The sequence below is a fragment of the Nuphar pumila genome, chromosome 12, assembly GCF_984573655.1.
Source record: "Nuphar pumila chromosome 12, dmNupPumi1.hap1.1, whole genome shotgun sequence".
In the NCBI taxonomy this organism is placed as follows: domain Eukaryota; kingdom Viridiplantae; phylum Streptophyta; class Magnoliopsida; order Nymphaeales; family Nymphaeaceae; genus Nuphar; species Nuphar pumila.
The window spans coordinates 41,231,728-41,303,816 of record NC_143260.1 but is presented as its reverse complement, the minus strand read 5'-3'; the positions used below and the strand labels follow the sequence as shown (position 1 = coordinate 41,303,816).

Sequence of the window (72,089 nt, the reverse complement as noted above, 5' to 3'; positions counted from 1 at the left end):
CCTGACTATGGTCATTGGATATATTATATAATAACCATATTTAAATTCAAGTGAAGAATAAAATATATTTTTTGGGTGCTTTTATAGAATTTAAAATGAAATTAACTCTCAATATACCCTGACTATGGCCATTGGTATATATATTGAATTAATTTTAGATTAAATTATGATAAAAGAGGAAAATATTTAAAAAAAATATGATGATTTTGAAAAGGATCCAGTGTTATTTTATAAAAGATAAAAACACTAAGTCTTGTTTACATCCTGACTATGGCCATTGTTGTAAATCATCAACTTAGGATTAATTACCTCTTACGAAATGGTGCACGTGCCATTCGTGTTGCCATTTGTGAGAATTTGAGAAATAAAGAAAAAAATGCATGAAAACAAGTAATTCATGATGTTTACAATGCTCATTCATTCTACCTAAAGCAGGAAATGTAGATTCTCATTAAGATCTAAATTATTACAAGCTTTACATTTGAAAATACAAATCTCAAGTGATGATGCTCTCTTCATATTCCCTGCAAAACACTTGATTAATATAAAGAAAGAAAAAAAAATGGAAAGAAGTTGCATACATCATGTGGATATCAATGGTAAAGATGCTCATATTCCAAGGTATTTAAGATCTAAAGTGAGGAAGGATGAAAATGATATATATCTATATGCGTATATATATATATATATATATATATATATATATATATATATATATATATATATATATATATATATATATATAGGCATATAGGTGAGATAGTGAATGTGACTGTATTAGTGCTGGAAATGAATTGGGATGGGGTATAGGTGATTCGGACTAACCATAGAAGGCATTCCCAAGGAATAAGTAGAACCAAATAACTTGAATCTGCAGTTCTAAAAAAAATAGGTTTTTTTGAAGAACTGGTTCAGACACAGCACTATTTAAGACCACCAGCATGGGTCCTAGTCTCTGTCAAACAACAGTTCTGTTGTATCTTCTTCATTTGAGTACTCATACAAGTCTCTTATCTTTAACCATTATGACCATAACCATTGTGGGATCACAAGCATATCAGATGGGTTTGAAGTCTTAAAAGGAAGTATTAAAAGTGACTAACCAATTCAGAATTACATACAACACTGAAAATTTAATGAAAGAGCGCAGCCAAATAGTTAATGTTGCAACTAGTGTTTTGTTTTTATTCTTGTTTTTTTTTTGTAAAGAAATCACAATGAAAGGAATACAGTAAAGATTTCATCTAATCAGGTTTTACCACTAATGTTTTACTACAACCAAAACTAACGAATTGAGGCAAATCCCATACTGGCAGAAAACTAGTGACCAATGACTAAATCCCAGTCAATCAATCAGCAGAAACCCGGAATCTAGGTGTCGCTGATCTTCAGAAGGCACCTTAATCAAACAAGATCAGTTACTCTAGTTCCATTATTTTCTGGAGAACAGAGAAATCAAACTTCATGCTTATTGGATTTTGATGAAATGGGCTCAGATGATAACCATAGGGCAATAATCACGTGACTGGAGTTGATCAAGAGATCAAATCCAGGTCTTTAATGATCATCCATCTGTGTTTGCACAAGCTTGATCTTGATGGAAATTATGCAGATTTACTGGACAAACAGTGAAAGAAAGATATGCAGAAAATCCAAACATCCATTACTCTGTTTGGTCTGATAGTGAAGAATATCCTTCCCCCTTAACAATGGTCGAAATCACTTAATCTGCGAGCTCTGATGCGCCTCAGCTTGTTGTACTTATTCTTACTAGCAGTGTTCTGCTGTGCTAATGTACGCAGATGTGGTTTTTCAACTAATAAGGGATTCAACATAAATAAACTCAAGTGATATTAACACCCAGACTTTGATAGCTTCTTTATGGCAATCATACTTCCCAGAGGCTGTTTGGCAACGGGACTTCACAGGTATTTTTATAGCATTTTTTTTGTAGCAATGGAAAGCATCAGATTGCATGTCCTTCGTCATGAAAAACTCTATTACTTGATGCAAAGGGATATGAAAATAGGAAATGGAGTATACTTTTCGATGGGCTGTCCAGTATGAATGTAGAGGAGATAGGGGAGCATGCCAAATGAACATGATGTTAATGAGAGAGAAGAAAGAAAAACAAGGAAAATGTACAACATTATCTACCTATACTATTAGTAATTATAGGAATTGTAGTAAGAAATGGACCCTAATACTTGGTGAACTTTGACTTAAAAACAGATAAAAAAAAATGGATGGCTACATGCACAGAAGGGGAATGAGAGTGCAGATGGGAACTGGATGCAGGTGTCAAATGCCTCTATGCTACTGTAAGCACAGAGTATATAGGTGAGCAGCAGTATGAAGAGCTGTAACAAAAAAAAAAATTGTTGGCCCAGTGATAAGCTATATATAAAACATGACAAAACTAAGTAGATGGTATAGATATGAACGGTGATGGTTAATTAGACAAGTTCTAAGCCTACAGGTGCCACAGATTCTTGGTTATTTAGATCCGGGTAAACATCGTCTGTTGATGTTCCATTTAGAGGTCGACTTTACAAATTCACTAGAGGGATGCCTGGATGGTAGAGAACCTCTCGTAGCACAAGGCAAAGGGTTGTGCTGAGAATTTAGCTTAGATGGTAAAGGCACCAACAAATGACTTTATAGTGTATGCCTAATGACAATAATTTCATCACTGTGAGAATAATCTGCCATAGGAAGATCCACACGCTTAGAGTTTCTCAGAATAAACACCACGTCTACAATTTTAAGGACACATGAGAGAGAAACGACCTTTTGATTTTGAGCATGCCTCTTTTACAGGGGAAGAGGATACAGCTGGTGGACAGATGTAGGTGTCTAATGGTGTATTATCTGGGTACTAATGGCCGAGGCATATCAAAATCATAGGCAAATAAAAGAGAAAGTAATAAGGAAAGCCAAAAAGAAAAAAAAAACGGGTAATACATAACAGAGACATGAAAGTATAGATGTTCACAAAATGATACTAGTGAGAGATTCACAATGAGTTGTAACCGATCTAAATAGAGTGAACGTAATGCCATCAGAGGGATGGTCAAATATAAACTAAAAACGGAATATTAAGTATGAAAAAAATGATTACAGGATGAAGAAAATTGCAGAAACCAAGGAATCCAAAATAAGCTATGAACAGAGGAGGTGTAGGAATGCTACATTAAGGCAATATAGAAAATACTGTAATAATTTGTAAAGAGTGTTAGATTTAACATATATAAGGATCAAGTGGATACGCTAATGTCGGAATTGTTCATTCCGTTTTGTTGTTGCACACGAGAGGAATCAATGTTGCTATAAACAATCCGATTCTCTCAAAGGTGCATTAACGGAGGTGGGAGCAAAAAAAAGAAAGAAAAACCAGGAACAAGAGGAAGAGATTCTGACCTTATTTGCAGAGGGTCCTCGATCTCCTGCAAACCACTTCAGGTGAAGCCCCTTTGGAGATCGTTCCTTTCAATTCCTCCTTGGCAGAGAGTGGGATGATGATGGATTTCTTTCCTTCAAGAGAGAGAGAGGTGCTCCAGAGTAATGTGCAGGAGGAACGAAGGCCGAATTTCCTCGATGCCTCACCCCTTTTCTTGCACCTCTTCTTATTGAGGGAAGTGGAAGGATCTGGAATGGATGTGAGAGGCAGAGAATCCTCGATCAAATGAAAAGATGGATGCCGATCATGGATTTGCAGAGACACCATCGACAATTGGGATGGAAAGGAGTTGAAAATAGATATCAAAGAGAAACTGGATGATCCAATAGAAAAACCGGATGAAGTGAAGAAAAATGGATGATCAACGATGGTGGATTCTGCTTCTCCGATGGAGGGAATTGATGGATAGAAGTGAAAAACCGATCTCAAGGAAAAAAATGGATACCGAGAAGAAGATTGGAGGCCTCTTCTTAAAGGGGAAATGGAAGCCTCGAGAGGGGAAAATCCGTTGAGGATTGAGGGTGGAGATGAAGGCAGGCTGTTGCAGATCGGACGACGGAGAGAGAAGGAGAGAGGCGCGGGAGAGAGTTTGTTAAAATTTTCCAATTTTTCATAAAAGAGGTCCCCTTTTTAGGAATTTTTTTATAAAATGGTTTTTTTTTAAAATGTGGTTTTCGGCAAAACCAACTTTAAGAAGTTTAAAGTCATTCATTTCTCGCATAGCTTTTCCAATTTTTTTTTGGGTTTTTGTGTTATTTTTCCATTTTTTTTTTGCAGTTGTTAGAATAAAATCATAAAGTTTTATGAGAAATCAAAGGTTAAAACTAATTTTTTTGGTGTTTTTGTAAAATATTTACAAAAGGGAAATTTTCTGAGAATTAAAAGCTATTTTTGGGGAAATTTCTTCAGAAAATGCGTTTGGATCCGGATTTTGAGAAAATATGGATTTAAAGCAATGGGTTCGGCTCCGGAATTGATTTTGAATATATCAATGTGAAATTTAATCCAGAAGATCTGAAGAATAATTGAAATTTAGCCTCGGTTTTCTCAGAAAATGGTATCGGGGGCAAAAGGGTCATTTTTATAAAACTTTGAAAAATTTGAGGTGTTCACAGGATTGACTTGGTAATTTCTGTCGTCACCTTTGCTGGATCTTTTATTGACTTCTTGCTAATAAATGAAGTGATATCCAGCCTCTTGGCGGAAGACTGTGCTTGTCGTAGGACCAGGACCTGATGTTGATCCTGGATGTCCTGGCTGAAACACGACTGAATACTGTTCTGAAGAAAGATGGTCTGCTCTGAAATCACTGAAGCTGAATGTTTAGGAAAGGGCTTGGACAAAATTTCGGGTTGCTTTTCGTCCTCATCCTCGATCAATAAATTTTTGTCGATGCAGTCCTGGATGATGTTCTTGAGGACAAAACAATGTTCTGTGTCATGTTCAACAGTCCGATTAAATTTGCAGAATTTATCCGTCCATTTTCCCATAGCAACTGGTGGATCTACTACCTTGGGGAGTTTGACCATCCCTTTTGATAGCATGTATTCCAGGATGTCTTCCAAGGATTGCTCTAGAGCTGTGAATTCCCGATCATAACTCCATCCCTTATGCTTCGGTTTTTCTTGCTACCTTGTTTCAGGCTGTGGTGTTGACTGGGCAGGTTGTGGTTTGACAAACTTTCCCTTCTGGGTTGCGGAATTGGTTCTTTCAGCTTTAGAGTGTCTGGAGTCCTTTCGGCGGTTCCTCTTATTTTTCTTGCCGCTAGAGCCACTGCCATTCCCTGAAAATTCTGTAGAATAAGCAACGTGTGCCTTCTTCTTCTGTTGAGGGTTACCTTGGACGAATGTGTAACCTTCATAGAGGTCGTTGTCCAGCTCTGTTTCGAGCCATTCGACTCTCTCAATAAGCTTAATGAAGGACTTTGCTGGAGATATAGAGATTAGATTCCTTAGAGGCTGAGCAAAGTTGTTCAGGATGATTTGGAGCGCATGTTCCTCTGGAATGGGAACTTTCATTCTGTTACAGGTGCTCCTCCACCTGTGGATGAATTCGTCAGCCCTTTCATTCTTGTTTTGTTTCAAATTGTACAGATGGTTAAGAGTTGGTGAGGCCTCAATATTAAACATGAAGCGTTCAATGAAAAGATTCACGACTTTATCAAACTTTCGTAGTTCGATAGGGTTGATGTGATTCGCATACCATCTGGCCATTGTTCCCTCTAGGCTGCAAGGAAAGCAAATGAATAATGCCTTGTTGTCTTTCCTAAAACGGCCACACTCTGCATAGAATGTGGCCAAATGAGCCTTGGGATTGCCTGTTCCATCAAACTTGAGGAATTTTCGAGGGAGATTCTCTAGATTGTCATCTCCGTCTAGGCCATTGTAGAAATCTTTGTCAGAATAGGTTTGCTTGCCTTTGCTCTTGGTTTGAATGTCCTTAATTGCCCGAGTCATTTCTCTCATTTGCTCATGTATTGGATCCTCAACTGGAATAGGTTTGTCCACAGATTCGGGCTCTGCAGCGATTTTCACAAACGACCGCGGAGGATTATGACTGTAGACAAATTGTTCTTCCTCTTCTGCCTCCTCCCCTGCTGATTCTGATTCCTCAGAAGTGGTGTCAGGCTGGATCTTCTTTATGACAATCCTGACTTGCTTTTTCACAGTCTTCTTTTTCAGTTTGCTTTTCAGAACAACCTTCTTTAGACTGGCCTCAACTTGCTCTGACATCATTCTTGCCATCATTTTCTGGAATGGACCATACATAGCGGGATCAATATCATCGCCTTTGCTCTAACCCTGCCCTCTGACTGATTTGGGAGAGTCCATAGCTTCAATCTCGCTGTCGCTATGCTGAGGGGCTGTTTCCTTTCCAGCTCTTGTCTGAACCATTCTGACAATGCCAATGATTTCTACACAATAAGGGAATAGTTAGAGTGCGAAAGAACTTTTGAAAACACAACCTTTTGAGAAAAGACAAGATCAGAGGAATTGATAGACAATTAAACAGGTTATCCCATCACCAGGGATCCGGTCACCACAAAACGTGTGATAATTGCGTTACTATTTTTGTGATAACGAAAAATGCGCCTTGTTACCTAGTCGAGGTCGTCTATCATGATAAGAGACCTTTGAAGAAGACTAGGAGGAATGCCCCCTCACTAGGGATGAGGTCGTCACAAGAATCATGACCATTTATGCCATAAAAACAAATAAAAGAATAAAATTTTGACCTAAAAAAGCTTTTTAACAGAACAAAAGTTGAACTTTATTGATGACAAATTCAAATACAAAGAGAAGGTGGGCAGACAGTTTGCCACCATTTTCGATATTCAGAAGATACATTGGGTCTAGGAAATACAGATAAAGGAATGAAGGAGTCCCAAGTGTATTTGGTTACATGGTATGCCCCAAACCACTGGTCCGACTGCAGATCAAATTTTGGCATGTGGCCTGCCGGGAAACGAGTATTGACACGAATTTGCCGCTGCGAGAACTGTCTGAGACACCTCTCTGGCTGATAGTCGACACAAAAGAAGGGGCCAAGCAATCTGTAACGCTTGTTACAAGCATAGGTCTAGCGAGAAACTGATTCTTGTCTGTCGAAGTAATCCCAAAGGATCTCTTCCTGATGCAGACTCTCGATCGAAGCTCGATACTAAATGGCAGACTTTGGATTCTTGTTGTTGAACCTGAAGGAACTGATCTTCGATGGTACGTGTCGCAAGAACCAAGACTGCAAGGCATAAGTGCATCCTTCCACCAGAATGGTCTCTCTAAGGACGAAACGAGCTAAGCCTCGATAGATAAAGGCCAAAGCTGCCATGGACACTGAAAGTTGACGGGTCTGCTTGCTTCCCCATCTTCGAAAGAGTTGGGCAACCCTGACATCGATAAAATTCTGACCGTCTTGGAAGAATGTCAGTCCTACTGTGCATAAGATCATGGCATGCTGAATTCTTTCTTTTGCTGTTCGATATAAGGTGTCAACTTCCTCGTAGGCTCCATACTTGCGATAGAGTCTGAATAGATCGATGAACTGACTTCTGTTGATCTCAATGAGAGGCCAAGATTTGCTCCCTGTTTCCCTGGCTAATGCTTCTCGAACACCTATTCCCTTGACGTTGATCAGGAACTGCTGCTCGACCGGATCATCTGGCTGACCAGCTGGTTCTGGCAATCCCATGATGTCACTAAATTCGTCCATTAGCAGAGTCATCTCCCCATGGAAACCAAAATGTGCAGGTACGTGGATTCCACCGTTCTGCCATATCTTGAATCAGGTTGTCGTTGATGGCTCGCTTGCCCACTGCTGATGCCATCTCCAATCCACAATCATCCAAGTGGTCTGGGAACATACGCAAGAAGGTGGTGAACCAAGAATAATATCACCGAGGGAAGAAGGAATGAGACTGGATAACCCGATGATCCGGGGTTCCATCCCTTATTTGATAGAAGACATGATCTATGGAAAAGACAACATCAAGGGAATTGGATGCCATTGGAATGATACTGAGGCAAAGAAGAAGAGAATTAGATAGAATGTAGGACTTACGGATACTCTTGATGAAAAGAAGAAGATAGACATAAATCCTAGAAATTTTGAAAGATCAAAGAAATTTAGAAAAAGGGATTTCCAGGGTTTTTAAAGAAAATTTGACACAAAAGAGAAAATAATATAGGTAAAGGAAAAATATACACCTGGGGTTTTTGAAAATAAGGGGAAATTTTGAATAATATACCAAGGGTTTTGAAAACGATTTGATATATATAGGAGAATATAAGGAAACATTGCATAATCACAGCTGCATAAACAAGGATGCGTACACAATACTCCCTAAAAGGCTGACTCTAAATGCAATATTTAAAATGGCTTGTAGGACCTTAATCCTAACTCTATGGTTCAGATCATATGATTCCAATCAAGGTATGCCGATATACTCAAGCCGAAACTCGAAGTACGTGGGGTAAAGGCTTCCCAACATCCTTGAGCGCCTACCTATATACCTCAGACTATGGCCTTTAGGCACGTGGTAGGGGGCGCGAACCCAAATAAGTGGTCCAGTTGTGAGGCTCTCTCCCGAACTATGGTTCAGTGAGACAACCCAGCAACGTGAAGACCGGGACAATATAGGTAGGGATGTTTTTGAAAACATGTTCAGCATGCAATAAAAATCAGGAAGCTCTAATGCAAGTCCTAAAGAGATAGAATTAAAATGAAGAGAAACATACACTTGCATACATTGTTTGCATTCAATCCCTAGAATTGAGGAGAGTTGTATTTCAGACCTAAGTCTAAGTGAACATGGAATAATCTCCTCAATATGGTCCTACCAAACCATACTTAGATCCTATATGCAATGATGTCAGCTTAGAACAGAGTCTAGGCTCCTAAGGTTTGCATGGAAATGAAGCTGACATTTATAGAATAAAGACTTAGAAAATATCAAAGCAAAGCAAAAGGCATAGATCCGATCGAACGAAGACGGGTCCCATCACGGTAGCCAACTTCTGTGATTATGCAAAAATTTTTCTCTTGGTTTCTCTCTCTTCCTTCTCTTTTCCTTTCTAACATTTATTTTCCTTTTTGAAGGGGAAAATAAAAGACAAAAGAAGAGAGAATAGAAAAGAAAGAAAGAGAGAGAAACTGTGATCATCGCAAAAATTTTCCTCTCTTGTGGTTTCTCTCTCTTTCTTCTCTTTTCATTTCCAGCCTCTATTTCTTTCTTTTTGAAAGGAGAAAATATAAGACAGAAAGAAAGAGAAAAGAGAAAATAAAGAAGAGAAGAGAAAAGAGGAATTCTTTTGCGGAGTCTCACTTGACCTTAATTTTGAAAAGATTTAGGAAAATAACTCGCCTCCGTTTTGAAATATTTGCGGGAAAACTGGGAGACGGGATCCGCTCGTCGGTACGAGATTCGACCGTTCCTGGCGCTTTTACCAGGGGTAATCGAACCAAGGGTCGAATTCATGCCTTTTGCTTTGCTAAGAAATTATCTAAGAATCTATTCTAAGTCTAAAATACACAAAGAATCATGCTTGTGCAATGCAAAGATGTATGCTCTCTTTTGAAAGATATTTTTAAAATTTTCCAAGTGTTTCTGAGATGAAAATAGAGTGAAGAAATGTTTTTTTGACTCAGAACTTAAGATTTTAAAGTTCTAAGTTTTTGGAATAATCAGAGTTTGAGAAAATAATCTTGACTTTGAAAGGAGAAGAAAGGAAATTTTCAAAGTCATAAATGGACTTTGAATCAGAATAGGGATGAATTGGAATTGAACTTGAAATTTTGAAATAAAATATGGGAAGTCTAAAATGGAGTTGAGAAATAGAATTGATTTGAAAGTTGGAATTCAAGATGGAACCTGAATCTAAAGTCTGGATTCAAAATTGAATTCTGGATTTAGAATCTGGAAATAGGAATTGGATTTGAAATCTGAAATGAAAATGGAATTGGATTTAAGAATCGGAATCAGGATGGGATTTGGATCTGAGATTTTGAATGAAATTGGTTTCAAGATTTGGAATCCAAGATGAAGTTTGGATCTGAAGTCTGAGATCCAGGGTGAAATTAGATCCGAATTTTGAAATGGAATTTGGATCTGAAGTTTGGGATAAGATTTGGATCTGAAGTCTAAGATCCAAAATAGAATTGGGTTCTGGATCCTAAGGTGGATTTGGATCTGAAGTCTGAGATCTAAAGTAGAATTGGGTTCTGGATCCTAAGGTGGATTTGGATCTGAAGTCTGAGATCCAAAGTAGAATTGGGTTCTGGATCCTAAGGTGGATTTGGATATGAAGTCTGAGATCCAAAGTAGAATTGGGTTCCGGATCCTGGAATGGGTTTTGGATTCTGGATTTGAGATCTAAAAGTGGAGATTTATACTTGGAAATCCTGATCCAAGTTGAGATTAGGATCTGAATCTGAGATCCAAGATAGAGATGGATTCTGGATTTCTACAAAAATTGGGTTTGGATCTAAATCTGAGATCCAAGATGGAGTGGGATTCTGGATTTCTAAGATGGATTTAGATCTGAAGTCTGAGATCTAAAAAGTAGAGATTTATACTTGGAAATCCAGATCCAAGTTGAGATTAGGATCTGAATCTGAGATTTTGGAATCTGAAAAGTCCAAATAGAACCTTAAAAGATGGATCTGGGTTTTGAAAACCCAGATTGAATTTTAAGAAGATTTAGATTTTGAGTTTCAAAATCAATCTCAACTTGTGATTGAAGATAAGAAGATAAATTTGATTTTGATTTTGAGAGTGAATCAGAAACTTCAAAGTTAAATTTGAACTTTGAAATTTTGAAATTTGAATTGAATTGGAATTTTGAATATAAACTGATTTTTGAAATTTCAAAGTCAAATTGGACTTTGAAATTGAGATAGAATTAGAATTTGAAATAGAAGTTTGAAGAAAGATGTTCGAAATCACTTGGGTTTTTGAAAGGAAATTTTGAAAATATGATGCAATTTTATCCTAAATGATGAATGAATTTGAATAATTTTGAAATTGGATTTTGAAAAAGCTATTTCATTCTTTAAATGAATTAGGAATGAGGTTGAAGATATAATATACCCCTGACTATGGTCATTGGATATATTATATAATAACCACATTTAAATTCAAGTGAAGAATAAAATACATTTTTTGGGTGCTTTTATAGAATTTTAAAATGAAATTAACTCTCAATATACCCTGACTATGGCCATTGGTATATGTATTGAATTAATTTTAGATTAAATTCTGATAAAAGAGGAAAATGTTTAAAGAAAATATGATGATTTTGAAAAGGGCCCAGTGTGGATCCAGTGTTATTTTATAAAAGATAAAAATACTAAGTCTTGTTTACATCCTGACTATGGCCATTGATGTAAATCATCAACTTAGGATTAATTACCTCTTACGAAATGGTGCACGTGTCATTCGTGTTGCCATTTGTGAGAATTTGAGAAATAAAGGAAAAAATGCATGAAAACAAGTAATTCATGATGTTTACAATGCTCATTCATTCTATCTAGAACAAGAAATGTAAATTCTCATTTAAATCTAGCTATTACAACATTTTAAATTTGACAATACAAATCCTAATGACGATATTTTCCATATATTCCCTGCAAAACATCATAGTTAGTATGGAAATAGAAGTAAGTTATACATATCATGTGAATATCAATGGTAGAAAGGCTCATATACCAAGATGTTTATGATGAAAAGAAGAAAGATGACATATATACCAATATGCCCACATATATATGTATATACTTGTATATGGTGATAAATATGAGATATGTGAAAAAAAAACCTTGCAGCTAAAGCACCTAAAACTTCCTAAATCTGGAATTGTAGCATTCTTTACAAAATTCTGTAGGTAGAATCAAAACCTCTCCAGCATACTTTACATCATTGTGACGAATAATCTCAACTCCATCATTGCCACTAAAAGGAGCAGCCCGACAGCAAATCCAAAATTTATCAGTATCGATCCCCAGTCAAATTATTGCCTCTCATGTCACTGTATAATTCCCTGATCCCTGCAACTAAGAACAGGAGTGCACCAGAACAACAAACACGAACCTGAAGAGGATTGAATCTTGTGACTATCAAAATCGCACAGCCGGCTGATGCACAGAGGAAAAATTGGAGGTGAGTACAGGTTTTTACACGACATATAGTAAACAGAGAGAGAGAAAACAACTTGTGTCTGATTAGCAGTTTATTTCCTGTAGAAGGACTACTCAAGTGGATGATGTATGACATAACATGATGGTTCTTCAACACCTTCAGATTTCTGGAAGGGATCCACGAACACAGAGGAATAAAGATGTTAAGCTAAAGTCATAAGATACATATTTATTGGAATAAAAGGATAAATCCTTCAAGCAATGAGACTGTCTTATAGCTATATTCTTCTGAAAGATATTGAAATTTCTGTAAGCAGAACTTTGTTTCCCTGCATCCGTATGAAACTCTCCAGAACTGATGTCAATAGCATTGTCCTCTGCTAAATTTCACAAATGGTCAAGGGGGATTCCCCAAAGTTGGAATGACAGTTACAACTACTGTTATACCAACACCATAAGGATTTGATTTTTTTTTTTAGAAATGGTAGTGAGTTCGATCCGATGGTCTCCATTTGCAGCTGGCAAAGGTTTTCCCACAACTATTTTCTCCACAGGAGTTATACACTTTATTTTGCAGATAATATTTATCTGTATCATACGTAGAATTGCTACATGAGCACCCAATATTTTGACTAGAGTTAAGTGTACCTGCATTACTGGTTTACTACCCATAGTTGCCAGAAGCGTGAACATGTATGAGAAGAGATTCTTGAAAGAAAAGCAGCAATTCCGAACTGAAAGCAACAAAACTCAACTGCTTGAAAGAAAATAAAATCTGACTAATAACAACATGAAGAAATATATTCCAAACCTACCCCTTTAAAGCAACGCTAGTTCCTGAATGATGATAGATAAATTATTCTACTTAAATGCAGTAATGGTCTCAAGACACCTGTTGACCAATGCTCCTAAATTCTTATGGCTCTTTGATTGTTCGTCTGATGAGCCCATAATGTTGGACAAGAATTAAAAAAAAAAAAAACTGATGGACATGAATGCTACAGGTGTTGAAAAGGGGGTATATGGGGGGGGGGGGAGAACAAATTGGATACAGGTTATCACTGGATGAAGTATTAGGAAGTGATTTATTGTCAATGGGTAAGTGGGGTGATAAGAAGGGACGATCTACCATATAATGCTGAAATGGATATAGGGATGGAGGTAACATAGTGGGTGAGCACGATGGAGTTGGATTAACACCTCAGATTAAAAAAAAATTGACGCTATAGTCACAGAAATGATTAGATAAATCAAGTGCGAAGAGTATAATAATCCGAGAAAAATAGAAATAAGAACAGAGAGCCAGATGGAGAGAAATGTGGACAAGGTGGTACTGAATCAGGGGATTCAATGCTTCTGAACGCAGACGGTGGGCGAGGGGAAATAATCTAAAAGGGGATCACAAAATGTCTGCCGATCAGTAGCAGTCATAGTGAACTCAAGCATGCTAATACCATAGAAATCTGACTTTCAACACAGACCTGAAACTAAGAAGCTTGCAGGTCTGCGGTTGGATGATAATGCTAATGATAGGCAATGTAAACTTCCATAATCACAATGCCCACGACATAAAAAAAAAAGAGAGAGCAACAACATGCCAAATGTTAAGAGTATAGATTACAACACCACAGAAAATACGAAACTCGTGAGGAGAATAGAGGCAAAAATTGAGAATCAACATCACTGAATTCAATACCCCGAGCCAAAATAAATTACTAAGCCAAGGAAAGAAAATAAAGTAAAAAAAAAAACCAGAAAGAAGAAAAAACAAATGTGTTGGAATTATAAAATTCCATCCTACTATTGCAAAGGGTGAGGCGATCCTGCTATATGCAAATCGACCACAACATTTTGCTTTATAAAAAAAAAAGAAAAATAGTACAGGATGATGAAACTCAGAAAAGAAAGGAAGAAGAGAATCTATGGAGAACCAAAGAGGTCGGTTACTTACTTGTAGCTCTGCAGGGGATTGGAGTTTTTTTTTTTTAGATGACTACGGAGGAAATGCTCTTTGTAAGGAGATCCTTCTTCTTCTATTCTTGCAGGGGAAGTCTCAGGGGAGGAAGGGCGAATTTCCTCTTTGTTGCAGATGATCGATTAGAAGGAAAAACATTCGGTGCCTTGAAGATGGGGTGGAAACTAGATGTTGCTAATCGATATTGCAATGGTGGTGGGTTGCCATGGATTTGTAAAGAAGTTCTGATACCTTCCGGGAAGAAGAATCTATGGATGCTGGAGGAAATTGGCTACAGTGGATGCCGAGAAGCTTTGATGAGGATGGTTTTTTTAGGGATGCTAGAGAACAAAAGAGTCTTCAATGCCTTGTTATTTCAAAGAAGACAGATGGAGAAAAAGAAAAACTCGATCATCGATGAAGTTGCTCGATGTTGGAAATGGATTCTTCAGAAAAACCTCGATAATGGGATGGAAAATGCTGATAATGGATGTGGGTGATGGGTATCTCCTTCAGAAGAAATGTCGATCAGAAGAAATGTTGATGAGAAGCTGGATGAAGTTCATGGATTGTTAGAGATGTCCTCAAGAAGTGGTGGAGGCTTCTTCTTAAAGGAGCCGTGGAGGATTCGAGAGTGGGTTTGTTCAGGATCGAAGGCTAAGAGAAGAGGAGGCCGTTTGAAGATGGAGGGTAGAAATGAGAGGGAGGAGTACGCGGGAGGAATCCGTTAGAAATCCTCCCTTTTTCCAAAAAGAGGTTTCCTTTTTTAAGAACTTTTTGAAAAAATGGTTAAAAAATGAAGTTTTTGGCAAAAAATGGCTTCAAAAGCTTGAAAATCATTCATTTTTCTTGTAGCTTTTCTAAAAAAAAAAAAATGGTTTTTTTTATGTTATTTTTCTATTTTTTTTGCATTTTTAGAATAAAATCCTAAAGTTTTACGAGAAAACGAAGATTAAAACTAATTAGTTTTTTTTTTGTGTTTTTGCACAAATATTTACAAAAGAGATTTTTTCTGAGAATTAAAAGCTATTTTGAGAAAATTTCTTCAGAAAATGCATTAGGATCCGGGTTTTGAGGAAATACGGATTTAAAACACTGGATTCGGATCCGGAGTTGAATTTGAATATATCAATATGGAATTTAATTCAGAAAATCTTGAAGAATGACTGAATTTTAGCTTTGAAATTGCTTTGATTTTCTCAGACAACGGGGTTAGGGGCAAGAGGGTCATTTTTACAAAACTTTTGAAAAATTTGGGGTGTTCACAGGAACTCTTTTGCAAGGTCTCATCTGACCAAAATTTTCAAAAAATGTTTTAAAATTACTCATCTCCGTTTTGAAAAATCTGCGGAAAAAATGGAGAGACGAGATTCGCTCATCGGTACGAGGTTTGACCATTCCTGGCGCCTTTACCACGGGTAATCAAACCAAGGATTGAATTTATGCCTTTTGCTTTGCTAAAATATCATCTAAGAACTTATCCTAAGTCTAAATGCACAAAGAATCATGCTTGTGTGAATGCAAAAATGTATGCTCTTTTGAGAAAATGATTTGAAAATTTCCAAGTTTTCTGAGATGAACTTGATAATGAAGTGAAGAAATGATTCAAAGAATTGAATTTGATTTTAGGTTTTGAATCCAACTCAGGATTTGAAATGGATCTGGAAGAAGAGACTTGAATTTCCAAGTCTTGGAATGATCAGGATTTGGAGAGATAAGTCCATGGATGAAGAGAAAAGGAATTTAGAATTGGCATTTTGAAATAAGAATGATTTTTTAAAGTCATAATGGACTTTGAATTGGGATCAATTTTCAAGAATCGACTTTGAATTCAATATCTAAACAGGAATTTGAATTGGAATTTAGACTTGAGAAATCAATTTGAAATTGGCTTTGAAAATTGGAAATGAAATTAGGTTTGAAAATCTAGAATGAAATTTTGATCTGAAGTCTAATATCCAAGATGAAATTGGATCTGAGATCTGAGATGGGGTTGGATTTGAAATCTGGAAATCAAGATAGATTTGGATTTGAAATCTAGAATTGGGAATGGAATTGGATTTAAAATCTGGGATTCAAGATGGAATTTGAATCCAAAGTCTGAATCCTAAATGGAATTGGATCCGAAGTCTGAGATCCAAAAATGAAGTTGAATTATGAATCCTAAATGGAATTGGATCCGAAGTCTGGGATCCAAAATGAAGTTGAATTCTGGAATCCTGAATGGAATTAGATCCGAAGTCTAGGATCCAAAAATGGAGATTGGATTTGGAAATCTGGATCCAAATTTGAATTAGGTTCTAATTTTAGAATTGGATTTTGAAAGTCCAAATGGGACTTTTGAAGATGGAACTGGATTTTGAAAACCAATTTTGAATTTAAAATTTAGGAAGACTCAAATTTTGAGATTCAGAATCAATCTCAAAACCCTGATTTTGAGAAGCACTTTGAATAAGCTTGATTTTGAAGCTTGAATTTGAAGTCAGAAGATGAATCATGAATTTCAAAGTTAATTTGAACTTTGAAATTTGATCTGAGATGTTAAATTGATTTTGAAATTGAATCCTGAAAATGAATTTGGAATTCCAAAGTTGTATTGAACTTTGAAAATTTGATTTGAATTGAAAATTGAATTTTGAATATAGAAATGAATTTGAAATTCCAAAGTCAAATTGGACTTTGAATTTAAAGTTAGAATATGAAGATAGTATTTGAATTTACAAGAGTTGAAAATTGATTTGACAAGTAAAGAAGATATTTGAAGGAAATCACTTGGATTTTGAAAAAAAGAATTTTTTGAAAACATGATATAATTCTTTCCTAAATGATGAATAAATTTAACGAATTTTGAAATTGGATTTGAAAATCTTATTTTATTCTTTAAGTGAATTAAAATAAGATTGAAGATATGATACATCCCTAAGTATGGTCATTGAATGTATTATATAATAATCGTATTTAAATTCGGATGAAGAATAAAACACATTTTTGATGCTTTTATAGAGTTTAAAATGAAATTAACTCTCAATATATCCTGACTATGGCCATTGATATATATGTTGAGTTAATTTTAAGTTAAACTCTGATAAAAAAAGAAGATATATAAAAAAAATATGATGATTTTTTGGAGAGGGATCAAGTGTAGATCCAATGTTATCCCATAAAAGATGAAAATCCTAAGTTTTGTTCACATCTTGACTATGGCCATTGATGCAAATCATCAACTTAGGATTTAATCACCTTTTATTAGAATGGTGCACGTGCCATTCGTGTTCCCATTCGTGAATTTATGAAAGGAAAGAATATGATATGAACTATACAATTCATGCTCATACATTCTATTCTAATGTTGGAAATGTAAATATTCTCATTATATCTAGCTATTACAATCTTAAATTAAAACTGAGATTAGAATCCCTAATCTAAGAAAGAAAGCAATATTTCCCATGTATTTCTTGCAAAATATCGAGTTAGCACAGGACAAGATTGCTAAATATAGAGGGTGATGGAAAAGATTAAGCAAAGTCTAAATGTCATACTAATACTAGATGGAGAATACACATATGAATGTGTTTTATCCAAATGGAAATGCATCTTATCTAAATGGAAATGAGGATGCATTTACCTAGATGCACATGAGAATACTTTTGCTTAAATGCATATGGAAATAAAAAACTTTAATGTTTATGCGAAGACACAGTGGAAGGGTAGATGGTATATGCTATGAAATGTTGCTATAAATGAGTTGTTTAGCCAAGATGCACCACAGAAACTTTCAATGAAGGAATGCTGTGAAAGCCTATGAAGGTTTTATGAGGTGTACAAGTGATTTTGTGTTGTGGATAGTGTAGGTATGAGGGCTAAAAGGGGATGGGGGGCTGCTAGTAGAATGTGCTGTATTGTGCACAAGGTGTGGTTATGAGGTGAGGAGCAACATTGTAGACTGCTGTGTAAGTGGGTATGCTAAGCCGCAGGGGCAGCTGTGAGGGTAGGTTGGACTGTGGATGCTTAGTGACATACAAAAGAGTGATACTTACTGCAGAATGTAAATCCAAAATGCGATGAAACAGACAAAAGAGAAGAAATGAATATGTAATTGTCAAATGAATGTAATGAAAATGCAGACGATGTTGAACATACCACTGAAACTGAAGTCAAACATCAATCCAATATGGAATTCATAACAACATTTATAAAATTACAGAAAGTATATAAATTGAACACACTGTACAGTGCGGGAATTGGAATCATACAGAACCTACATAATCGGTATACTAGAATCAATGTAATATGGTGCTGAGTGTTTTAAATATATTGCGGGTGAACAAGATATGCTATAATGAAGGATGGTAGGTATTGTAGGAAATGGATGGCAGTAGGGTGCTCATACAATGGAGGGTGAAGGTGGAATGGCATGCTAGTAAAGGGATGCTGTGTGATAAAAAAAAATGTGTATGTGGTAGCGACAAGTATGGAGAATGTACATGATTCAGATTCATGTTCAGCTTCTCCAGAGGACAATCATAAACTACCAGGCAATTCTCCATCTGCTTTATTCTCCCTTTGCATCATGATGTGGTCAATTTGTTTCATAGATACAGTATGATGGAAAGAGGGAAAACTGCCCATCTGCAAGTGATGAAGCAATAGGTCTTATTCCAAAAATTTCCCTGTAATCCAGACCCTCTTTATCGCCCAAAGCATAGATAAAAATGGAAGGCACCAATAGTTCTGAAAACATCTCTATCGTCAACACCAGAACCAGGTGGAGGTCCAAGGGACAGCCTTGCTGGATCATATCTATCAGATGCCTATTTAATGGTCGGGTCATTTTCAGAATCCTTTACAGGTAAATTTGCAACTTCACGACAGTGCTTACCAGAACCTCCTTGCATAAAGGTTTGAAAAATAAAATGTTCATATCATTATCCTCCAAGATCAGTGGCACTTACCTTCTCAGCAAGCTGATCAGCTGCCAACTTGGACCAGGACCTCATGTATGTTTTTCCATTTACTCAAGCAGCTCATGTATGAGTGTAAATACAATCATTTGTTATTTTCAACATTCCATTGTGGGCTTTGAACTTTAAAAGGGGATATGCAGAAAATGTAGGCTATCCATACAAAGATAACATGATTAGACTGAAAGAAGAAAAAAAAAATTAAGAGACTTCATATATACCAGAAATATCACCCTGTTTTCATGTAAATCCTTCTAAATAAAGCCTCTTAATCATTTGAAAAGTAAATTAATCTGTTTCCATGAGTGAATCAGAAATTAAAAACCTTTGTTACTACCCCTGTACTCGCATTTGTAAACATACAAGAGTCCAATATTTTACTCCTACAGGAAACCAAAGAAGATACAAATGATCTAATACACAGAAATATACATATGCACCTCAAGAAAAGAAAAAAAAAAATCAGAGTTGGGGCCGAAAAGATGCAGTCATGGTGAAGATATTTAATAAAATGAGGAAGTAAATACAGCATATGGATACGATGGAGATTATAGGGGCCGTTACTACAGTGTACAGGGGAAGTTTCTTTGGAGCATATTTGAATGTAGCAACTATGCAAAAAAAAATGATGCTAGTAAAATATAGGTACAGGTGTATGAAAGCCAATTTTACCTGACCTGATTTGTCAGTTGACATCAAAATACCCACCAAGCTCTCTTCAATAAAAGGTTAACATTCAAGCATGACATTCATTGGATAAAGAGATATGATCTCTTCCTGTAGCCTTCATCAGCCTTATCCATAAAAAAAAAAAATTTATCTACACAGAACCTTTGTTATTGTATTGTTTTGATTTTATCCATAGTGATGAATCTTCTGTTTGATTGCCCCTTTTAGGTGTTCTAAGTTAGGACATATTCATTGATAAGACCTCAAAATCCATTGTCCATTGTTACGTATCAGTATTTATATCCCTTTATTAACCTTATACGTAGGTACGGGTGTTCAATCGTCCTAATGTCCAGTGCCATATTTAGAGCTTGAACCAACAAGATTCAAACTCCCAGCAGGTGGCGACACCAGTGTGATTCCAAGATATAAGCAGAGAGGTACTGGTTCCTCAAGCATGGTTGCTTTATTTGGATGTATACCTTTGTGGGGGGGGGGGAGAATGCACATGCAATGGAGTAAACAAGATGTACAGGAAAAATTACAGATGAAATGTAACCACTGAGTGGTGAATGATGCTAATTGGATGTGATTTCAAAACTCACACCCGAATCTCCTCAACCATCAATTACGACACAGTGCTAGTAAAGAGAGGTGTACAAAGTGAACACAATCAAAGGGTGAAAGCGTGTATTTATGCTATAATAGAGCATCAACACATACCTATGATAAAAAATGCAAGGACATCACCCCAGAAAAACGCAGATCATCTAGATGAACAGTGTACTTGAATCATAATTTGCAGAAATACATTCCCAAAAGATACAAATCGCAAAATAAAGAGAATGGTTGGTCACTTCAATTCACGGATAATGCAAACAATAGCTTCAGAAAACATGAATAGCAGATATGAACAGAAACGAAAATGACAAATAAATGTGTGGTGAAAAAAAAATGCCGAAGAAAATTTATAACTAAGAAAAGGAAATGTTGAAACCTGAAGATTCCCTTGATTTTGCACGATAGGTGTGTATTGGTATATGCTATATGCAAATCCGACATCATAGTAGTGCTATAATGAGACAATTAAACAGGAAAACTAAGAAAGGAAGAAAAAAAATGATAAAATCCGAAGTAACAAAGGGAAATGGGAGACTGAGGCTCTTACCAAGTTGCCTTTGCTCTGATGGTTCGGTCCAATGAGCGTGAGCAAAGGAGGAAGGGTGGAAGCTCAGTCATTTTGCGAAAAAAAAGAAGAATCGAAGAAGGGTCAGGAGTCGTGGTGGGGTGAGAGGTCCTTGGCGGACCGTGAATAACAATGGATGTTGAGGGAGCCGGGTGTTGATCCTTCAGAAGGAGAGGCAATCAGAAGATAAAAATTGGATGTAGGGGAGTGATGGAGATCGTGATTCTGGATGCCCCTCTTTCCTTCTGCGTGCCCTTTTTATAGAGAGAGAGGAGGTTTCTGGATGAGAAGTGGTTAGGGATCGATGGTTTGAGGAAGGAGGGGAAGATCAGGCGACTGATGGAGGTGTGTGAAGCCGTTGGCGATGGGGAAGATTCCAGAGGGTGAGCCGAAGAGAGAGAATCTGAGATGGAGAGAAAACGAGATGGAACTAGAGGGAGAAAGCAAGATAGAGAGCGAAAGTGTGAGAGCGAGACAAAACGCAATCGAGACGGAGCTCGAGAGGAAACTGTTTGCAAGCTTTTCAAAATTGCAAAAACAAGGCTCTTATCTTGAAAACTTTTTCAAAAAGCTATTTTTGGTATTTTCTTCGTGTTTTTCCAATTTTTTCATTCATTTTCTTGGCATTTTCTATATTTTTTTGGTGTTTTTGAAATAACATTTTCTAAAACTAAGGGATTTTTAAACTAAATTTACAAATAATTACAAAAGAAGGGTTTTCTGAGAATTCTGGGTTATTTTTTTGGAAAAAATTCTTCAAAAAATAGGTTTGGATCCAGGTTTTGAGAAAATATTCGAGTTTTTAACCTCGAACCAAGAGATACAAATCATCGAATCCAAACGAACACTGGATAGACTGTCTGAGCCTTTCAGAAATTCTTTTTGGTATATTTTGCGAATTTAATTTTGAAAATTGGATAATAAGGCTTTGTCTTGGATTTTAGCAATGGATCCTGATCTAAAATTGAGTCAGGCATAAAAATTGATTTGACTCCAGTAAGTCCGAGGAATAAACTGGAATTTTGTTTTAAAATGACTCAATTTTGTCAGAAAATGAGGTTCAGGGGCAAAAAGGGAAATATTTACAAGATTTTGAAAATTTTAGGGTGTTCACGTGTACCAATTCATGTGCAGCATGAGGTTTGAGCCACAAGAAGTAGTACACGAGATTAGGAATTCACTTCTTCAACATCTACCAGGACCAGTCGCTCAATGGAAAGAGTATCCAAAAGAGGTGATAGATAGATTGTGGTCTTCATTCACGGTATACAGTTGTTTTTCATAGTTAATGTGTTTCCTATTTAATTTTTTTAGTCATGTCTACTAACTTTCTAAAAATATTTATAAGCTTCGAATCGCTTCGCAACTATGGTGGAGGAAAATGATGCAAGGAAGGTGTGGCAGAAGGTGGCTGCCAATCGATTTGCAGACATGTTGCACAATATGAAGACTGCAGCAAAAAAAGCATCTGGCAGAATAGATGATCCACTACAGTGGAAGGGCCATGACCCTATTACTATCAGGAGAGATTATTGGGATGGAATTTGCGATAAGTGGGCGGGGGATGCATTTCAAAATCACTCTGCGAAGGCTACACAAAATCAAGCGAAAATGTCCGAAGCCCATCTACACACAGGTGGATCTAAGACATTTGGGGGTCACCTGAAGAAAATGGTAATTCATCAATATATAATATTAAATTTATAAGTATTGTTGCAAACTTGTTAACTAAATCTTTTATCATTTAACTTCGCAGAAAGCAGAAAAAAGAGACATTGTACCATATAAGGATGTGTTTGTTGAAAAACATAAACAGAAGACCACGGAAGATTTCGTATCAGAGAAGGTGAGAACGACAACGATATGTATTTATTCTATTAATAATCATTGCAATATGCAAGTTATCATAATGTTATCATTAATTATTAATGCATACTTTAAACATTATTTTGTAGGAGGCATATGAGCAACAGATGGTAGAGCGATATGGCGATGACGCTACTCAACATCCATCATTTGATCCTGCAGCAGGTGAACCCAAAAAGGGTCGTGTGTTCGGGTTTGGGAGTAATATGAACACTTCACCTGTTATTGCTTATTCCAGTTACGGCTCACAGACTTCTTCCGCCGACATAAGCTCCAAGCAGCCGCCTATTCTTTCCGGTGAAGATGTATGTCAGATCGTTAAGGACACAATGTGTGACTACTTCCATGAAACCATCGCCGACGTTCTCCGAGCTGAGTTCAACAGTTTTTTGCTGAACATGGAAACTTCGATTGCAGATCCCTCTCAGGTATGAAAGTTTCATATGCCTTAGAGCACATATGAGCATGGTAGAATCACATATAGAGTTTTTCTGACTGCCTTAGAACACATATGAGCATGCTATAATAACATATTCAGTTTTTTGACTGCCTTAGAACACATATGAGCCTGATAGAATCACATATAAAGTTTTTTTTACTGCCTTAGAACACATATGAGCATGCTATAATCACGTATTCAATTTTTTAACTGCTTTAGAACACATATGAGCATGCTATAATCACACATTCAGTTTTTTGACTGTCTTAAAACACATATGAGCATGCTAGAATCACATATAGATGTTTTTTACTGCCTTAGAACACATATCATTCATGATAGAATCACATATAACGTTTTTTGCTTTGTCTGCCTTAGAGCACATATGAGCATGATAGAATCACATATAGAGTTTTTCTGACTGTCTTAGAACACATATGAGCATGCTATAATCATATATTCAATTTTTTGACTGCCTTAGAACACATATGAGCATGATCGAATCACATATATAGCTTTTTTATTGCCTTAGAACATATATCATTCATGATAGAATCACATATAAAGTTTTTTGCTTTGCCTGCCTTAGAGCACATATGAGCATGATAGAATCACATATAGAGTTTTTCTGACTGCCTTAGAACACATATGAGCATGCTATAATCATATATTCATTTTTTTGACTGCCTTATAACACATATGAGCATGATCGAATCACATATATAGCTTTTTGCCTGCCTTAAAGCACATATGAGCATGGTAGAATCACATATAGAGTTTTTCTGGCTGCCTTAGAACACATATGAGCATGATATAATCACATATAGAGTTTTTTTACTGCCTTAGAACACATATCATTCATGATAGAATCATATATAGAGTTTTTTGCCTGCCTTAGAGCACATATGAGCATGATAGAATCACATATAAAAAAATTTTACTGCCTTAGAGCACATATGAGCACATGATAGAATCACATATAGCGTATAATTTATTTCAATATATTTTGTTTATCAATACTGACTGCTCTTTTCTTGTGTAGATTGCTAGTGATAATATGCGTAGCGGAGCTGAAAGGATAGATCAAGGCAATGAACAAGAAGACGCACAAAATCTTGGCGATGATTAGATTAATGTGTTGAAGAAGTTCTATTTTTTTTGTTTCGAAATTGTAATTGTTGAATTGTAAATAATTAAACTTGTTAATTTTAAAGTGGAACGATTAATTGTTGTAGATTCCTTTTATATGAAATTTTATGTGTACTTTGTTTTTTATTTACAGGAAATATAAATTGTTCAGAAAATAAAAATTGTAGCGTTCTCGATATTTAATTTTCAAATAATTTTTTTATTTTTTTTCTTGTTCACGATAGATTAGCGACGGATATATTTGTCGCTATACATATAATTTAGCAACGGCTTAGCGACGGATGTAAATCCATCGCCAAGCCGAGGTCACCGTTTAGTACCGGCGAATTTGCGACGGACTCCGTCGTTCGTTATTCTGTCGCAATTAGCGACAGAACTGGCGATGGATTTATTTCGTCGGTAGTTAGCGTCGAAAAATTCGTGACGTAAGCTGTCTGTCGCATCTTCGATGCTAATCTATCGCTAAGCCGGTTAGACACGAATTAGCGACAGAATGAGGTCGTCGGCAGTTAGACATTTTGTGGTGGTGTCATGAGAAATCTCGTGTGGTATGGATCTTGATCCAAGTCCTAAAAAGAAAATGGATTTAGTCATTCTTTGTGTTTTCTTCTTGTAACTCGCTCAGAATTGTTGAACCTATTTCAAAATATTTTTTTGTTGTTTAACGATTCCCTCATTTAAGGTGTATCATACTTTTTTAAAGGAAAATTCATAATTTTTTAAGTTAAAAATTTAGGGCGTTACAACTTTGGTATTAGAGCCTAGGATCCGTGTAGTAGACAAATTAGTTTATGGCTCATCCAGCATTGGATATCGCACTGCAAGTATTCTTTTTTCACTAAATGCAAAATTTATGTTATGTATTCTTTTGAGTAGATGACTTGGATCATAAAATGTAACAAAGTTATCCAAGCATTGCATGACCTTATGGGGGTCATGCAACATCACGCTGAGGCGATTCAGACTATAGAGGGTAAGCTCCAGTAGTTCATACATGATACTCTAAACTAGGAAGGGCTTGGAGAGATGCCAGAATGTTGTAGATGATACCAGATCCACATAGCAGTTATGCCCATGGGAGATGGGTGAGTGTCTTTTCTACAGTGAGAAGAGGCATTCTATCTACGAATGCCAGATCAGAGAGATCCATGAATTGAGGTAGTTGAATGCCAAGAGCCTCGAGAATGAGGTCTCTCGTGTCAGCGACGACTTCTTCTACACACCAGCAAGCTCAGAACCAGTCTCACTGGAGGAGAATGTTGAAAAAGAACTTGAGGCTCAGCCTAAACGTAGGTACCTGATGAGCAGGAGCGAGTATCGTAGGCAATACACTTGCCACCACTAGGGTGATTGGTGTCACATTAGTTTTTGTGTGGAGTCGAGAGTTAAACTCCTAGTTTTTGTTTGGCTTCCATGTTTAGCATTATTACTAGCCCTGTTGAAATTTTGTAGTATACTGTGATAGAAGCCTGCTATGATAGATGTGACAATTTTATACTCTTGATCATTGTATACCCTACTGACTCTATGTTGCATGGTTTGTCCTGTTTTAATATCAGAAATGACTGCTATTATGCTATATTCTAATATTAAATTTAGAATTTTGACTCTTATATGAAATTTTGTGCTCTCATAGATGGTCTGGTGAGGTAGTTTTAACCTCTTTGACATTGTCAACACTCTGGTGGATGTCGTAGCTCAGCAAGTTGCCCACAATTGAGCGATCGTAGGTGGCGGGGTCACATACAAGTGGTTCATGGAGATAAACCCTCCTTTTTCTAGCAAAGCGGACCCGGTGATCGAGAACTGGATTCATGAGATTGAGAGAATGTTTCACGTGTTAGAAGTCCCTAAGGACAAGGACAATTTCGAGACCTACAGGCTCACAGAGAACGCCGAACATTGGTGGGTGTTGACCTTCGAGGTTAAATTTCTGGGTAGGCTGAGGTCTTCTACGTGACTTATTTTCCTAAGCAAGAGAGGAGCCAAAAGATGTAGGAGTTTCTGAACCTATAACAGAGCAGTTCGACTTTGGCAGAGTACATCACCAAGTTTTGAGGTTTAGAACGTTATTGCCCTAACCTCTACACCATCGAGGAAGACTGTGCAATAAAGTTTGCATGAGGGCTGAAGATGACATTGCGGACTAGGGTTTACACCAATAAACCTAAGACTCTTGATGAGGCCATTGAAATGGCTACCCTTCTCAAGGTTGACTGGGCAGAATCCCTGAAGTACCAGCTAACCAAGTTCGTGCATAATTCTAGGAGTCAAAGAAATTGGCCTGAGAAGAAGTTTTTCAGAAAGGATGTTGCGGGAAAGAAATTCGCCCCACCTGCAAAGAAGTCAAGGCACTAAGGAGGTGCCAAACCCCAACAGCCAACTCAGCAAAGTTGTCAAAATTATGATCACAACCACGGGGGACAACCTTGTTCTCGTGAGACTGGCAGATGCTTGTACTGTGGCAAACCTGACCACTACATCAAGGAGTGTTTTAAGAAGCAAGCTTATGACCAAAAGACTAGAGCTGGAGGATCTCAGCCCCAACAACAACATCATCATCAACAACAACACCAACAACAACCACAACAACAATCGTAGTAGCCAAAGAAGCAGAAGCTAGTGGTGGGGCGTGTATACACCGCTACTGCTGATCAACTGACCAAAGGCGAGTTGGTACAAGGTATCGTATTAGTCACTGGACAAGCAACTTTTGTCTTATTTGATTCTGGTGCAAGTCATTTGTTCATTTCTGTAGAGTTTATTAAATAGTTGTGTGTGCATATTGAACCTTTGAACTATCCATTAGAGGTACATACCCCAACTAGTGAACGCTCTTTGTGTGTGACCTATGTACCAAACATAAAAGTTCTTATCGAGGGGCAGAACCTGTCTGCTGATCCTATCCTACTTGATATAACTAACTTTGATGTCATATTGGGTATGAATTGGTTATTCGAGCATTATGCTCATGTTCTATGTCGATAAGAAAATGTTGTTCTATCTTGATTGGGATTACCCAAGGTAGAATTCAGACTTTCAAGATCCGTCCTGAAAGACCGAGTGATCTTAGCGTTGAAAGCTTAAAGGTATCTGCAGAAGGGATGCACTGCCTTCCTAGTCAGTGTCACCCTGACGCCGATTGATGAACTGGAGATTATACAAGAATTTTTAGATGTGTTTTCAAAGAAGTTGCCTGGACTTCCTTCACATCATGATGTTGAGTTTCACATTGAGTTGTTGTCGGGAACTACATCGATTTCTAAGGCACCTTATCGTATGGCACCAATGGAGCTTGAAGAGTTAAAGAAGCAGCTACAGGAGCTGATAGAGCATGGTTTCAATTGGCTGAGTATATCTCTATGGAGTGCACCAATATCGTTTATAAAAAAAGACAAATCGATGAGATTGTGCATTGACTACAAGATGCTCAATCAAGATACTATTAAGAATATAGATCTGTTATCACGTATCGAGGATCTATTTGATCAGTTGCAGAGAACCAAAGTATTTTTGAAGATTGATATGAGATCTGGGTACCATCAACTCAAAATTAAGGATGAGGATATTTTGAAAACTATTTTTTGGACGAAATATGGGCATTATGAGTTCATAGTGATGCCTTTCAGATTCATTAATGTGCTAACAACTTTTATAGACTCGATAAACTGAGTGTTCAGACCATACTTGGACACATTAATGATTGTTTTCATCAATAATATTTTGGTGTATGATTATTTTCATCGACGATATTTTGGTGTATTCCGAGAGCATGAAGCAATATTGGGAGCATTTGAGAATTGTTTTGTGAATTCATAGAGAGCAAAAGTTATTTGTGAAGTTTTCTAAGTGTGAATTTTGGATCGAGTAGGTCATGTTCTTGGGCCACGTGATCTTGAAGAACAAATTCGTTGTAGACACTGCAAAGATTGAAGTCGTGCTCAACTGAGAGTAACCAAAGAATGTCAGAGATATCCAAAGTTTTCTCGGACTAGCTGGCTACTACGAGCGATTCATCCAGAATTTTTTCAAGATCGTCATTCCAATAAAGAAGCTTCTGAGAAAGGGGATCAAGTTCGTATGGGATGAGAAGTGCGATGATAGTTTTCAGATTCTGAAGACGAAGCTCACAATCACACCGATATTGGCTTTGCCTTCTAGTAGAGGTGGTTTTGTGGTTTATACAGATGCATCTGTTTCAAGTTTGAGTTGCGTTCTGATGCAAAACGATATAGTTATAGTTTATGACTATCGCCAGTTGAAGATTCTTGAGCAAAACTATTTGACCCATGACTTTGAGTTGGGAGCCATAGTATTTGCTTTAAAGTTATGGTGAAACTACTTGTGTGCTAAGTAGTTTGAAGTCTTTTTTATAATAAGAGCCTCAAGTATTTGTTCTCTTAGAAAGAATTAAATATAAGGCAACAATGTTGGCTAGATTTCATCAAGGATTATAAATTTTTTATCCTATCACCCAAAAAAGGTGAATGTTATAGCAGACACTATTAGCTGCAATTCCAGTAGCGTTTTAGCCAGTCTTGTGGGTGCAAGTTAAAAGCTTTTTGAAGATCTTGTTGCTTGGAGACAGCTTGTGGACGATCATGGAGCTATCCAGTTATTCAGGTTGACTATTCAGCCCAAAATTTTTATGAGAATTATCGCAGAGCAGAAGAAGCCTCAATATGGAAAGTTTATGGCATGTATTCAATAAGAGGATTCCTCTCTTTGTTCTAGTAAAGATGAAAACATTTGCATGAAGAATTGACTTTGGGTGCCCAATGACCTGAAGTTGAAGGAAGAGTTACTCAATGAGACCCATAAAACCAAGTACACCATCCATCCTAGAGGCACAAAGATGTTCAAGAACCTGCAACAGAGGTTTCGGTAGAATGATATAAAATGAGAAGTAGCATCGTACCTTTCATGGTGTTTGACTTACCAACAAATCAAGAATGAGCACTAGCAACCTAACAGAATGATGCAAAAGATTGAGATTCCGTAGTGAAAGTAGGAAAGTATTACCATGGATTTCGTGGTAGGACTACCGAAGACTCATAGGAACCATGATGCAATCTGGGTTATTTTGGATAAACTCACCAAGTCTACCCACTTTCTGACTATTCGAATCAATTAATCTCTCAAGAGCCTGGTAGACTTATATGTCAAGGAGTTAACTTGTTTGCATGTTGTACCAGTTTTGATTATACCAGATCATGACCTGATGTTTACCTTGCAGTTTTGAGGTCACTTGCAACAATCTTTAAGTAATAAGTTGAAGTTCAATACCGCTTTTCACCCCTACACCGATGGTCAATTGGAGCAAATGATACAAACCTTAGAAGACATGTTACGAGCTTGCTTGACTGAAAGGGTGACTAAGATGTACACCTATTATGGCAGAGTTTTCATACAATAACAATTATCATACGAGTATCAGGATGACTCCGTATGAGGCCTTGTACGGGAGGCCCTACTGATCACCAACTTTTTGAGACAATATTTGCAAGCGAGTGGTTGAGTCACCAATGATATTGCAACACTAAACTCAGCAGGTGCAGATGATTCAAGAGAGACTGTGTACGACCCAGAGTCGACAGAAAAGTTATGCCGATTAGAAGTGTAGGAAAATCACTTTTGCGGTCGGGGATATGGTCTTTGTGAAAGTATCTTCCACCAAGAGTGTTTCCTGGTTCGGAAAGAAAGGAAAGTTGAGTCCAAGATTCATTGGACCTTTTGAGATTCTAGAGTGAATCAACAAGGTAGCATATCGTATAGCACTGCATCCACAATATGTGTCTTTCATATATCTATATTATGAAAGTACATTCATGATCCTTCACATGTCATTCAATATGAAGATGTGGATGTTTAGGAGAACTTGACTATAGAAGAACAACCGTTAGAGATTGTAGATCATCGAAACCAAGTATTGTGATCGAAAACCATTCTTTTGGTCGAAGTACGTTGGCAACACCATGGCATCGAGAAATGCATATGGGAGCCTGAGGCCAACATAAGAGAAAAATATCTCAACTTGTTTTGATTAATCTTTGTACTGGAATTTCGGGGTTAATTTTTTTTTTAAGGAGGGTAGGATGTAAGACCTGTAAATTTTCTAGATTTATAAAAAAATTTGTTATATTACACTACAAAAAAACAGTTGATTAGCGACAGAATTTAGCGACGGAGTTATATCATCGGTACTTAGCGACGGATTAACGAGAGAAATGAATCCGTCGCTATATTTGTAGAATTTTACGAAACTAGCGACAGATTATATTCCCTCGCAAAATCCGTCGCTACGTAGCGACGGATTGTGCGAGAGAATATTTTGTCGCAATAAATACGGCAGTTAGCGACGGAATTGCGACGGCTAAAATTCCGTCGCAAAATAGTGACGGCCTAGGCGACGGAATATTTTCTATCGCCTTTTTCATTTTTTGAATTACGATGGCTTAGCGACGGAATTAATCCGTCGCTAAGCCGTCGCTAAATGTCGCATTACCCCTAATCCCAGCCCTCTTTTTCCTTTCTCCTTTCGCTGCTCCCGCCCGCCGCCCTCTCCCTCCTGTCGCCCTCTTCCTTCGGCCGCCCTATACATCCCGTCGACCTCTCTGCCGGCCCTCACTGTTCGCCGGAGGTCGATCTCCGTCAACCTTCCGCTGCCGCCGCCGCTGCCCGAAGCAACCGCAAGTACACCGTTAAATGGATTGGGGGTCGACCCCCTGCGTTTTCCGGCAGGGGGTCGACTCCGCCAGGCGGTCGACCCCCTGCCGTGTCCGACCGGGGGTCGACCCTCTGCCGTGTCCTGCCAGGGGGGGGTCGACCCCCCGCCATGTCCGGCCGGGGGTCGACCCCCCGCCGTGTCCGGCAGGGGGTCAACCCCCTGCTGTGTCCGGCCGGGGTCGACCCCCTGCCGTGTCCGGCCAGGGGTCAACCCCCTGCCTTGTCCGGCAGGGGGTCAACCCCTTTTGATGTCCGGCCGGGGGTCGACCCACTGGTTTCTTGCTCTTCTTTTTCTTTTTTCAGAAATTAGGGTTTTTGTTTTATTTTCATTGTTTAGTTTTCTTTGATTTTCATTGATTAGGATTTTTTAATTTTGATTTTCATTTATTAGGCAATTGAATCAAATTTCTTAAATTAAGGCTATTTGTAGTTAATTTAATTATGGTTTTTTATTTGATTTTGTTTTATTAGGGCTTTGAATCAAAATTTAAAAATTAGGGCATTTTATAGTTAATTTGATTAGGGTTTTCTTGGATTTGATTAGAGCTTTTAGAACCATCAAACAAGCCTTAAGAACCATAAATAAGAGTCTAAATAGATGTTTTTATTTCATTTGAATAAATTACAAAAGTCTGTGCACTCTCTTTGCAAAAACTAGCTCAACTTTTAGATTATTACATTGTAGTGCCTGCTTATCCATGATAAAATTCAATAGCCACTTGGTGTATAGAATTACTCCTTTTCCTTCATTGTTAATATCCACTCTTACGTTCTTTTGTTATTGGAATAAGAGATATATTTTAACCTTTTTTTTTCTAACCATATATGGCCAACCAATTAGTTTATAAACAGGCGTGTCTTTTTTATAAATCATTTGTTTAGAGTGAGTTTTTTTTCATGGTGACTTCATTTTAAAACATCATTTTTTTTTGCAGATTTCTCAACAAAACTCGCTTGTGCCCCGCCACCCGTGGTAAGTAAGTGACAAAAACAATGCAAATCGGGTAAATACCCGTGGTGAGTAAGTGATGCAAGCGCATCACATGTTATTTAATTTATTGAATGTAACACTTTATTGTTCACACACTCACTTAGTTGTTGATATCTAGGACTGCTTTGTTGGAGTTCGGAGATCATGCTGAGCATGATTTTAATGTATGAATATGGAAGTGTTCTTATTTTTGGAGTACGGAGTCCATGCTATGCATGGTAGTAGTTAGTGGGATATTGAAGTGTGTTTGCTGCAGGTACATGTTTGACATTTGTTTGATATGAATTATTTCGATGTATTGCAATGTTTGATGTGATTGTATCCATGCTTATATGTAGTTACTTTCAATTTGATTATGTCTTCCATGTGAAATTGTATACTGAAAGCATGCTTCAAATGAATGTATCGTGTCATGAATAGTTTGCACATGAAAATATTAAGTTATCAATGCATGCATCATAATTCTTGTGATTGTATGACATCATATATTGCATGATAAATTTGATATTTTCTTCATCATAGCATTCTGATGGTTCTCTTTTAACTGGTTAGGATACTATTCGTAACATCATACGACAGAATGACTGCAAACCGTGAATGGATGTACCGTAGGATAGTGGACAATGAGTTATCGCATGAATATATGGATGGTGTCGACAGTTTTATTGAATTTGCAACGGCAAGTGTCAGTACGGTAGATCCCACAGGTCGGATTAGGTGTCCCTGCAAGATTTGTAAGAATAATCGATTTGTAGAACCTCATGGCGTTAGACATCACCTATACAGGAAGGGTTTTGTGAGTGATTATCAGAACTGGACGTTTCATGGAGAAGAATTTAGAAACGATTTTGATGCACGGGTGAATGTGGTGCACGATAATCTATATACGAATTTGATATTTGATGCTGCAGGAACAGAACTGGGTTCTGCTATGAGTTCTAGTGATGTAAGAACTGTCGTAGATGAAGAATCACCAAACGATGCAGCTAGTAGATTTTATGATTTACTTAGAGATGCTGATGAGCCACTTTGGAACGGTTGTGAGAGTCACACTATCTTGTCTGCAGTTCTTCAACTAATGAATTTGAAGTCCGAGTATAATTTGAGTCAATCATGTTTTGACCGTTTGTGCATGATTGTGAAGAGTATGTTGCCTAAAGATGAGAAATTGTCACAAAATTTCTATCGTGCGAAAGTTATAGTCAACGCTTTAGGTATGGGTTACAAAAAGATTGATGCTTGTCCAAATCACTGCATGTTGTATTTCAAGGAGCAGGAAAACGACATATCATGCCCGTCATGTGGGCATCCTCGGTTCAAGCCAAAGACAAGAGGCAATGGTAGCACGAGATCAAAGGAAGTTTCATACAAGTCGCTCCGCTACTTTTCTATCACTCCTAGATTGTAGCGATTGTATATGTCTTCAAGGACAGCTAAACACATGAGATGGCATGCAAATAAAGTTCGACACGATGAAAACAAGATCACGCATCCTGTTGACGCTGAAGCTTGGAAGCACTTTGATCGTACTCATCAGAACTTTGCAATGGAAGTGCGAAATGTTAGACTCGGTCTATGTACAGATGGATTTAATCCATTTGGGGGTAGATCAACTCCATACTCTTGCTGGCCAGTATTTGTAACTCCATACAACCTTCCACCAAGCTTGTGTATGAAACGTCCAAATCTTTTCTTTTCTTTGTTGATCCCTGGTCCGACTTCACCTGGCCAAAATCTTGATGTATATCTAAGGCCATTGATTGATGAATTAAAAGTACTGTGGGATGATGGTGTTACCACGTATGATGCCCACAAAAAACAAAATTTCAACATGAAGGCCGCTGTTCTATGGACAATCAGTGACTTCCCTGCATATGGTATGTTATCTGGTTGGAGCACACATGGGAGGTTGGCTTGTCCGTACTGCATGGAGGATTCCAAAGCTTTTAGATTGAGGCATGGAAGGAAGCCTTGCTGGTTTGATTGCCATCGTCGATTTCTACCCAGCGATCATCCGTTCCAACGTCAAAAGAATGCATTTACAGCAGGCACAACCGAAATGGAAGGTCCATCCTCAAGATTGTCTGGCATAGAGATTCTAAGAAGATTGTGATACTTTCCAGATGTATTAACAAATGCCCGCAGTCTTACACCCTTCTGTGGTTTTGGGAAGGATCACAATTGGACGAAAAAATCTAGTTTTTGGGAACTACCGTATTGGCCGACCCTATTGATATGACATAATTTGGATGTGATGCATGTAGAGAAAAATGTGTTTGATAATATGTTCAATACAATAATGAATATTAAAGGAAAAATGAAGGATAATCCGAAGGCCCGTATGGATTTAAAATTAATATGTAAAAGACCAGAATTGGAACTCAAAGAGTATAATGGCAAAGTACTGAAACCAAAGGCAAAGTACGCGCTCGGACCTGATCAAATAAAACATGTATGTCAATGGTTGAGACAACTGAGATTTCCAGATGGATATGTCTCTAACATTGCTCGGGCTGTGAAGATTGACGATGGACAATTATATGGGTTGAAGAGCCATGATTGTCATATCTTTATGCAACAATTGATACCCCTAGCATTCCATGATATGTTAGACAAACCTATGTGGGGGGTATTGTCTGTGTTGAGCGGATTTTTCAGAACATTGTGCGCATCGGAGGTCGTTGTATCAGATGTAAAGAATCTCGAGGACTCTGTCATCACCACTGTTTGTCTGTTAGAAAAGATATTTCCGCCAGCATTTTTCGATGTTATGGAACATTTGATCATACATCTGCCATATGAACTAAGGGTTGGTGGCCCTGTGCAATATCGATGGATGTACCCATTTGAAAGGTATATGTTTTTTTATATTTGTCTCTTTAATGACAGATATTTAAAATTTGAAATGTATATTCTTGTCAGATGCATGTTCGACCTAAAAAAAAGGTTCGTAATAAAGCAAGAGTAGAAGGCTCTATTTGTGAGGCGTACACTTTAGAAGAGATTTCAAATTTCTCATCTACGTACTTTGAACCTCATATTCCAACACGTTACACATGCCTGCCCCGTAACAATGATGGAGAACAAATAACTGTAGCTGACAAGCTGTCGATATTTCAACCACTTGGGCATGCATTTGGTAGTTGCCGATCACGGCTATTGACAGATCGAGAGCAAGATACAGCACACATCTATATTCTTTTTAATTGCTCAGCGATCGACCCATACATCGAGTAAGTATATGTATATGCAACTCAATTATAAATCCTTTTATGTTCTATATGTGGATACATGACTCGGTAATATAAGTATTTGTGGTTTGCAGACGATTTGATCTGGAGTTGCAAAACGAAGTTTCACATCTCACTGATGCAGAAGTACAAAAAGAACGTGAAACTAAGTTTGTGGAGTGGTTGAAACAGTTGGTAAAGAAGCTAACATAAATTTTGTACTTATAAACAAGACTAAGTTACTTAATTGATCGTGATCACAATCATTGTTTATGTTTGTGCGTAGGTTCGGAATGGTGATGTTAAAGATCAAGGAATATGTGATTTAGAAAATGGTCCAACAAAAGTTGTGCAATGCTACAACGGGTATATCGTAAATGGTTATCGATTCCATACAAAAGACTACGGTATAAACAAATCAACGATAAATAGTGGCGTGTGTGTCAAGGGTAGCAGCTACGGTGAAAATGAACATGATTACTACGGTGTTATAGAGGAAATAATGGAGTTGACTTACTTAGGCATGAATAACAGGGTTACGATATTCAAGTGTCATTGGTTTGATCCAACTGCAACAAGACTCGACAAAGCTTCAGGCATTGTGGAGGTGAATCATAAATCCAGGTTTGGAACATATGAACCATTCATATTAGCCTCGCAAGCTCAACAAGTTTATTATACTTCATATCCGAGTATAAAAAAGTCAGATAGAAATGAATGGTGGGCAGTTTGCAAGGTGAAATCCAAACTATACCCCGAGTATGATCAGTTACAAGAAGATGAGTTAGCTGAAGACAGTGATTACTATCAATCAGATGATGTCTGTGACTTCGCTTATGGTCACGATGTTGCGCATGATATGCATATCATATCTCCATTGGCCGATGAAACATTCATAGAGGAATGTGATCCAAATGATGTACCAAGTGGATGGGCAAACAATAAAGAAGAAGAAGAAGAAGAAGAAGAATAAGAAGAAGAAAGTCAAACTAGTGACGAGGAAGAATTCTCAAGCTAGTGAGCAAAATCTTATACTACAAACCTCTATTTAAATGCATTGTAATACTTGATGTGAGTTGTATTGCAATACTTGGTGTGAATGATTAAAAATTTTATTTGAATGTATTGTAATACTTGATACGAATGATTCGAATGCATTGTAATACTTGATGTGAATGATTTCAATTATCTGAATGTATTATAATTTATGCAATTAACGAATGATTTGAATTAGTGCAATACTTGATGTCAATGATTTGAATTATTTGAATGCATTGTAATGCTTGATGTGAATGACTTGAATGCATTGTAATACTTGATGTGAATTATTTGAATGTATTGTATGACATATGTTATTTGTTAGAATATGGTTCGTGGAGGTTATAGTGGTCGCTCATCCAGTAGTAGCCAGGCTCAACCTTTATCTTCACGGGCTCCTGTGATAGGTATATCATATAACTAATTAGATGCTTGATTAGTTCAAATGCACATTCTGAGAATTTCTAATGTATTTTTTTACAGATGATGTTGCGCCTGTACACGACCCACCTACACCAGTTGATCACACAAGTCAACAGCCAACACAGGAAACCGGGTCTTCTCAGGCTGGCACAAGAAGACTCATTCGAATAGTGTATATCGATAATCGATCGTAAGTATTTTGTTTTCAATTATTGCATATCTTTTAAATATTTTATATTGATATTTACTGTGTAACAATTCATGTGCAGCACGAGGTTTGAGCCACAAGAAGTAGTACGGGAGATTAGGAATTCACTTCTTCAACATCTATCAGGACCAGTTGCTCAATGGAAAGAGTACCCAAAGGAGGTGTTAGACAGATTGTGCTCCTCATTCATGGTATACAGTTGTTCCTCATAGTTAATGTGTTTCATATTTAATTTATTTAAGCAATGTCTACTAACTTTCTGAAAATATTTGTAGGCTTCGAATCGCTTCGCAACTACGGTGGAAGAAAATGATGCAAGGAAGGTGTGGCAGAAGGTGGCTGCCAATCGATTTGCAGACATGCTGCACACTATGAAGACTGCAGCAAAAAAAGCATCTGGCGTAGTAGATGATCCATTACTGTGGAAGGGCCATGGTCCTATTACTATCAGGAAAGATTACTGGGATGAAATGTGCGATAAGTGGGCGGGAGATGCATTTAAAAATCGCTCTGCGAAGGCTTCACAAAATCGATCGAAGATGCCCGAAGCCCATCTACACACAGGTGGCTCTAAGACATTTGGGAGCCACCTAAAGAAAATTGTAACTCATCAATATATAATATTAATTTTATAAGTATTGTTGCAAACTTGTGTACTAAATCTTTTGTCATTTAACTTCGCAGGAAGCAGAAAAAGGAGGCAGTGTACCATATAAGGATGTGTTTGTAGAAACACATAAACGGAAGACCACGAGAGTCTTCGTATCAGAGAAGGTGAGAACGACAACGGTATGTATTAATTCTATTAATAATCATTGCAATATATATGCAAGTTATCATAATGTTATCATTAATTATTAATAAATACTTTAAACATTATTTTGTAGGAGGCATATGAGCAACAAATGGTAGAGCGATATGGCGAAGACGCTACTCAGCATCCATCATTTGATCCTACAGCATGGGTGACTGCAGCAGGTGAACCCAAAAAAGGACGCGTGTTCGGGTTTGGGAGTAATATGAACACTTCACCCGTTATTGGTTCTTCCAGTTACGGTTCACCGACTTCTTACGCCGACATAAGCTCCAAGCAGCCGACTATTCTTTCCAGTGATGATGTACGCGAGATCATTAATGAATCACTGAATAACTATTTCCAATACATCGTCGCCCCCTTTCTCCAAAATGAGATCAAGGCCGCTGTTCAGGATAGGGGATCTTCGATTCCAAGTCCCTCTCAGGTATAATCACATATATAGTTTTTTTGACTGTCTTAAAGCACATCTGAGCATGGTAGAATCACATATAGAGTTTTTCTAGATGCCTTAGAACACATATGAACATGCTATAATCACATATTCAATTTTTTTACTGCCTTAGCACACATATGAGCATGATAGAATTACATATAAAGTTGCTTTGCCTGCCTTAGAGCACGTATGAGCATGCTATATTCACATATTCAATTTTTTGACTGCCTTAGCACACATACGAGCATGATCGAATCACATATATAGTTTTTTGCCTGCCTTAAAGCACATCTGAGCATGGTAGAATCACATATAGAGTTTTTTTAGATGTCTTAGAACACATATGAATATGCTATAATCACATATTCAATTTTTTGACTGCCTTAGCACACATATGAGCATGATATATATATATATATATATATATATATATATATATATATATATATATATAAAACTTTTTGTCTGCCTTAGAGCACATATAAGCATGATAGAATCACATATAAAGTTTTTTTGACTGCATTAAACACATATGAGCATGCTATAATCACATATTCAGTTTTTTGACTGCCTAAGAACACATATGAGCATATTATAATCACATATTCAGTTTTTTGACTGCCTTAGCACACATATGAGCATGCTATAATAACATATAGAGTTTTTTTACTGCCTTAGAACACATATGAACATGTTATATATCATTTATGATAGAATCACATATAAAATTTTTGGCTTTGCCTGCCTTAGAGCACATATGAGCATGCTATATTCACATATTCAATTTTTCGACTGCCTTAGCACACATACGAGCATGATTGAATCACATATATAGTTTTTTGCCTGCCTTAAAGCGCATCTGAGCATGGTAGAATCACATATAGAGTTTTTTTAGATGCCTTAGAACACATATGAACATGCTATAATCACATATTCAATTTTTTGACTGTCTTAGCATACATATGAGCATGATAGAATCACATATAGAGTTTTTTTATTGCCTTAGATCACACATGAGCACATGATAGAATCGCATATAGTGTGTAATTTATTTCATTATATTTTGTTTATCAATACTGACTGTTCTTTTCTTGTGTAGGCTGCTAGCGATAATCAGGGTAGTGGAGCTGAAGGGACAGATAAAGACAATGAACAAGAAGACGCACAAAATCTTGGCGATGATTAGAGGACTGTGTTGAAGAAGTTCTATTTTTTTTATTTTTCCTAATTGTAATTGTTGAATTGTAAATAATTAAACTTCTTAATTTTAAGGTGGAACGATTAATTATTGTAGATACTTGTTATATGAATTTTTTTGTGTGGTTTGTTTTTTATTTACAGGAAATATAAATTGTATAGGAAATAGAAATTGTACAGTTCTCGGTAATTAATTTTCAAATAATTTTTTTTTTATTTTTTTCGTGTTTGCGACGGATTAGCGACGGAACCATCCGTCGCTATTCATATTAATCTAGCGACGGCGTAGCGACGGAATTAAATCCGTCGCCAAGCCGCAGTCGCCGTTTAGTACCGGCGGATTGGCGACGGAATATAGCGCTCATTATTCTGTCGCAATTAGCGACGGACCTGGCAACAGAATAATTCCGTCGCCAGTTAGCGTCGAAATATTCGCGACGTAAGCATACTGTCGCCTCGTTGTCGCTAATCCGTCTCTAACCATGGTAGCGACGGAATGTGGTCGTCGCTAATCTACTACTTTGTTGTAGTGTTATTGAATAGAAGCCTTACTTTTTCATTTCAATGAGAATTGACATAGGTGTTAATTCTAGGTGTAATTATCAGTTTAGGTTTGATATGATACAATTAACCTTAGAAATTAACTTGTAAGTGTTTTTGCATTGATGATTGAATATTCAATAAATTTTTGAGTTTTAACTAGTAGATTAATTGATTGAAAATAATTAATCTTTGTGTAAGATCTTAGATTTTCTACATGTTATGATTTGTTGTGAATTAAAGATTTTTACAAAATTTATTTGAAAGTAGACATAAAATTTTTATTAAGAGATAATTTAGCTAAGCTAAGTTACCATATTTCAAGATTGTTGCGGATCCCGTCAGTTGGATCCAATGAAGAGCCTAATAAGAGAGTAGACTATTATTATTGAAGTTCAAAATATAACCAAGTTATATTTATAAAAAATTTAAATAAATATATTTGGGCATTTTTTTTTAGCTGCGATTTTTTTTTAACTGTTTGGGCTGACCCAACTGTATAGTAGGTCGAGCTCCAATCCTTTTTTGAGGATTTTTTTATGGTTGTGGCAGTGTAGAGGTGTGTGGAGCCCACATGATAGGGACACCCCACCACTTTATTGGCTCTTTTTAAAATTTTGTACGAGATGTGGAGGGAAAAAGCCATGCATGTTTTTATGTGCAACCCATGCAAAGAGGTTGCTCGGGAGAAAGGATCTTTTCTTTCTTGTGTTAGAGCTGCAAACTTGAGGTGGAGTGTACCTTTGTGCAGGGTTTGATTGGGCTTAACCCTTCATCCCTCCCACAAAGCCTCTCCATCATCCATCGTAGAGCTCAAAAAAATCCTTTTTAAGCATTTGTAAGGGAGGGTCTCCTCTCATTTACATTTTGGGAAAGAGTGAGGGCTGGTCACACTCTCCACTCTCCTCTTCTTCCTTCTTTCTCCACTTCTTTAACTAGTGAGACCATTGAAACTTGACCTACTTGGCCTATGATCTATGTGATCAGGGATGCCCAAATTCACTCTCGTGTCGTGTCCTCTTACATATTATTCGTAATGGAAAATTCCACAAAGACGGCATGCACCGCGTCCTTTTCTGTGTCCCTGTGACAGCCTCTGATCGTGTGCATGGGCAGACGAACACAAACACGCACAAAATCAAAACTATTGTGTTCAACTCAAGAATTTCAAATTCTTTAAACTTCGATTATTCAGTTCTGGAAAAACATAAGTCTATGGCATAATCTTCCTGTTGCAAACACACGCAAAAGTCTAAGACGTCAAAATATAGGCAGCCAAATATTCTCGTCAGAAATTAAAATTTTAGGAAATTTTCAAAAACACATCTAATGTTTGAGCAACAATGGAAACCAAACCTAACTTTTGGAGATTGTTAAAAATACTCCCAACTTTTTGAACAAATTTTTTTATGATAAACTTTTTCAACAGTTGATTAAAAGCACATTTCCATCCATTTAACTTGGGTTATTACTAACCCACATTGAGTTAACATGCCAAATGTACAAATCTATCCTCAAACCTCCCTCTTTTTAGCTTTCCTATCATCCCATCTTTCCACTTCTCTCATCCATTACAACACCCAGCAAAAACTGCTCTTTCCGTCCCTCAACAGCCACAAAGCTCTCTCCCTCTGTGGATAAAAAAGCTATTTCTCTTTCTTTAGGTTTTTGTGGAACACAATGACCAAGAATATCAAAGAACTTGCAGATATCACAAGTTCAATGTCAAATAATATTTCAATAGTCCGGTATCTGGTTTGCTAGTTTTCTACTAATCCAGCATATCCAGTTCTAACGACAGTTCTTCTCTCTCTCTCTCTCTCTCTCTCTCTGGTGGCAGCGTGATCCTATTGTTATGGGTCTCTTTTCGCTGCTGCACTTTTGTTCCCTTCTATTGGTCCGATTGGTTGTTTATTGCCTTGTTTCGAAGGGTGATCAGTCATCACATTATAGGTTTACCACCTGCACTTGTAAAATGGTGATTTCAATACAAACTTAATCCCAACTTTAAGGGAAGTGAACCGTGGGCTTTTTTAATTAACCATTTCAAAGTTTAAGTGTATTTTTCTTTTAAGTGCACTTTTGAAATCACTAAACTTTTTTTGTTTTTCTCTAGTTCTCTTGGCAAATAAGAACAAAAATATGTAAAAAGAAGCAAAACAAAAAAATATATAAATAAAATAACCTATTTTTTTCTTGAGATATAGACCATACAAAAGGTAAATCCTTGTTACAACGATATGACATTTTCTCCCTGGAGTAAGGGGTGTGCCACAAGTTTACGCCATTGTGAAAGTGACCATAAGTATGGCGGCCACTAGGTCTATGATCCCAGGGTTGGTTTCCCCATTCCTCATGGAAAAAAATGATATCATGACATTTTCGAAACTATTGCAATATTTTGGCCATTTAAAACGATTTGTCGCTATGGTTAAAAACTGTGAAGATCTTAAAGAGGCAATGCCTGGTACTATTACAGTGTCACTCAGCCAAGTTAGCATACTCTCTCTCTCTCTCTCTCTCTCTCTCTCTCTCTCTCTCTATATATATATATATATATATATATATATATATATATATATATATATATATATATATATATATATATATATATATATATAAAGGTAGAGACAATAGTATCTCCAGTGTGAAAGACCCGTGTGTCAAGCGGGAAAAATTAACGAGCACTCCACAAGAGAGCAAAAACTCAGACATGCAAGCACATCAAGACATTGACATAACCAATTAGAGAAAAATTACATAAAATAAATCAGGGAACTACTCTGGCCACAACAGCTACTGGGAAAATATGGAATGAAATTTTTAGAGCATCGTGTCTCTTAAAGCACTTGGTAATACAATTGCGCTACAATTACCTTCCCATGTTGCATTATTGGGAGTGTTATTTGTTTACCAGGATGGTCTAACCTCTTCTCAATGTTTGGCTTCACTGGGAGCCTGTGCATCAGAGTCTGAAACATCAAGGATGGAGTTTCGAGAGCCTGGTATTTCGTGGTTGTGCTTCCCCTCATAGGTTGTAATGAATGCACCAGGGTCAACGGACGACCTCTCTACATGCTTCCGAACATTGCACCTCAGATTGGTACACCTGTAATAGCTTCTGCAAAGACCAGATCATTTATGTGAGCAACACAAACTCAAAGCCTGCAGTGATACTACGTAGTTTCTAAAGATGGGGAACAGATCACTGGAAAGAGGACTCTCTCTCTGACATATACAATGATAGTTTGTCATGTCATACATACATGGGGCAGGAGGGGGCATGCATGGCCATGTACCACACACACACACACACACATTCCAGTCAGCAACAAGAGCAGTTAATGCCATTGCATATGACGTTATATTCAATCACCACTGCTCCCCCCCCCCCCCCCCCAAGAGCAACTGTATGACACAAATACTGATAAAACAAGGTCTTGTATTCATCAATTTTGAACAAAATTAAAACAAAGTTCTAGTGTATGGATGTTCGGGTGTGAGAGAGCTACTAAAATTTCCGTTAATGGCTAGAATCAAATTCTAAAAAGAGTTGCATAATCATGAAAGGGCTACTGCCCAGAGTCAGTAACTGATTCAAAGTTTCAACACCATAGGTCATATAATTTTGTGGTGCGTTGATCAGCTTATCAAACAAAGCCCTTTCCATTCATCATCAGCCTCCTAAATATACCCAGAGCAACAGAATAGATGCGCAATCTGAAACGGTTCCCTGAACTCTGATCTAATTCACCCAAAATTATCCAAAGCAAGAATAGAAAAATTACCTGGGATATGGGTTCCCTTTCACCACCTTCTGCCCATATTTTCGCCAACGAAACCCATCCTCCAAAATTTCAGATTCTGCAGTAGTTTGCACCATGACGTGGGGGTCTTGCACTACACCAACTTCACTAATTTTCTTATCTTTCTTCCTGAATGGGAGCATCACAGTGAAAAACCACAAATGAGGTTAACTCCAACAGAAAATCTCACATAAAAGGATGAAAAAAAAAAGAATAAAACTGTGTTTGAGTGTGTCTATGTAGGACTGAAATATAAGAACTCTGAAATGACCATTCATTTTGTATGCCTGGTTTCTAAATCCTGTAACCGTGTCGCTAGGAAGTCAGCAACTTTGGCACACCAGACTGGTTTATGACCGCAAATGAGGTATAATATATTTTTAGTCTATTATTAATGCACTGTCAGGGATACGCCCAACTCCAGCTTGTCTATCAGGGAAAAAGGAAAAAAGAATAATATTCTAAGATATGGAGAAAAAAGATTTTCCATTCGAACCATTTTACACATCCTTTTTTGCAAGTGAGCTTTTCTAATTTTCTGAAAGCACAAAAGTTTCAGAAACAACTCAGCTTCTGAAACATAAATAGATCAAGAAAACTTGATTTAAAGAATCCTTTCAAACTTCATGAAAAGAAAAACTAAAACTGTTCTTTTCAAGTAAATGTCACCTCACTGATCAAAGTCTTATTGAAAAGCGGCAAAAGCTTTTGCGTGAATAGCAAGCCTTTATCTGTGCAAGAAATATAGTCAATTGAGTAGAAATTGAGCCAGAAATTGTGGTAGTGACTCAAGGAAATATCATTGGGCTAACTGATGAGTAGACATAGTTGGGTCTGTTAGCTTAACATGGTACAGAACAGAAACAGGTCACCAGGATACTTTCCTTAAAACTCGAGAAAATTAGTGGTCATCTCAAAAAAGTCTGCTTCAATGGGCCTATGACTCTCACCTTCGCTTACTCACAGGTTCCTCATCATTACCATCTTCTCCTCTGCTTCCCACCTCACATTCCTCACTTAGTCCGCCAGAGTTTTCATGGCTTGCACTAGCTGTATTATGTGGATTATTCATTGGATCATGTGACAATGCTAGTTTCCCATGATTCTTATAGGCATTTGCTAATGAAAGTGTCTCATTCTGCTTCTCCACATTGCCATCATTCTCTGCATTTTTCATACCACAGGGTTCACTCGACTGTGGATAACAACTATCTCGGCCAGCTCCTTGAGACACATGAGTCTGTCCCTGACTCTCTGATGAAACACGCTTGGGAGGCTGCAGCTTTGGATGATTGTGCTCACCCTTGTACACAATCTCTGCTATCTTCCCATCAAAAGACCTCTCCACCATCTTCTTCACAGGGCAGTTTGGATGTGTGCACTTATAATAACTACGTGGATACTCACTTCCTTTCACTTGCTTCTGTCCATACTTTCTCCAGTTGTACCCATCAAAAGAAAGTCTATCTCCGCTGGTCACAGGAGGCATAATTGTACTATTCTGATCATTTTTCTGCAGGGCCGGTTTTGGAGATGCAATCTCCTGCCCTTTGTCCAACTGAGATTGGGTTGGCTTAGGAGCTGCATAGGAAGGTGGTGGTTGACGGTTGTGATCAAAGTTCCCCTGTTAAGAATAAAGATTCAGCCTTTAATCCCACTAACCAACAACTAGGAATTCTTGAAAAAAATTATGTTTTTCTAAATCACATAGCCATTATCTGAAGAGTATATTAGATTGATAGCACCAAGCTGCAGTTCAAAACAGTAGCTAAAGAAGAAAGCTTTTGGAATAATGTATAACACAACAAAAGCGGAACATGCCATTCTCCTCTCTTCCATGGAAATTAGCAGAAATTCACAGATGTAATTCATGAGTTAGAATGGGTGGACTCAAACAATAACCAAACAGTAGACTAGCAAAGTACATGAACGAAACATTGTCCAACAATCTAGAATAATCGTGACATGACAACAGTGTCTCCTTAAAACCACATTAACTTTACATTTTTTTAAGTTCCTCAATTTGTATTATATATTGAAGTCTTTTTTTCCACTTTTTTACTGAATAACAATTTCCAAACTTGTCAACCCTGCATTTTAGCTTGTCAAAAATCCCCGTAAACAAAAGGAGGCCAAACAAAGCCTGATAGTCCATGGTGGAATATAACATTAGACACAACTGGCGGTAGCTTTCTGTTTTCTTCTCTTCCTCAGAACTTTAGATTATCCGTGCTGGATATATTGTGAGTTGCTACTTGCTATTTGCTCAACAGTGAAGTTGTAAGTGCTGCGTGCACGCATGATGCAACCACTGGATGTAATTCTATAAATAAACAAAAACACAAAAATGAGGACGAAACAAATCAAGCTCACCAGATTAGCCAAGAGAGATACAGTGGTCCTTGAAACAAGCTTTGCCAATGGCTTGTAAACAACATTGGGTCTTTCCTCAGCCTTCAAAGACTTATCAGAGGAGGAGGGAACGGGGGCTACTGATGTCGCAGCTGCTGTAGGTGCAGCACCCACAGCCTACAAAATTCCCACAAGAAACAAAAGCAAAGAGGAGACTCAAGTTAACAGCAGAACCCAGAACCAACACCAAAAAACCACACATAACCCACAAAACCAAAAGCAACCAACATCCCAAACCCCCCTTCCCCCGCAAAAAAAACAGAAAAACAAATTCCCCAGAACCCAAAACCTATGAAAAACCAAAAATATACCCAGAACCAACCTGAGATTGAACGCCATCAACCGGGAAATGCTTCACGAAGGACTTTAGCCTCACCGTCTTCGGCCGGATGGCGACGGTGGTGGTTGCCTCCGGTAACGACCTCGGCGGGGAGGCGTTAATGGCTCCGGCGAGGAGCTCGGTGAAGGTCCTGAAACCCGCGCAGGACGGCCTGGTAGCAACGGGTCTGGAGACGATCAGCCTCTGCACCTCCTTCCCTTCCATTTCAACCCCACGTCCGCAACCATCAAGCTTGGGACTCTAGGGGCTTACCCATAACTTCGGGATAGCCAAGAATCGGGATAGCCAAGAAGACCTCTGTATTGCAACTTGCAAGGCCTCCTCAGCTATTCTGTAAACAGTAAGGGGTATGCGTGAGTTTGGATTTCTTCAGTTAGAGAGAGAGACAGATAAGAGAGAAGAGAGAGAGAGAGAGAGAGAGAGAGAGCAGCTATTAACTGCCAACGCTTCTGACTCGAAATAAAACCCCTCCCCTCCTAAAGAGAGAGAGTTGCCAAGCCAGCTTGATGCTTTCGGTAAGAAAATGACTGGGTCGTTCCGGAATTCCACTGGTTTCATTCAAAAACTACCTAACACTCCCCTGATAATTTTAAGTACTTTAATTTGGTAGTTAATTATGGGAACCTATTGGCTGCTCTTGAGTGTACTGTACACTAGTAGAAATATTTCATTACTTGGCATTTCATGATTTTTTAATCTGTATGGTATATTTAATCAAAAACATGTTTTAAATCATTCAATTGTATTATATAAGTTGATTTTCTAAGGGCTACAAATACAGCCGTTTACCATAAATCAAAATTTCATTATTAAAAGATCTTATTTTTATATAGGAACTAGGGACACTGGGCCGAAACGGGGCCCACCCCATCTTGCCCTGTTGGATTGGGGATGAAGGACATGAAACAGGGATAGAGGTTAAAATAAAAAACTGTGCAGGGTTGAAGGCTAAAATCAAAACCTATGCAGGATGGACTTACGCTTTCTCCCGTCCCGTCCTCAATCCCCGCCTTGCCCTGTCCCGTCCCATCCTCTATCCTTCTCTAGAGATGGCAGTGCACCGAGGAGAAACAAGGCCCCGCCCCGCCCCCATTTCACTAGTCCTATTTCTCCACTAGTATCAGATTTAGTTAGAGGGTACCACATGAAATGTAGCCAATATTTTTCTATTAATTCCCTTCTTTAAAGCACAATGATTCAAATGCCCCCAAAAACTGAAAAAAAGGAGGTCTCTTATAAAAGGGCAAGGACATGTTTTAACGTTTTTAAAAAAGCTTGTTCTCTTGATTTGTAGAAAGTGCTTATCCTATCTTTTGTTTTGTCACCTGCTCTTTGTTATGCATATTTCAGCTTTTTGTTTTTCATGTTTTTTCTATAAGCTTGCCATTATTGTTATATAAGTGTTGGTACTTTTCCTATTGAAAGATTTAGTTCATTTTTTTAAATTATTATTTCACATTATGAAAGCACAAGTTTGCATTTAGTGCACTAAATTTTAATAACAAGGTCACCACTAAGAAAAGCCAGATCAACTACAGCAATGACTCAATTGAGGGTAGAATTGGCCCGATTCTGCCAATTTGACAAAAAAACGAGCGATTCCAGGGGGTCCCATATCACCCCCGGTTCAATTCGAATCTGCTACTTGGAACCGATTTTTAGAACATTCCTCCACACCCTTGCAAGGCATGGTGGCAGGTCAGTTCTTTTTTTTTTTTTTTTAAGTAAGGTTAGATTCATTAGTTCATTAACCTAGAATCGTTGCATTTAGTTAGAATTTAGATCATAAATTTTGTTACCTAAAGATTGACACCAAAAGATCAACTGCATATATATAGGGAGTCCAGTTCACCAAATGGGCAAGTTCCTATACTTCCATTTGCTCCTTGAGACTTCACCTGTTAGAGTCCATCTGCATAATAATCACACAAGCAAAACTTTTTCTTTGTTCTTTTTCCATTTTTATAAAAAGAAGAAATGACCATTATGGTTTCGACATCCCGTTGCAAGTCAAGATGTGTCAAGTTGACCTAATATGAGATCATTAGAACTTAATAGGCTTTGTTTTAGATACCTGGTGGGAGTAAGGAAACTTTTGAAGTGCACACAGACAACTTTGACCATTTTCTGCAAATCTGAGCTTGGCTGCATATGGGCCAATGACACTCAACAAGTCCTTCGACCGACCACCTACTTGTCTATCTGAACCCATGATAATCAATTGGACCTAAATTGGGTCTTAAGTCATGAGTCATCATGAACAAGCACAACATGAAACGTTTCCAAACTCATCAACTGATCAAATGTTTTTATTCTAGAAGTTGATATTCAGAGACATGAAGTTCATGCTCATAGCCTCACTTGCAAAGGATGCATTCATCCTTTTTTTTTCTCTTTGAATTTATAACCAGAAGAAACCGCACCCAGCACGAAGACCTGCTCGTGCTGGCTCAACCTGCCATACCTACGGTCATCGTGTCGGCAGCATAAAACTCTGAGGCTAGGACTCCTGCTTGTGGACGGGCACAATCAAGCTAGACATTAACATTAAGGGTTTCGAAGTTGCAACGTCCCAACACAACACGGTGACGTGCACTGACTGCTCCTACCAAACAAGCGGAGCACCGGTTGGTCATAGCTCTATAATTAAGACAGGGCATATAAGACCATCCACACAAACGCATGGATTTGTAACGTCTCTAGGATACGAAATAAGACCCAGATGAGCTAAGACCATCCCAGGGTGTCCATGATATTGTTGATTTAATATTATGAATGGACGTTGTTGCACTTCACTTCTACCATATCAAATTAATTTTCTTCCCTTGATAAATGAAGCAACGGCGTGTGACTTAAACAAGTAAGATTTTCTTGATAAAAAAAAACAATTAATAATATCAAAATTTTTACAAATTATTTCTTTATATGGGTGTGTTGTTCTACAGTCTCAACTTTGGAACTAGTCCCAAATTGGGCCTAGAAAAGGCTGGGAACATGTAATAAATATCACATCATATTTTAAAATATCACAAAAAACAAGATGTCCTGATCAACACTTGAAGAGCTCTTAAAATCACAAGAAATTGGCATTTCATTGCTTATGCCTATCAGCAAAATTTTGAAAAAAATTAAAGTTAATTTTTAGCTTATTTTGATATTAGTTTTTATGTTTTTAAAAAATTTAAATAGATTTACTTTAGATGAGATTTGTGGATAGGCATGACATGAACCAGAGTTGAACCTTGATCAGATAAGGTGATAATTGTATATAACCAAATCAATAGTCATGTTTCTTCACTGCCGCACGTCACTTGTTGGTGGTGCACGTAGGTCTCACTCTCACATATCCCAAGTGAGATGTGCGGTGGGAATTAATTAAATAGAACTGACCAACTGCTCTACTTGATCATTTATACCCCTCACCCCAATGTGCAACTCCCTGAACAAATATTGAATATGCCTTGGGGGTAATGATAACATATCTGTACTAGAGTGCAAAAGTTCCGTTCCATATTGGATCAAATAAATAAAACGTTTTCGTAGGGAGCTTTTTTAAAGTAACAATTTCCTTTTCAAGTTCAAATCCCAACGCCTAACCCTACCTTGCCTATACAAAAAAACTAATTGCTTTTTCAAGTTCAAATAAAATAATAATCACAATGATTTTGGTATTGTCAGGGTATCTTTTAGTTGGATAACTAAAATATGGATATTGGTTAAACCAATAGGAACCGTCCGATCTAAAATCGAACGGTTCATGTGTAACCCTAACACACACATCCTCTCTCTTTCTTCCCCCATGGGTGTGTTAGGGTTACATAAAAACTGTCTAATCTTCAGATAAGATGATTCATGTGTGTATATATTTCGCTGGTTTACATATTCTATTTATCATTTTTTAACTATTCAGAGTTTAGATCATACATCTCAAGTGATAATAGGACTGTACATGTACAACTTTTAGAACAAAAAAAAGCTCTCTTTGCCCACCAAAGATTATTACCAAGATGGTTTTGTTTTGTCAAAGTTGAGATCTTTGGTGTGATATATATATATATATATATATATATATATATATATATATAGAGAGAGAGAGAGAGAGAGATGGTCTACCTTTTGTCATCTTTTTTAAAATGGGTATGTTATATATGTTTTTTTGGTAAATCTAACAATATAAATATAACTTTCATGGTTGAAAACATATGACATCAAAGTTTTTTGATGTGTAGGTAACATTTTATAACATAAAAAAATTCATATATTTTAGAACTATTGATTTTTGGATCACATCAAAAAAATTTCATCCAAAAGCCTAATCATATGTTTTCAACTATGAAAGTCACTTTTCCATCAGATTTTCTAAGAAACATATCTAACATATAGATTTTGAAGGGGTGGACCGTCCTCCCTCATATATATATATATATATATATATATATATATATATATATATATATATATATATATATATGTGTGTGTGTGTGTGTGCACGTGTGTGTGAAAAGGTGATAGCTGCCTGATCACTTTTCTAGCCTACTCCAGCCTATGGGGGCTTTTGAAAAGTTTTTTATGTTTTCCTTAAATCTGACCATACAGATGAGTTGCACATGTTTTATTTTATAAGGTTTAAAAATCAATGGTCTAAAATTTTCATAAATATCTAAAGCTTAAAAATCATGCGTTTATAAGAAAATATGACCCAAGTGTCATTTCCTAGCAAATTGACCATGTCGCACACATCTACGCGGTTAAATTTAAAAAAAACAACCTGAAAACTCTCTCTCTCTCTCTCTCTCTCTCTCTCTCTCTATATATATATATATATATATATATATATATATATATATATATAAAAGTAATATTTAGTCATGTCAAGCTAACCCTCCAAAAGAGCTACAGATCATAAGAGTGTTGACCCAAAATAAATTCAACATGGTCCAAATGCTCAGAACCAGCTTTTGTATCATGTTTTCTAGCATAAAAACACTAATGTATAAAACCAAAGCCAAAAAAATATATCACTGTAGACTATTGATTTTTCAATGCTCAAAATTGTACCTACGTATGATCCAAGAGTCTGTTCCCCACTAACCAAACTTAGTAAATCACATATATAAGGTTAGTGTCATGAAAAAAAACCAAAATAATAAAAAAAATGAAAAAGAAAACTCATTCATATGTTGAGACTCAACGAAATGTTTACCCATATATATGACCCCCTTTTGGTTCAATATTACTCTAAGAAACACATTATAACTGAAGAGACTTTAACGGCAGTAAATAACACTAAGGCCCCCTTTTGGTTCAAATTTTTTGTGTGCAGATGATCGCGATCAGTGGCGCAAATGTGTGCTATTGTCGGACATGAAGGGCGTTGGACAATACACCCTTCTCGATATATATATATATATATATATATATATATAGAGAGAGAGAGAGAGAGAGAGAGAGAGAGAGAGAGAGTTTCTGGCTATTAAAAAGAATTATGCCCCCAACCACCCATCCACACACACACTGCTATTGTTTTCGCTAGTTTTTTTTTTTCGATAGGCAAGCTGGGGTTAGGCAGCCCCCCCACCAGTTACACAACATACCAACGGGGGTCCACTTGTTTGGTAGGAGAACAGTTAATACATTTTTTTTGAAAAAGTTCACTCATAAACTATGTTCCACGAATAATTTAAGAAGAAAATGATTTTTTCTTAGTTATCTTGACAAAATCATGTCGTTTCACACAAAATTTATGCCATATGTTTTGAGGAAAGAAAAAAGGAAAATAGAATAGAAAACTTAATCTAGACACTCAATGTGAAGACCTAAATTAGATGGTGGACATGAATAAAGAAGTAGGAAAGCCTGCTCCTTTTTCTGAAATAATAGAACTAGTAGCCTCCCCACATGCACATACACAACATTACATCCCAGAGAATCTAAAATTAGATTCTCATAAAGTAATGCACACTACCCAACCACAAATCTACCAGTTGATTAAATTTCTTAAATAATTTATTTAGTAATTTTTTTGATTTGCCAATACTTCCAGTAACAAGAAAATAAAAATGATTGGTCAAGTTCAACATTTCCACTCAGGGGCCTGCTTTTGCTCATTGTCCAAAAAATGAGAGTGGATTAAATACAGTAATTAATTCTTTAATTAATCAGAGAGGCCAAAACTAAAAAAAAAACAAAGAACCACCCTTTAATTGGTAGTTTATGGGTCTATTTATTGGGTAGGCCATTCTAGCTCCCTGCATTAAATAATCTCTTTATTAGGGTGGGCCTCAGATAAAGGTTTGGGGACCAAAAACCCTAATATTTAGAGTTAGGTGAGGTTGGAAGTGTTGGTATGAAAATCGTTAGCACGTGGGAATGTCCCCCACTGGGGGCCCAACCTCCCCCCAAGTGTCTCGGTCAACTGCTGGACTGGTAGTTATGTGACCCAGCACGTGCCCCTTTTGACCCAGCCGAACCCGTCCCTGTTGGTAGATGGTAGGGACGTCCAGGTTTTTAGAGCACACCATGAGGCCTTGAATTTTCAAATGACAAAAGTACCCTCAGCTTTGGGGGTCTAAAGGATTAAGATTGGATTGGTCAACTAATCACCGGTTAATTATTGACCAACTTTTTTGACCTTCATCGGGTCTGGGCCAATCTCGATGGACCGGCACCAAGATTGGTCTGAAACAAGATAAACCCAGATTTTCATTGTCTTTTCTAGAACTAGTTAAGGCCCAAGTCAGAGACTCGAAATGGACCCGTTGTATATGGACGTTAAATCTCATCTCATCCGAGAAGGTAAGCCAAGTACATTAAGGTCGTTAGACTACCTAATTGGTTCAGTCAGGTTTTTGACCAACCCAAGTCCACTTAGGCTTCTTGTTAGGAACCGGCAAGGGTTTCACAAACATGAATTCTGATATGGATCCAATAAGAGGTCCAACTCATTCACGACTTCAATCAGGATTGGATTACCAGATATTTGTAAGGAGGCTTTCAACCGCAGTAGCAATCCAAATCCAGTAACCAAATTTTCGTAAGTTGATTTTCATTTCTAGGTGGATCCAAGACCAAGTAAGAACCATTTATGCCTTATTTGGACATAATAGCACATTACTCCATTCTTTGGGCATTTGGATCCAAAATCAACATCCATGGCAGCACTTTATGAAAAAACAAGGCCATTGAGAGACTTTCCATATGATATAGATGTTGTTTGACCTATGGATCCATAAAAGGAATTCTGGCAAAATCGCATTGATCTGGTATGCTTTCTCCTATCCACCCATTAGGTAGCTGCAGTATGTGGTACAGTTTCTAGATGTCATTTTCTCACCTTCTTTGTTAGGTAGGATTCAATTGGACCAGAACCATGTGGATCGGGTCGGTGAAGTGCAGCATGTATCCAGGTTGTGTGCCAAAGTCGGGTCAACGTCAGCGCCACATGATGTCGCTCAAATGGAGTCGGTTCGTGGGCATTGAATCAATGTGGTTGGTTGTGTGGGCTTGAGCTTGGTGGATGCAGTGACTGCACTTGCTCTAGTATTATGAGACTTCAATTGAAGGGAAATGAGCATCCCCTTCTTGAGCTTTGCTGGTTGGGGGTAGGATGTTGGTGGTTGAGAGTTCAGTCAACGCGGTATGAACTATGACTGAAGCTGGTTGGTAGTCTAGTTGGCCTTAACTAATATCATGAGGTGTCAATTTGAATGGAACTGAGCAACTCTAGCTCGAGGGTTGACCTGATGTGTTATTGTGGGCAAGTGCATGGTTACCAGAGTGAGAAGCGGCTGTGAGAAGCGATGCATAAAGCATGTGAAGTGAGAAGAGAGTGTTTAAGAAATGCTTCGATGCACGAAGTATTTTAGAAAGCATAAGAAACAGAAAGTAAAAAGCAACAATAAGAACGAGCAGAAACAAAAATAAAATTAAAACTTGTAATCTTTACTTAAAAGAAATTCTTTTAACCTGATAGAACATTTACTTCATTCTCAGATTGGGCAACACAAGCTTTACATTTTTGGGAAGCGAGTTTCTTATGGTAGTTTTGAAAATCGAAAAATGATAGTATTGTACGACAAAAATGACGTGTTTCCAAAAAAATGCCCTGCAATTTTACCAAATTCGTCAAATGAATAATTTCACAGGTTCTCAATTTTTCTGAACATTTTTATCTCTCGTCGGTGTGAATTTTCGATTTTTGCAGGTCACAACGCCAAAATAATACACACACAGATCTCGTCAATAAAATAGCATATGAGGTTGTAATATTCCAAAAAAGATTGTGAAATTCCAAAACACTTGCAAAACTCATGACGAGTATCGCCAAGAACGATGCAAAAATCCTTTAAGTGAAGTACTGCAAAATTTATTTTGTTTTGCAAAATTTCATCCCATATAAATAACGCTTCGTTTCTGAACACCTTTTTTGCATTTCGATGCCTTTTTTTCGCAACCTTAGATTTCTTGTGGTCCCCAATCCTTTTGATGATATTTCAATGACATTCATGCAAATATTCCGGTGGCTGTTGACTTTGCAAAAATCCCTCATATTCAACGGTTCATTGACAACGGTTCACTGGCAGTGGAAGACCACGATTTTTTTAGTGAATCTCTAGTGAGTATTCTTGTAAAAACCATCAGCAGTGACTTCATCGACGTCCCTCAACCAAGTTTTTTTCAGTGAAGATATTGATGACTATGTTTTTCATTAAATAGTTTTTCATTGTTGTTTTTTTGGTGAAAACATTTTTTTTAAAAATTGGTCGTATGTGTAAGATATGTCCCTCGGTTGGCTTGTTTTTGCATGTATATTATTTAATTTAATCAGTTTATTTTAGGTTTCTTTGTTGTGTAGTGAGTTTCCTCAAAATTTTTAGTTTTTGTATGTATATTATCTAGTTTATTGTTGTTATCGTAGTAATTAAGTTTTTTTATTATGAGATGACACCAAATAAGAACAAAAAAAATACACAATTTACAAGTGCCATGATAAAAGAAAATAAAAGGGCAGAATGAGCTCGTCAGGCCTCAAGGATTTGATGACTATATGGTGTTTCATGAGACTTATCTTGACATGTACAATAGGCTTGCCACTCCAATAGAGAGGGATCTTGCTCTAGCACCAAAAATTTGGTTGTCAAATCTTGTCTACCAAAAATATAACTTCAATGATCAGCAACGTAGAAATATGCGTTCATCCAAGCAATTGTATATACTTTCAACAAATCAACTACTAAAATTTTCACATTGGCCCACAAGTTCTGCTGATTCTGTGAAAAAAGTTGATAATATTGTGGCCAAATATTTGTCTCTTATCTTAGAATTATCAAAGGAGGGGGAGGGGGACTCATTTGTGAAGAAATGTAAGTCATTGGCTCACGATGAGGTTGTTGCCAACCTCAACACCTGACTTGAACAAGAAGGAGACGAGGCCAGTTGTAGTGGCAGTAGAATAAGTGGAGATAGAGACAATTTTTTAGGTTGTCTTCAAATTGATTTCTTTGAAAATATGCGTTGTTTGAAGGTTTTACCAAAATCAGTTTTGGGAAATCGTGTAGTATTAAATGTTAGATGCAAATCGATTTTTATATGATTGTTTATGGATTCTAATGCATGATTCAATGTCATATGATGTGAACAAGGTTTTTGTAAAATCTGGAATCAAACTTGTTTTGTAAGATTTCATAAAAAGTTATGAAAATGTGTTTTCCCAAAGATGTGTTTTAGATCTTGGTAAGAACATGAATATGATTAGGTTTTAATGCATGATTCAATTTTTATTTTATGTTATAATATCATGTTTACTAGTTTAGAGTATACCATGCTTAGAAATCCATGATTAGACATTTTTGTATATAATTTTTTATATAAATAGTTTAATTAAGAAAATAACTATGTGCAATTTGTGTTTCCTTATTGAGTAATGTCAGTAGAAAAATCATAACACTCAAACAAGTTGGAGTTTGATGAAATCCTTTTACATGGGTCATGTGTACTTGTACATAAAGTTTCAGTAAATAGGGTTTGGCCAAAAAGTGGTTTGTTTGAGAGTGATAGTTTCTATGATACGAACTAGAAAATTTGGCCTATATACAAAACTATATTTGATATGTTCTACCACAAAAACTTCAATAAATCCCCCTTATAGATTTTTAGGCAGATTTTTTGGTATATATTGTTAGATATCTTGTAGATCCCGTGAACAATAAGCGAAAATTGTAATTCTTGCCAGTTAGTAGCAAAACTTCATCCAAGTTGGTGAATTTCTATTACATACAGAAAACTAGGACCTATGAATTTTTTTGATAGGGGTTCGGTCTAGAATATGTTTAAAATTAATGGCATAGTGTTTAACAACAAAAGTAGACACTGTTGAAAGGTAACATATAAGGCTTTAATAGAAAAATATATAAAATTATAAGCCTTTGGAAAAGATGTCAAATCATTATTTCTTCATGGAATAGAGTCATGCATTTACAACTATTGACAGAAAAACCAATTTCAGTGCGAGAATTAATATTGTAAAAATATAAGAGGTTTTCTAGATCTGTAAATTGGAGTTGTTAAGACACATGTAGTGTTACCCAGAATTTTTGATTGACTGTTGGTGCTCTATATAAGTCATGGCAGAGCCTATAATAGCATCATGATCTCTGCAATTTACTGTTTGTAAGTATGCTTTGTGAACCTATGTGATTCAATGTCTATCATGCTCACACACACATACTCAATGTATGAATTCATGTACAGTCTATAAAATATGTAAAATTGATATATAATAGCATGATAAGTATATGCATGATGATTATGATGAATGCCATGTTTTTTGTTGTAATGAATCATGATGAGATAAGCCATATATGAGGATAATTTGCATGAATATTGCATAAATGATTTATGTTATAGACATGAGCATCATGCATTGTGTTGAAAGATGTATATAAAGCATGTTGGATGTAACATGGGTCGTGAGGGACCCTACACGCACATGGCTCAAGAGTGAGCCTAGGTTCGGTGGAACCATTATGGTAATCGTAAGTACCATGTTATGAATAATTGTAATGCATGCACATACAGTCTTAAACCTCAAGGGAGGTATAATTCAAGGGTACTTTCCAGGGAAATATGTTACTGTGAGTTTGACTCAAGGATATCTTGGAACGGAGATATGTTACCAAGAGCTTTATTTGAATGGATATGTTGTTTTGTGTTTGTGGGAGCGTCTTAAGGAAAGCTTGAGTTAGAAGGCCCTTGGTGCTGAGGCACTCAAATTGACTGATGAGTCTAATTAATTAACACTAAGTAACTCATTCAAACCAATGTCTACCTTAGAGAGGGTTGGCAATACACATGATTGAGGAAAGAGATGTTTATTTTGGAGAGCGAGACATCTCTCCAATTCTCCATCATCAACGTAGAGAACCAGGACTACATGATAAGGCCTAGGTTGATAGATCCACGACTCTGCAGAGCGGGAATCATTTTTCTAGACAACTATAGTGTCTCTTGGTTGTGGACTGACCCAATGGGTGTTTGCAGATCCTTTTGAGTTCATAGGGGTAATAAAATACATGAACTAATGAACACCCTATCGGATTGGTTAGATCAAAGTTTGAGTCCCAGAGAGTGTACCCTTACAAGTCGAGAAAAGAGAAACAATGCATTATAGATAAGGTTCACTTGGTTCACCTGTTTGCATGTTTTATATTGAGATATATGAAACGAATGTATGCAATGTTGCATAATTTTAATTATTGATGAACTTGTGTGCATGTACCAAATTAGAGAATAAGTAATGTGGTTTATGTACCTTTATGTTCATATTTGTTGAATGTAATCTTAATTTTTGAGTTTTGTATGTATAACATGATCAATTGCATACTTTGCGTGTTTGAAATTTATTTCCTTGTCTATATGGTAGAGTGTTACCTACTGGGGCATGGTTTGACCCCCTACTTTTATCATTTTTCAGGCAATGAGTAAGCTGGGTGATGCGGCATGCAAGGAAAGAATATGAGGATTCTGGCACACCCAATAGTGCAATATCATTGTAAGTATGTACCAGCTTAGTAGGCTAGCGTAAATTTGTCTTGTTTGAATTGTTGATTGATAACCTTGTGTGTGATTGAGAACATAGCCTCAGATAGAATCACTACACGATGGGGTGTATGGGAGAACCTAGAACACAACTAGGAACTCATTGTAATTTGCTTTCTTGGATAGATGGAGTGGCAAAATAGGTGCAACAACATCATGGACATGTTGAACAACCTCACAGAGATTATTGGACAACAGGCGACCACAATACAGGCCATGGAGGTGAATCTACAGCAGATTGCCCAGGATAGGCAAATATTTGGAGGGGGTATGTCCTATAAAAAATTCATGGAGATGGAACCACCGACCTTCAAGGGGAAGGCATATCCAGAGGTTGCTGAGAATTGGGTTCGAGAGATCGAACACAACTTTCGATTCTTTGAAGTTCCTAGAAGGAGGATTTCAGGACTTATAGTCGGACAGAGCAGGCGAAAAAGTGGTGAGAGACCATCCATACTGTGAGGTTTCATAACGGACTAGTGACCTGGGCCTAGTTTTTAGAGGTGTTCAACACATTGTACTTTCTAAAGTACGCTTGTGATAAGAAGCTGCAAGAATTCATAGACCTGCAACAGAAAGGTACCTTGGCAGAGTACATCAACCGCTACCACAATCTGACACGCTATTGTTTCAATCTGTACATGACGGACCAGGAACGAGCCATGAAATTCGCCCATGGGTTGAAGCTGGCTCTGTGCATGAAGGCTTACATGAGAGGGTCGAGGACCTTAAACGAAGCCATTGAGGTTGCTACCCTGCTTGAGGATGACTGGACTGAGAGTAAGAGGACTCCATGGAAGAAGTCATGACATCAGTAGTCCGGTGGACAGTGGAGTAATGGTAAGAAGAGGTCTGACAGGAAGAAGTCCACACCACCTGCCAAGAGGCATCAATAACAGAGGGACAATCGGTGTCTGAAGTGCCACTAGGCCCATGAAGGGAAGCTATGTCTGCAAGACATAAGAGCTTACTTGTAGTGCAGAGAGATGTGTCACTTCATCAAGGAGTGGCCACAAAGGAAGAATAATGAGGAGAGACATACCATTGGAGAACAACCTCAACAACAATGCCAACTTCAGGGAAAGAAGAAGACTACAGGTTGCATCTATGCCACTACTATAGCCAAGCTTGAGCAAGATGCAGATGTGACTAAAGGTACTATCCCTATCGCAAGCTATAGTGCTAGAGTACTTTTTTATACGGGTGTCACACACTCTTTTATTGCTATACATTTTGCTAGCATGCTAGACTTGCCTTATGTCACTTTAGGTTATATGTTAAAAATTGTTATACCCTCGAGCGATAGGACAATCGCTCGAAGTTATTTGCCAGATATAGAGGTAATGATTTCAGGACAAAACCTGCTAGCCAACCTTATTATTTTAGCAAAGATCGGGTATAACGTAATCATGGGTATGGATTGGTTATATGAGCACTATGCTTGTATGGCATGCCATGAGAGGCGAATCCAATTTGTTCACCCTGATCAGACTATCCTAGAGTATCAAGCAGGAAAACACTTAGGAAAAGCGAAATTGATCTCAGCTCTAAAGGCTCAGAGGAAGGTGGAGAGAGGATGTGGGGCTTTTATGGCTAATGTTTTTCTAATTGAACCCAAGATGACTCCTTTAGAGGAAGTAGATGTGGTGTGAGAATTCAAGGACGTATTTCCTAATGAGCTACCTAGACTAACTTGGCATGGGAAGTTGATTTCATGATCGAATTGGTGCCTGGTACGACTCTAATCTCAAAATCTCCATATCGTATGATGTCGATTAAGCTCAAGAAGCTTAAGAAACAACTGCAAGAACTGATGGACAAAGGATTTATCCAACCGAGTGTATTATTGTGGGGAGCATCAGTCCTGTTTGTCAAAAAAGGACACTTCTATGCGGCTTTGCACTGATTACAGGATATTGAACCATGCCACGATCAAGAATAAATACCCATTGCCGTAGATCGAGAATTTATTTGATCAACTACAAAAGGCTAAGCTAGATTTTGAATGAAAACTTTTAAATTTGATTTTCTGAGTTTATACCTTAAGGAAAAGAAAGAACTATTTTTGTCACATGTTGATCTCCTTCTCTGAGAATATATAATTTAAAATCTTATGATATGTGAATACCTCAAACCGTTTCCCATATAAATAGTGCTACCATATCTTCAATGCAAATACCATGACAACCAATTCCAGGTCATGGGTTGGATAGTTCCTCTTATGAGTCTTCAATTATCGAGATGCATAGGTGATTACCTTCTCATGCTGCATCAAGACACATCTTAGGCCTCTACCTGAGACATCAGTGTAAACTACAAAACTTCAATGACCGGATGGCAAAGTCAACATTGAAGCAGTCGTGAGCTTCTTCTTCGGATTGTGAAAGTTTTTTTGCACTTTTTGTTCCACTTAAACTTGACTCCCTTCCTCAGGAGCTTGGTCACAGGCAAAGCAATCTGTGAGAAGTCTTATATAAACCATCTATAGTAGCCTGCCAACCCAAGAAAGCTCCTAATATCTCTGATGTTCTTTAGCTGCCCCCAATTCAATATTGCATTCACCTATTAAATTATCTAAAATTTACTTATTAGAATCTAATAAAAATTCAAAAATAAGATTTTCATATTCATTTCTCAAGGAGTTTAGTGGGAAAAGTATTCACATTAGCAGGGTCCATGGAGACACCATCCTTTGAGATCACATGGCCTAAGAACATGACTTTTTTAAGCCAAAACTCACACTTCAAAAACTTATGTTTCCTAAGTGTTACTAACACTATCCTCAAGTGATCTCGATGTTGTTTCTTGCTCTCTAAATAAACCAAGATAACATCTATGAAAACAATCACGAAAGAATCTAGGTAGAACCACATTTCTTATTCATCAAGTCCATGAATGTAGCTGGTGCATTAGTGAGTCTGAAAGGCATCACTATGAACTCATAATGCCCATATCTCATCCTGAATGTCATATTAGGGATATCATTATCTTTGACTCTGAGTTAATGGTATCACGATCAAAGATGGATCTTCGAGAATACATTAGCTTTTTGTAATTGATCAAACAGGTCCTCGATATGCGGCAAACAAATATTTATTCTTAATGGTGATTTGGTTGAGCATTCTGTACTCGATGCATAACCTCATCGAACCATCGGTGCTCCCCATAGTAAAATACTAGATCAAATAAACTCCCATTCTATCAACTCCTACAACTGCTTCTTCAGCTCCTCTAGCTTTGTCAACACCATACGATATAATGTTGTGAAAATTGACATAGTTTTAGGCATCAAGCCATTCCCAAATCTCACTTCACGGTGTGGTGGAAGTCCCGATAGCTCCTCTGGAAATACATTGGCATGCTCATTGACTATTTTTAGCCTCTCAATAGGCTGGGTTGCAGACTCAACCTCGATTACACTAACTAGAAACATAGCGCACCCTTTCTTCAAACACCTCTGAGCCTTCAAAGTTGAGATGATTTGGTCTTTCAGAATGGGTCTAGGGATCCTCAACTCCATCTCTAAAACACCTAGGCTAGACAATACAACATTCCCTTTCTGACACAGAACATTGGCATAATGCTCATACAACCAATCCATGCCTAATATGATGTTATACTCTGTCATATCAAGTAGGACAAGGTTGGGAGGTAAGTCCTGCCCCTGTAACTCTATGTTTACATATGACATATATATTACACATAACAAATTAAATCCAACCGGGTTGTATACATCTAAGGCATAGTTCAATGGTTTAATTTTCAGCCCCAAATGTTTAGCAAAAACCACAGAAATAAAAGAGTGAGTTGCACCACAATCAAACAATACAATAGCGGTTTGACTAGCCACAAATACCATATTATGGACCAAGTCTCCTCTCTATAGTGGATCCGTTGTGGTGGCATAGACATGGTCGGCCACCCTATTCTGCTACTGCTACTAAGGCTAAACTCCCCATGCTCCCCACTTTTGATTAGTTTGTTGTCTTCTTGCGATAGTCTTGGACATAGTGTCCTGCCTTCCCACAATAGTGACCAATACTCCCTTCACAAGGGCATGTCTGTCTAGTATAGAAATGACCACACTTTGGGCACTGTTAGGTCAGCTTCAGCTTCTGTTGTCCAATTTCTACCTGTTGCTTATGCTTCTTGATAGGTGTGGTGAACTTCTTTTTACCAAAAAATTGTTGCTTGTGGGGCTCACCATTACCCACTAGCTTCTTGGACTGGTCCATCTGGATTTCTTCTAATCGTTAGATAGAGTAGTAGCCTCCTCAATCACATAAAAAAAGGTCGATGTCATGTTGGTTATCACTTGGTACCTCAGTTCATCCTTGAGCCCTCGAGCGTACTTGGTCGCCCTAGCCTTATCATTGTAAAATAGGTTCGAGCAATAGTGCTTGAGACTCTATGTAACATCCCTAAAAAATCCAACCTTTTTAAAACCTTTTCAAACCCAAAATTTTAAGAAAAAATTAAAACTTTTTATTTGTTATAAAGTTTCGTATGATTCTCAAGAGTAATATGTCAATGAGTTCATTTATGATCACATTTCAACTTTTTCAAATACTAGACGGTCTACCTGAGCGCAAGCGCGAGCATATATTAGCCTTTTAATATCAGATCTAGTACATAATCATTTATAAACACAACTCGGTTGTGGTTATTACTCTAAGGATCCTCACACGTAGAAAAATGCGGAAGATAGAATTTATTTAAGGTTGATGACAATTGAGGATTTATAAAAATATTTAAATTTTTAAAATTAAATACACAACCATTGTATAAGTGAAAAGACAAAATTCACAAATATTCACATTCCAAAATATTATAAGTCTTTAAACATAAAGATTTAGAAATAACATGGTTAATTCATTACAAGTTTGTAACCATCAAAATGCTCTAGATTCCCTAGAGATCGTACTAGGTAAGAGTGGAGCATTCACCAATGCAACAACCTGCATTTTGCCTCAGTCCTCTAGGAGGTTATCTGTAATGTTGTAGGGCATCAACCACTAGCTCGTATGAAACCCAAAACTAAACTTGAAGAATATATATCAAGTTTGTAATTATACAATCAAAGTGTGATTCTCATTATTTAAAAAATTGAAGGTCAAGAGAATCCACATCCAAACATTTGCATAACATCCATTCACATTTATAACCATTTATTTCATAGCATATATAATTATGTAAATTGCATCCATAACATTCAAAATTTGCATTTATTCTCATCCATGGCATTAAAGATTACATGCATTTATATCCATGGTAGGTATTCACATAAATGAATGACAATACACAATTCAAATATATTTGCATAACCATAATTAGCTCAAATCTCATTTGACTGTGTCCAGCGTGAAACACACACACATGCTTCTCAAATAATTCAGGACATGAGAGTCTCTCACAAACATAGCATATGCTTTTAAAAAAATGTATATAACTAATAGGTCAAAATCCCATTCAACCATCTCAGCGTACTTGATATGCGCATGCTTTCAGGTGCAATAAGACAATAGTTTATGAAAATGCAAACTTTCACATTCTTTTTCCTAAAAAGAGCATACTCATGTCCAACTCATGACTATGATATGCATTTTTTAAATTATCAATTCTCATGTCCATTCTCAGAACATTAATGCATTTTTACATTAAGATCTATAAAGAACATGCCCCAACTTGATATTTCCTATGTGTTTCACACACAAGCACCTCATGTGCATCACACAAGTCTGTGACTTGCATCAATAGGTCAATCATATGACCATAAATATATCTTTTTCATTTACATATAAATTCATATGCAAACCTTAGTAGTCGCTACATGTTCACATGTATATATTTATGCACATGATAGCAGTGATTCTAAAAATGTAATTCATTGTTTCTCTTATTTATTTAGATCTATCTGGTATAAAGGAGGTATAGACATCTAAAAACAACCATAAAAGTATTTTTTTATATATTTTATTTGTCCTCATATAGCTTAACTGATTCTTTCCCGAGTGATTAAACCATGCAATCTAGTGGTTGAAAAAATGGACCCATGGTCCCAAGTCTTGGTCTACAAAAAACCAAAATCGCCAGCGAAAATTAGGCATGTATTCCTAACTCTGAAGAGTTGTGGTACTATCACCTAGAATTCATTTGTAGACCTATCCTCTAACCTCCATGTGACAAGGACATGAGGCGCCTTCAACCCTCAAAAACTTAAAATATCCCATGAGGCTTGTACCATCCTTCCCTCTCATGGGAGGACAAAAAGATCGAGATGAACCTAGCTATCTCATGAGATTAGGATAAAATTCAGTCATCTCTCAGAGTCCGGCTTCACTGGTGCCTCAAATGGACCCATGATCTAGGGTTATCTTTATTATTAAGTCATGGGTAACATTCAAGTATTATTATCTCATAAAATAATTCTCTCATGCCCTCATGCATGATATCAATAGTTCATGTCCTCCCACATGACTAAAGAGTTCATGTCGTATGCATGACTTAATCTTACATGCTCTCATGCATGTTATATGTCACCTTGTGACTATGCTTTCATGCATACTACATGGCATTCATATTTGCTTTCATGCATGATCCTATCATCTCATGATTCATCTACACATGCTCTTATGCATGATTCATTTATAACATGCTTTCATGTATGATTCGGTTATAACATGCCTTTTGCATGATTCAACCATATGTGTTTTTATGCATAAAATATATCATAGATGATTCAATTTCTTATACATAATACATGTCACATCATAATTCAACACACAAATATGATACATGCTAGAACTTATTCATTTTCAGACATATGATTTATTTATTTCAAAGCATACATTCATGATTCATACTTTACATACATGACATACTTTACAAAATTATTATTTCATTCAAGCATTCACAATAGTCATGTAAATTATATCAATCATGCAACATTTATTTCACACAATGCAAACATATACCGGCAGCAAACACACTCTATATTTCACTATTTAAAATCATGACATGCATGATCTCCTGAACCATAATAAGAAAAACACTTCTATTCATATATATTCAAATCATACCGAGCATGATCTCCGAACTACAGTCACAACAGTCCTAGATATCTACAACTAAGTACCGTGTGTACACATAATGGTGTGGCATAAAAGCACTTATATTCTCATACATTTAAATCATGCTCAACATAATTTCTGAACTGCAGTCACAACAGTCCTCAAACTAAGTGGCGTGTGTGCACATAATGATGCAACATACAAACACTTCTATTTCATACATTTAAATCATGCACATCATGATCTCTGAACTACAATCACAACAGTCCTAAATATCCACAATTAAGTGGTGTGTGCAAGCATGAAAGTGTTGTATATAATAAAATAAATTTATTATGTGATGCATTTATACCACATACTTACAACTAGGGGTGGCAATCGGGTCGGGTTGGCGTGTCAGCATACCTCAACCCGAACCCGACCCGTTTATTAAACGGGTCAGCTGTGGCAAACACGAACCCGACCCGTTTAATAAACGGGTAACCCGACACGACCCGCCAACCCATTTAATAAATGGGTTGGGTCGGGTAAACGGGTTTTCAGGTTCACGGGTCAGGTTGGCGGGTTGGCAGACGAGTTGGCGGGTCGGCGGGTTGGCATACCCCTAACACGAACCCGACCCGTTTAATAAACGGGTTAGGCGGGTCGACCCATTTATTAAACGGGTTCATTTTTTCCAAACCCGGACCCGCCTAAGAGGCGGGTCGTGTCAGGTTTTGCATCTCCACAGAGACGCATGTTGTCCAAAGCATAGCCAAAGTGTTTGCATGAAGATTGAGGCTGCTGATTCTAAGGAAAAAATCAAATTTCTTTGGAAACTCGATCTAGAACAAAAATTTTGAAGGAAAAGTGGCTAAATGAAAGAGACCCATGATGTTATGGTTGACAAGGGTGTCGATAGCAGCAAGACATAATTTTCAATGTTGAGAATTAGGCATGCAAAACAATAAAATCCAAAATCAATGAAAATCGACAATTAAGGGCTTCAATTCAAACAAGGAAAACCACTATATCGATGGAAATGAACCTACCCTATTGGGTGTGTATCCCAATGCAGAGGAAGTGCATAGAAACACAAAATAAGCCTTGATTAGACAAATTGGCTAATCATAAACTAAAAAGAAAATGGGAATATAGAGGAAAATAAGAAGAAGAAGGAAGAACCAGGGTAGAAAACTCGCAAAAATGGGCATCGATGGTGGTTATAGAAATCAGTTTTTTAGACTCAGTATTAATGGTGGTCAGAGGGTAGCGTCAATCTCCAAAAACCACAAACATAAATACTAGTTTTTGCACAAAAATCTCAAAGCATGGTGGTGAGGGGCGACTATGAAGAAATAATCCCAAAATGATAAGAAGAACAGGGAAACGATATAGGAAAGGATGGGGAAACTCATCTAAGGATGTCAATGATGGTTAAAAAAGAAGGTATCATAGGAAACAGTAGGTGGCACTGCCTCCTTGTCGAAAAAATGGACATGGAGAGAAAATGGCAGGCGACACCACTAGCAGTGGGTCTGCTCACTAGAAATCCCATTGGCGATGGTAGGTCTTGCTCAACAAAAAGGGAGGAGGGTTGGGTGATCTGTCAGTGGGGATGGCCTCATAGGGGAAGAGACTCACCTAAAAACAAAATACAAATTGAAGAAAAAGGAGATGGGGGTGGTTGGATTGCCCTAGCAGTTGTACGTCATTGTCTGACAGTGAGGTCTTTGGCGAACCAGAGGAGATTCGGGGAAGAGGGTGATAGTGGTGGCTAGCTTTCAGTGGTGAAGGATGAGATGTGTCGACTGGGTGGTCGTTCGACCACCACCCGGCGACAAGTGCATTGCTAGTGGAGGGCTGACTGTGGTAGGGTTGCAGAGGTAAGATGAAGTGAGGGAGAGGAAGAAGAAGAAAATGGGGGTTTTGACCGTTTAAACAACCAAGGGGGAGAGAGGGTGTTCAGTTGGGCTTAATAAAAAGCAAAAATAAGAATTTCGGTTGGGGTTTTGAGAAGAGATAGGAAATGAGGGTAGAGAAGGTGGGAGTAATTGGGTGCCCTAGTGGGCCCCGCATGACTCCCTTTAGCACCAAAATGAATGGGTCTCATTTGGATTTGATTTGGATCCAAATGACCCAAAAGCCCAAAAATTATTCTAAAACATATCATCTCAAAAACTAAAATTTATTAAAGTTTTATTTATCTAAAATATTGTCTAATGCTAAATCTTATAATTAAATATAATTTTATTTACTATTTAAAATCCATAAACTTCAAGTTTGGTTTGATCCATTTGGGTCCAACTTGTAGACTTTGGGTCAATTCTAAAATCCATAAATTTTTATAAAATTCATTTTTCTTATCTTATTAGCACCAAAATAGATATACTAATTCTCAATAGTTCATAGTTTTGGTACTTTTTAAAATCATAATTTATTGATTAAAATATTTTCCATAAATTATTTTATGACCAAAATACCCTTAGAATTTCTTTCAAAGACCACCAAAATGCATCTAGTTAAGTTCAAAACATCTCAAAAACACCTAGATGAGTTTGTGACTCACTAAAATAAATAGTTTTCATGATAATTTAAATATTTTAATAGTATTTTATCTAAAATAATTCTAGAAATGATAATTTTATCCTTATTGATCAGAAAAAATAATTGAACATGTAAAATACCCATAATTGGCATTTAAAAGATAGAAACACATTTCTAACTCAGAAATACAACAAATCTCTTTATTTATAATATAAAAAGAAAAATTTAAGGGTTCTACACTCCAAAATTTGGTAGTGTAGTCCACTCTGCATCAGTTCTAGAAATACTTGTTGCTTCCTATCATGAGCATGTTAAAAAAAATAAGTCTCTAGAAATGCCTCTCAAAAAATGCCCTAGGGGATGTGGACTACCCCTACGAAGCTAGCATCACAAGTTGTATCCCACCATTTTATGGCATCTCCCTTAGCCAGTAGGTGCCGAAGTCGGTTTGCCTATCTGTAGGCATAGACAATACATGAAATGCCCACTCAATTTCTATGATGCAACTCTTTGCAAGTTTCGGGTCAGCTTTCCCCGAAAAGGTCAGAGGGTTGAGCTTCAAGAACTTTTTGTATGTTTCTAGGAAGGGTTATGATTCGCACCGGCTGGTGCAGCTTGATCATTCTGGTTTTACAAATGTGTGTTCATGGTCTGGGCTAGGTTATTGAGAGCATCCATAACAAAACCCTTTTGTGACTGCCAATTATCCAAAGTGTTTGCGTTCACATTTGCACATTGATATATCTACAAACCAACTCCATTAGAACCCATTAGATCTAAACCCATTAGGTTAAATAAATTGTGTGGTGTCCCCTTATTTTTTTCTAGGTTCTCAATTGTATAAAATATTGTAGACACTCAATTTTTTACCAAGATATTTTTTTCATAAAAAACCATGTCTTATCGTCTTAGATCTAATTTGAGCTCTTCAAAATGACCTTTTTTAGATTTTTTACTAACATGAAAGTTGTAGGAAACATTCTTAGCTTTGCAACACATTAAAAATCACCTCAATCTTATATTGAAGTGAGAAGTTATGGCTGAAATAATGTTTACTCTCCCTAATGACAACTCAGGTTGTCGTCAGCCCTTCAAGAATTGTCATCCACACTTCTCAGTTGTCACCACCAACTTGGAGTTGTCATCAGAGGAGACACTTCTTTTTAAAAGGTGATGCCATCCACCTCTAACAACAACTTGAGTTGTCATCAACACCTATTCAATTGTCACATTTGCCTATCTTGCCTTCTGTTGTCATTAGCACCTACCACTAATGGCAACCTAAGTTGTTGTTAATGTTGAGTTGTCATTAACATTGGTTATCATTAATGCAGGTTATCATTAATGCTCCATAGCCCTTTTCAGTGTGCCTCTTAAGCAGGATTCTCCCTCTCAGCTTTCGAAAACCAGAATGAAAAGCCTATCCTTACCATCTCCTCCTTCCTTTGATAAAACACCCATCCAAGACAACAAACCTTAGATGAATCTCAGCCTTTCATTCAAACCTATCCATCTATGAACCATATGTCTAGATGGATCCCAGATATGTAGGAAACGTATTCAGATTTTCCTAAAAAACTATAAATAGGGAGCCACCCCTTCATATTTCAGCATCTGGTATTCAAATCTCCTAGCACTGTTACTCTGCCAAAATCCCGATAGACCCAAATATTTCCTAGTCAACTAGCATAGCCTAGGACCTAGATCCCTAGTCTTACCAGTCTTTTGGAGCTCACACCTAGTCGAAGTGCTGCCAATTTCCCCCCACACTCATCAATGTCGTAGAAAGGGCTACCTAAGCCCAAGGTGAGACTTTATTCTCATTTTTTTATACTTTATCTCTTTTATGAATTTTATAAAGTTAAGATTTGTTTAACATTTTTATATTTGCTATCTTTTTGTGATTTTTCTGAGTTTCAATGGCTCTCGCCTCCGAACACGATTTTATTTTAGGACTCAACTATGAAGGTACGAAACTCTTCAACGTCATCGCCCCAAAATGAAGATCCATGATTGTCGAAGGAGAAAAGACTCTTTACCTTGAAGAACAATCCCCGTACCCTCTCAAAATCTGGATCTATTTCAAATCTATTTTAAAAACATATTTTTAAGTGAAAAAATCTTATTTTTAATTTTTCAAAAATAAAGAGGATCCACAGAATGGCGATCACGGTGGGACCGTTCCCTCAATCAAAGATCAAAGTTTCTAAAAAAATGGCAGTGTGAGGTTACTAGTTTTGTAGTTTTTTTTATTTTTTCGAATCTAGATCCACCTTGGATCCAAATCTCATTTTTCTGCATTATGTCGTGTCAAACCCTGTCATGGTGATAGAGGTGTATCTCTATCATTTTAAGTCCATTTTTGGCATTCTTAAGCTCATTAAAAAAGCAAATGAGTAGGGCTTCATTTCACATGTTTGGGTCATTTTCACATTTTGTCATTACGGTCTCTGAAAATAGGTGTGAATAGTAAAGAATAGTTATTTTTGTGACTGTTTTTTGTTAGAGTAGTATGCTCTTTTTCTTATTTCTCAGCAATTAAGCAACAAAAATTTATGTTTTTTAATGCATTAAAAAGCTAGGAAATAGATCTAACTCTGTTTGGTTTTGGGTTAGAGTTGAATCCTCATCTAGATTATTTGTTTTTTTGACCCAAAATCGGGTATCGTTTCTTTGACTATACTGTGAAACAGTAAACCAGTCCGCTTTTCCAAAAGTTTATCTCTCGAACCATTTATCGCATTGCAGGGTCATTATCTATGAGCATGCATGAGAAAAATACAACTCAAAATGGAGCCAAGGTTCGAGGAACCTCTGTAATTCAATACTGTATGATTTATGAAAAGCATGACTTATGATATTTTGACTATATGCATGTCAAATGTGATTCAAATCTACCTAAAGCAAGGTGCTTAGAAAGGCCGAGTGATAGAGCAACACTAAAACATAAGATGATCCATACACACATACCTAAAGTAGCATTCGCCTTCACAGGTGCATGCTCGAATATATATAGAGCTTTTAGTGAATAGGAGGGAACATATAACTGTGTCATAAAACATTGGCTATCCAAATAGGGTACGTGGGTCATCAATGCCCTGGAATACTCAGAAGAGGCAAACACAGTAATAAAACACTTATTAAGAAAGAAAAACTCCATGTTTTTCTTTCAGAGCTGGACCTACCTTAGAGAGGGTAGGAGATACAAATTCAGATGGATACTATTGTTAATATGCCCCTCAAGTGGTAATGACTCGATGTCCTTGGCCATTGGAGATATGGGACATAATTTATCATAGATGAATCCTAGGTGAGTAATTTCCAAACTTCTGCAAAAGGTTATGGTCCATCCTTGTTTATGGCCCAGGATAGACTTCTCTTATAGTTATTGAACCACCCCCTGTGGAGTCACAGAGCCAGTTAGTCATATGGGTATTAAAATGTATAGCATAATAAACCCTCATATGATCTCAGCTGACTCAAAGTTTCCCCTGTGAGTACCCACAATGACAGTTAATTATCGAAACCTAAGATCTTCCTACTCACACTAATTACATTATTGTGTTACTGCACTTAATGTGTGTTCCTTCTTTTGATTTTACATAATCTAAAATATATAATCTAAAATACCATGATATAAAATGTTAAATATATTATGCTTTTACTTGGAATTGGTACGGAACCCTACTAGGCTTTCACAAGTTTGGCTTTTACAAATCTGACCCTTTTTATGGGCAGATGATTGCAGGTAAAGAAATACGATATAAGTTGCAAAGTGGATGCAGGATGTTGCGACGCTGTCAACAAGTCAATCATTTTTCTTTCCTAGGTATTGAATTCAGATACAATATTGTATTGGTTTTATGATATTTTAAATAATACACCTTTCTTTTGAATGAAAGTATTTTAATAGTATCATAT

General features: G+C 37.2%; 1 protein-coding gene across 1 annotated transcript; it reads right to left on the bottom strand.

Moving 5' to 3' along the window:
• Positions 1 to 42,659: 42,659 nt before the first annotated feature.
• On the bottom strand, positions 42,660 to 46,927 carry LOC149820830 (WRKY transcription factor 44-like). The gene is made up of 5 exons (XM_089983904.1): positions 46,459 to 46,927; positions 46,098 to 46,253; positions 44,675 to 45,348; positions 43,707 to 43,853; positions 42,660 to 43,039 (listed from the first exon to the last, which is right to left on the bottom strand). Exons 1-5 carry the CDS (start codon positions 46,678 to 46,680, stop codon positions 42,853 to 42,855), a joined length of 1,386 nt encoding a protein of 461 aa, XP_089840030.1. The 5' UTR covers positions 46,681 to 46,927; the 3' UTR covers positions 42,660 to 42,852.
• Positions 46,928 to 72,089: the final 25,162 nt, after the last annotated feature.

Coding starts and splice junctions, on each gene's coding strand:
- LOC149820830 (XM_089983904.1), bottom strand. CDS start 46,680: ATGGAAGGGAAGGAGGTGCAGAGGCTGATCGTCTCCAGACCCGTTGCT. Junction 45,349..46,097: donor TATCTCTCTTGGCTAATCTG/GTGAGCTTGATT, acceptor TATTCTTAACAG/GGGAACTTTGATCACAACCG. Junction 43,040..43,706: donor AAAGGGAACCCATATCCCAG/GTAATTTTTCTA, acceptor TGGTCTTTGCAG/AAGCTATTACAGGTGTACCA.